At 42.5% G+C, this 72,089-nt stretch overlaps 1 protein-coding gene across 6 annotated transcripts; it reads right to left on the reverse strand.

Annotated features, from left to right (window-relative positions):
• Positions 1-23,061: 23,061 nt before the first annotated feature.
• On the reverse strand, positions 23,062-55,552 carry CUNH10orf71 (chromosome unknown C10orf71 homolog). Of its 6 annotated transcripts, XM_045841943.1 has the most exons (5): positions 55,278-55,552; positions 44,542-44,645; positions 39,288-39,358; positions 35,855-35,960; positions 23,062-34,503 (listed from the first exon to the last, which is right to left on the reverse strand). In XM_045841943.1, the coding sequence occupies exon 5, from the start codon at positions 34,357-34,359 to the stop codon at positions 30,088-30,090; it is 4,272 nt and encodes a 1,423-aa protein (XP_045697899.1). In that variant the 5' UTR covers positions 34,360-34,503; positions 35,855-35,960; positions 39,288-39,358; positions 44,542-44,645; positions 55,278-55,552; the 3' UTR covers positions 23,062-30,087. The 6 variants fall into 6 exon arrangements, with proteins under 6 accessions (XP_045697899.1, XP_045697901.1, XP_045697897.1 ...); XM_045841945.1 differs by lacking the exon at positions 44,542-44,645; XM_045841941.1 differs by lacking the exon at positions 35,855-35,960.
• Positions 55,553-72,089: the final 16,537 nt, after the last annotated feature.

Here is a 72,089-nt window from a genome sequence, read left to right on the forward strand (position 1 = left end):
CTGATAGGTGAAGAATTTGAAAGAGATTACTTAACAGAGAAGTTAATGTATAAGAATTTCTGTTTTTTGAATATCATTTCCTGCAGATGGCTTCATTACTTGAGAAATTTCTAAGCTCAAGGACATATAATATAGCTTTGTTTTTTCTCATTTTTAAAATCTGGTTGTTAGCCCTGGCTGGTGTAGCTCAGTGGATTGAGTGTGGGCTGCGAACCAAAGTGTTGCAGGTTTGATTCCAGTCAGGGTACATGCTTGGGTTGCAGGCCATGGCCCCCAGCAACCGCACATTGATGTTTCTCTTTCTCTCTCTCTATCTCCCTCCCTTCCCTCTCTAAAAATAAATAAATAAATGAATGACTCTTTTTTTAAAAAAAGCCCTTCTAAAAAAAATCTGTTGTGAACAGTACTTTGTGCTGTTCTATAAAATTTATACCGTTACTTTCTTAACATACAAGGTCTGTCCATAAAGTATTCAGCTATGTACTTTGAAAAATAGAAAGATTTATTGAAGATGTTACAAGTTACAAGAAACATTGTACATAGGACAATGATGACTCAGTCCCCTTCAAGGTAGGCACTTTTGGACCTCACACAGTTCTCCCAGTGTCATTAGTAACTACAGAATGATGTTCCTTCTACTCTGGTAGCAGAAGCCACAGAACAAATTTTGCCATGACATGCTTCATGCCAAGATCTTGTGTCAAAATCTTGGACACAGTAATTTTTGGAATCTCCAGATCAGCTTCTAGTTCTCGTGTTGTCTGTTGCTGACCTTTGTTGACTGTAGTCCATGCATGTTCAACATTGTCTGGTGTTCTGCTTGTTGTAGGCCATTCAGAATGTGGATCACTTTCAACAGATTCTTGACCACTTTGAAGTGTTTGTGTGATTTTTTTTTGTGCTGCATTTATTACATCATCCCTGAAAGTCTTCTGAATCATCCAAATAGTTTCCACAGAGGAATGTTCAAGCTTAATGCAAAATTTGATGCAACTTCTTTGCTCTACTCGCTCAGTCATTTTGAATGGGATGGTCACATAGTACATATGCTCACTCAATGGTGTCTACTGCCCCCACTTACTAGTACAGTGAAGTCATCACTGTTCACATATGCACATTCCAGTTTAGTCTTCTTGGCTGCCAGGTTACATCAATGTCAGGGAAACTGTTCTCATTATATTAACAGTGACTGGACTTTTTCCAAATAGACCTCATATATATTAAACATCTTGATATTGCTCTAAAAGTTGCTGATGCTTGCACTGGCTGGGTGGTTCAGTAGGTTGGAGCATAGTCCTGAATATCAAAAGGCTGAAGGGTTGATCCCCAGTCTGAGCACATAACTAGACTGTGGGTTTGATCTCCAGTTGGGGAGAGTACTGGAGGCAACTGATCAATGTTTTTCACTTCAGTGTTTCTATCTCCCTTCTTTTTCCTCTAAGATCAATGAACATATCTTCAGGTGAGGATCAAAAAAGCTACTAATGCTCTGTTAATTTTTTAAAAGCAGTTTCTGTCTTATTTTGTATAGTTTATATTGCTATATTTTTAGTTCACCATTAAAATCAATTATATAATTTGGGATTTGGGGTTGAAGATGGCAGCTTTGCTCTAGGCAGCGTGTTTCTCAGCTTCTGTGAAGAGGAGGGAAACTCATGGTTTGATGGAGAAGCAGAGCAAGTGGGCTAGGTTACCAAATCACTTTCGAAAGCAGGACATCAAAAATTATTGCGATCATTGAAAAACCAGACAGTAAGGAGACTGCTTCAGGACAAAAGGGACCTAGGGATCAGCGCGGGGACTAAGGGTGTGCAGTCCCCAAGCCCGGTGCTCCCGGGTCTGCCTCGGGGCTCCCAGGAGAGGGGAGTCGCTGCTCCCTCCCCTGGATACAAGGGTTGAGCAACTCCAAGGGAGAGCTTGTTGCTTGAAGGCACAGATTAGCCAGTTGGACTGGGAGGGAATCGCTCAGGGACTATGAAAACCCACCCAGAGACCTGGGAGAAGTGAGGGACTGCAGCCAGCATGACCAGGGGCATCCTGGAAGAGCGCCTGCACCCCTAGCCCGGTGGAAGTGCGGATCGGTGGAAGGATACAGAGCCGGGAGGGGCTTCGGCATTTTCAGGTCTCCGGAGCCAGCAGTTCTGATCTGGGGAAGTGTGCGCCCCATCGGGAATTTTGACTTGCGCTGTGATCCCAGAAGGGACCCGGTGCTTAGTGCCTTCCTATAGGCCGAACTCAAAAATTTCCAGCCAGACCAACCAGGGGCAGCCGGGAAATGCTCCCTCACCCATAGCCCGGTGGAAGTGCGGATAGGTGGAGGACACAGAGACGGGAGGGGCTGGGGCATTTTCAGGTCTCGGGAGCCAGCAGTTCTGATCTGGGGAAGTGCACGCCCCATTGGGAATCTTGACTCACGAGCTGTGATCCCGGAAGGGACAGGTGCTTAGTGCCTTCTGATAGCCTGAATCTCAAAAGTTCGGTGGAGGGGCGTGCCCTTTTACGACTCCCAGGGATGGCGCAGTGAATCCCAAAACATCACAGGGTGCCTCACGAGATCATAGGGCTGGAACCCTGCAGGGACCCTGGAGTCCAGAAGAACGTGGCAGTGAGCTCCAGAGAGCCAGTGTGCTCAGGAGTGCCCAGGGTTCCTGAGAGACTTGCTGAAATCTGGCTGGGAAGAGAGAGAAGCATTTCAAAGGTCCCTCAGCCAGCTGAAGCCAGCAAGATCAGAAAAATTGGTCTGGCCAGTTAGAAACCAACAAGAGGTTTTTTTTTTTTTAATTTTGTTTTGTTTTGTTTTTGTGGCTGTTGTTGGATGATTGATTTTATCTTGTGTTTTAAGTGACATTTTATTTTTCAATTCTTACTATTTTTATATCTCGCAATCCCTTATGTTTCTCTTCCATTCATCCTAATAATATTCTTTCCAATCCAAATTTATCTCTCCTGCACTCCATCTTCTGCTTTTCTTTCCTCTTTTTTATTCTTGCAAGTTACTGTAAATTTGTATTATCTTTTTCTCACCTTTCTGACATTTTTTATTTTAATAATATTTTGGTATTCTTTTTCTTTTTGTATAATCTTCTTTGCTTGGCTGGTTAAACTGTCATTTGATAGGTTCCCCCCTGGTATCTCAGTCACAGTGTGTTGATAATTTACTATCCTTCATCTGTGTTCCATTAATACACCTCTCAAGGTTCTATACTCCTTATTTTTGTTATCTAGATCTCATTGATTCTGCCACAAGACTGTCACTTTACTATTACAGTTAATAAGACCTAGTCCTTACAATTGTAAATACTACTCAATACCCCTACCTGATCTCAGCCCACTTTGCAATTTCCTGAACAATATTATTGTGGGGGGTTGTCTCTATTCTTTTACACACTACTCCTATTTACTAATCTTTATTCCCATCCTACATCAGAATATGACCTCCCACAGCCTCACAGCTTTCTAGATCCAACTATCAATCCTCTTATTCCCAACAAGAGTCTTACCTTCTTTCCATCCTTTCTAAAAAGTAGATAGTGGGGTGGAGGATCACAGTTAACACTATAAGGAGCAAAAGGATAACCCATCTCTTCTCTACTGGCTGCTAATGTAAATATCATAGTACACTGTCTTGTTGTCTTAAGCCATTTTGGCTTACTCCTCCAACTGATCACAAAAAAAAGAGTAGGGGGAAGATGTGAACACCAGGATACACGAAGGGGATTGCACCACTGAATCCCACAAGTATTCTACCACAAAAGTTCACACCATAATTGCAGGGAACCAGAACAGATCAATTTAAGAAACAGAGGCTAACAAGAAGAAACCCACGAAAAATGAGAAAACAAATAAACAACCGCCAATTGAAGGGAAACGAGGAAGCCTCAGGAAAAATGCTAAATGAAATAGAGGCAACTCAACTATCATATATTGAGTTCAAAAAAATGATTATCAGGAAGTTCAACGAACGCACAATGAGCTATCAGAAATTAGAGGGAAACTACATCAATCTCATGGCAAACTATATAAACATGAAACAGGAAATAGAAACTCTCAACAAAGGCCAAGAGGAAATGAAGAATACAATCTCTAAACTGAAGAACACAGTAGAAAGAATGAAAAGCAGGATCAATGAAGCAGAAGATCAGATTAGCGAGCTGGAGGACAAAGTAGAAAACAACATCCAGAAAGAGCAAGAAAAGGAAAAGAGGCTCAGAAAGAATGAAGAGGGATTAAGAGAAATGCAAGACAATATGAAATGTAATAATATCAATATAATAGGGATACCAGAAGGAGAAGAAGAAGAACAAGGGATGGAACACCTAGTCGAAAAAGTAATGAAAAAGAACTTCCCTAATTTGATGAGAGAAAAAGTCACACAAATCCAGGAAACACAGGGAGTCCCAATAAAGAGGAACCCAAAGAGGCCCACCTCAAGACACATCATAATTAAAATGGCAAAATTTCAAGACAAAGAGAGAATCTTAAAGGCAGCAGGGGAGAAAAAGGAAGTAACATACAAGGGAGCCCCAATGAGGCTAACAGCTGACTTCTCAATGGAAACACTCAAGCCAGAAGAGAATGGCAAGAAATACTCCAGGTAATGAGAACCAGAGGTCTACAACCAAGGATACTTTATCCAGCAAGGCTCTCAATCAAGATAGAAGGCCAAATAAGAAGCTTTCCAGACAAAAGAAGTCTAAAAGAATACACCTCGACCAAACCAGCTCTGCAAGAGATTATAAAGGGACTGCTTTAAGGAAGGGAAGGAAAAGAGAGAGAGAGAAAGAGGAACACACATACATAAAAGACAATGAATAAGTACCTATCAATAATAACCTTAAACGTAAATGGATTAAATGCTCCAATCAAAAGGCATAGAATAGCTGAATGGATAAGAAAAAATGACCCACATATATGCTGCCTACAAAAGACCCAACTCAGGATAAAAGACCTGCACAGGCTGAAAGTGAAGGGCTGGAAACAAATCTTCCAAGCAAATGGACAGGAAAAGAAAGCCGGGGTAGCAATACTCATATCAGACAAAATAGACGTCCAAAAAAGGTCCATAAAGAGAGACCCGGAAGGTCATTTCATAATACTCAAGGGAAGAATCCACCAAGAAGACATAAATATTGGAAATATATATGCACCCAACATAGGAGCACTGAAATACATAAAGAAAATCTTAGAGGACTTCAAGAAAGATATGGACAGCTACACAATTATAGTGGGAGATTTTAACACCCCATTATCAAAAATGGACAGATCTTCCAAACAAAATATCAACAAAGATATTGTGGCATTGAACAATACCCTTGATGAAATGGGCTTTACTGATATATACATAGCCCTCCATCCAAAAGAAGCTAAATATACATTCTTTTCAAATGTACATGGAACATTTTCAAAGATAGACCACATGATAGGACACAAAACAAGCCTCAAGAATTTCAAGAAAATTGAAATCATACCAAGCATTTTCTCAGACCACAAGGGACTGAAGCTAGAAACTAACCCCAGGGGAAAAAAAACCCAAAACACTCAAAATCATGGAGATTAAATAGCATGCTATTAAACAATGAATGGGTCAAGAATGATATTAAGGAAGATATCAAAAGGTTTCTGGAAACAAATGAAAACGAACTCACAACAACCCAAAACTTATGGGACACAGCCAAGGCAGTCCTGAGAGGGAAGTTCATAGCAATACAGGCCCACCTAAAAAAGTTAGACACATTCCAAACAAACAACCTAACCCTACGTCTACAAGAACTCAAGGAACAACAACAAAGACAGCCCAGAGCAAGCAGAAGGAAGGAAATAACCAAGATCAGAGCAGAATTAAATGATATAGAGACTAAAAGCACAATTCTAAGGATCAATGAATCCAAGAGCTGGTTCTTTGAAAAGATAAAGAAAATTGACAAGCCTTTAAGCAGACTCACCAAGAAAAAAAGAGAGAAGACCCAAATAAACACAATCAGAAATGAAAGAGAAGAGATTACAACAGATATCACAGAAATACAAAGGATTGTAAGAAATTACTACAAAGAACTGTATGCCAAGAAATTTGAAAACCTAGGTGAAATGGAAAAATTTCTAGAAAAAATAATCTTCCAAAACTCAATGAAAAAGAAGCAGAAAGCCTGAACAGACCAATAACAACAAAAGAAATTGAATCAGTAATCAAGAAACTCCCAACACACTAAAGGCCTGGACCACATGGTTTCACAGGAGAATTCTACAAAGCATTTAAGGAAGAGCTAACCCTTATTCTTCATAGACTATTCAAAAAAATCCAAAAAGATGGGAGTCTCCCAAACTCTTTTTATGAGGCCAACATCATCCTAATTCCCAAACCAGATAAAGACACAACAAAGAAAGAAAACATCAGGCCAATATCACTGATGAACATTGACGCTAAAATCCTCAACAAAATACTGGCAAACCACATCCAACAATACATTAAAAAGATCATACATCATGACCAAGTGGGATTCATTCCAGGGATGCAAGGATGGTTCAATATTCGCAAATCAGTAAATGTAATACATCACATAAACAAAAGCAAAGACGAAAACCATATGATCATATCAATTGATGCAGAAAAAGCATTTGATAAGGTACAGCACCCATTCATGATAAAAACACTCGGCAAAGTGGAAATAGAGGGACCATTCCTCAACATAATAAAGGCCATATATGAGAGACCTGCAGCCAACATCATTCTTAATGGGCAAAAACTAAAATCTTTTCCACTAAGATCAGGAACAAGACAACGCTGTCCACTTTCACCACTTCTATTCAATATAGCACTGGAAGTTTTAGCCACAGCAATCAGACAAGAAAAAGAAATAAAAGGCATCCAAATTGGAAAGGAGGAAACAAAACTGTCACTGTTTGTAGATGACATGATAGTATACATAGAAAATCCTATAGACTCCACCAAAAAACTGCTTGACCTAATAAATGAATTCGGCAAAACAGCAGGATACAAAGTCAATATCCAGAAATCAAAGGCATTTCTGTACACCACCAATGAAACAGCAGAAGCAGAAATCAGGGAAAAAATCCCATTTAAAATAGCAAAAAGAAAAAATATCTAGGAATAAACCTAACCAAAGAGGTAAAAGACCTGTATTCAGAAAACTACATAACACTCAGGAACGAAACCAAGGAAGACACAAACAAATGGAAACATATACCATGTTCATGGATTGGAAGAATTAATATCATCAAAATGTCCATACTACCCAAAGCAATTTACACATTCAATGTAATTCCTATTAAAGTACCAATGGCATATTTCACAGACATAGAACAAACACTTCAAAAATTTATATGGAATTATAAACGACCCCAATTAGCTGCTGCAATTTTGAGAAAGAAGAGTAAAGTAGGAGGGGTCACAATACCCGACACTAAACTATACTACAAGGCCACTGTATTCAAAACAGCCTGGTACTGGCATAAAAACAAGCACATAGACCAATGGAACAGAACAGAGAGCCCAGAAATAAACCTAAGTCTCTATGGTCAATTAATATTTGACAAAGGAGGGGGCAACATAAAATGGAGTAAAAATAGCCTCTTCAACAAATGGTGTTGGGAGAACTGGACAGCCACGTGCAAAAAAATGAAACTTGAACACCAACTTACACCATATACAAAAATAAATTCAAGGTGGATAAAAGACTTAAATATAAAACGTGATACCATTAAAGTCCCAGAGGAGAACGTAGGTAGGAAAATCTCAGATATTTCACGCAGAAACTTTTTTACTGACTTGTCCCCTAGAACAAGGGACATAAAGGAAAGAATAAACAAATGGGACCTCATCAAAATTAAAAGCTGCACAGCTAAAGAAAACAGTATCAAAATTTAAAGAGAACCAACTGTATGGGAAAACATATTTGCCAATGATACCTCAGACAAGGGTTTAATCTCCAAAATATATAAAGAACTTACACGACTGCACTCTAAGAAGACAAGGAATCCAATTAAAAGTGGGCAAAGGACTTGAACAGACACTTCTCCAAAGAGGACATACAGAAAATCCAAAGACACATGAAATGATGTTCAATATCGCTAGCTATCAGAGAGATGCAAATTAAAACCACAATGAGATACCACTTCACACCAGACAGAATGGCCATCATAAACAAAGCAACAAACAACAAGTGTTGGAGAGGTTGTGGAGAAAAGGGATCCCTAGTGCACTGTTGGTGGGACTGCAGAGTGGTACAACCACTATGGAAAGCAGTATGGAACTTCCTCAAAAAACTAAAAATGGATCTGCCTTTTGACCCTGCAATTGCACTGCTGGGATTCTATCCTAAGAACACTAAAACACCAATTCAAAAGAACCTATGCATCCCAATGTTCAGAGCAGCACAATTTACAATAGCTAGATGCTGGAAGCAACCAAGATGCTCATCAGTAAATGAATGGATCAAAAAGTTATGGTACATTTACACAATGGAATTCTATGCAGCAGAAAGAAAGAAGGAGCTCCTACCCTTTGCAACAGGGTGGATGGAGCTGGAAAACATTATGCTAAGCGAAACAAGCCAGGCAGTGAAAGACAAATACCATATGATCTCACCTTTAACAGGAACCTAAACAACAAAACAAAGAAACAAACAAAATATAACCAAACACACTGAAGTAGAGGACAGGCTGACGGTGACCGGAGGGGAGAGAAGAGGGAATTTAAGGGAACAGTGGGAAGGGTTCACAGGAACAAACTTAAAGGACACATGGTCATAAACTAAGGGGAGGGTGGTAATGGGAGGGAAGTGGAGAGGTTGGAAGAGGGGACTGGATTGGGAGTAAAAAGGAGAAAACTGTATTTGAACTATGATTTAAATAAATTAATTCAAAATGGAAAAAAAATAAATAAAATTTTTAAATTACTAAAAAAAAAAAAAAAGAAAACTAAAAATAGATCTGCCTTTTGACCCTGCAATTGCACTGCTGGGACTCTATCCTAAGAACACTAAAACACCAATCCAAAAGAACCTGTGCATCCCAATGTTCATAGCAGCACAATTTACAATAGCTAGATGCTGGAAGCAACCAAGATGCTCATCAGTAAATGAATGGATCAAAAAGTTATGGTACATTTACACAATGGAATTCTATGCAGCAGAAAGAAAGAAGGAGCTCCTACCCTTTGTAACAGCGTGGATGGAGCTGGAAAACATTATGCTAAGTGAAACAAGCCAGGCAGTGAAAGACAAATACCATATGATCTCACCTTTAACAGGAACCTAAACAACAAAACAAAGAAACAAGCAAAATATAACCAAAGACACTGAAATAGAGGCTAGTCTGACAGTGCCCACAGGGAGAGTAGAGGGAATTTCAAGGGACATTGGGAAGGATTCACGGGAACAAACTTAAAGGACACATGGTCAAACACTAGGGAGAGGGTGGTAATGGGAGGGAAGTGGGGAGGGGAGGGAGGGGGGCTGGACTGGGAGTAAAAAGGAGAAAACTGTATTTGAACAATGATTAAAATAAAATTTAAAGAAAAAAATCAATTATATAATTTGGGTTATTTTTTATATTGAATATATCTTAAAATTCTCTCCTCATTATGCTCATATTTTCTTCTACATTCTGGTATATATAAAACATATTTAGAGTACCTGCTTTAATATCCTTGTCTGCCCATCCATATTTTGCCATTACCATTGCCCTCCTTATATCAACCCTTCAAATCACCACACTGTTGCCATGTATATGAGTCTTTTTCCATTTTGCTTGATCCCTTCATCCCCCCACACCTCCCCATAACCGTCACCCTGATATCTATGAGTATATGTATTTTTCTTGTTAGTTTAGTTTGTTCATTAGATTCCATATATGAGTGAAATTATATGGTATTTGTCTTTCTCTGACTGGCTTATTTTGATAAGTATAATGTTCTCCATGTCCATCCATGTTGTAGCAAAGAGTAAAATTTTCTTAATTTTTACAGCCAAGTAGTACTACATTGTGTAAATGTCCAATAATTGTTTTATCTACTCATCTACTGGTGGACACCTGGGCTGCTTCAGCTCTTGGAGATTGGAAATAACACTGCAATGAATATAGGGGTGCTTATGTTCTTCTGAATTATTTTTTCTGGTTTCTACAGAAAAATTTCCAGAAATGGAATGGCTGGGTCATAAGGCAGTTTCATTTTTAATATTCTGAGGTGTATCCATAGTGCTTTCCACAGTGGCTGCACCAGTCTTCATTCCCACCAACATTGCACTAAGGTTCCCTTTTCTTCACATCCTCTCCAAAACTTGTTTGTTGCTTTGTTTATGATGGCCATTCTGACTGGTGTGAAGTGGTATCTCATTGTGGTTTTAATTTGCATCTCTCTGATGGCTAGTGATGCTGAGAATCCTCTCATATGTCTCTTGCCCCTCTGTATGTCCTCCTTGGAGAAGTGTCTGTTGAAGTCTTTTGCCCATTTTTAATTGGGATTTTTGTTTTCCTGGAGTGGGGTCATGTGAGTTCTTTATATATTTTGGAGATCAAACCCTTGTCTAAGGTATCATTGACAAATTTGTTTTCCCATATAGATGGATCTCTTTTCATTTTTATGTGTTTTCCTTAGCCAAGCAGAAGCTTTTTAATTTGATGAGATCCCATTTGTTTATTCTTTCCTTTATGTCCCTTGCTTTAGAGGACCTACCAGTAAAGATGTTGCCACATGGAATGTCTGAGAATTTCCTGCTGATGTTTTCCTCTAGGACTTTTATGGTGTCATGATTTATATTTAAGACTTTTATCTACTTTGGATTTATTTTTGTGTATGGTGTAAGTTGGTGATCAAGTTTCATTTTTTTGGAGATGGTGTAGAGGTAGGAGGGAGTGGATTTCACTTCCCCCTACACATGGCAGAAAAACATAGCTGATCTACAGAGGAACAGAGCAAACAGCCAACAGTACCCCAGCATATATGAAGATAGGAGACCAAAAATTGTAGAGAACATTGAAAAACCAGACGGTAAGGAAAGTGCTTCAGGACTATAAGGTCACTGGGACCAGCATGGGGACCAGGGTGGCTGCAGCCTCAGGCCTGGCACCTGCTGGATCTGCCACAGTGTTCTTGGGAAAGAGCTGAGTGAATGGCTCCCTCCCCTGCCAAACAAGGATTGAGAGGCACCAGGAGAGACCTGGTTGCTTGAAGTTGCAGAGAGGGCAATAAGGACTAAGTGGCAAACACACAGTGGCTGCGAGCACCCACAGAGTTCTGTGGACACTGGCTGGGGAGAGGTGAGAGTTGGGCTGTGATGGACCCTCACCTGGATAGTCCCAGGACTGGTTGGAGAGTTGGGCTGTGTGAGAGGCCAGGCCTCTGTATGTAGCTGCAGGTTTGAATAGGAGGAATTTCTCAAAAAGAAAAAGTGAAAAAGAGACAGTGTTTGAGGAATCCTCCTACAGCAGCCACTTGGGCCTCCTCTCCACCCAGCTGGGCAGCACTCCCGAGGTGGCACGGAAGGCCCTGGGTGCACTCTTGTAGCCCTGGGAAGAGTGCGTGCCTGAACCTGAGAGACCAGAGGCATATAGCCAAATGCCACATGCCCACAAACTGGGGAGAGTGAGTTTGGAGTAAGGCCTGGCTCCCACACCCAAAACCATGGGGAGAGTGTGCACCTGAACCTGTGGAACCTGAGGGACCAGAGGCTGCTGGGGAGCTGGTCTGGAGGCTGACTGTGTGTGAATCAAGAAGGGAGAAAAGCAAAACCAATCACTCATCAGCCTGCAGCAGCCAGGAAAACCAGCAAAACTGGTTTGGCCAGTTTGAAGCCAGCAAGACAGTTTTTTTTTTTTAAGTAATTCTTTTTAAAAAATTTTTATTATTTTTTTATCTTTCAACTCATTTTTCCTCTCTTTCCTTCTTTCTTGTTTTATTCCTTCTTGCTTTCTTTCCCATTTTATCTCTTCTCCTTCCTTTTTCTTTTTTTTCTTTTTCTTTTTTTAAATCTCACAAGTGAGACAAAAAACCCTGGAACTGTGAAAAGACCAGAGTTGGATCCAAAGAGGGATCGTCCCAATAGCTGAGACAGGGAGACCAATTTAATTTTGCTACTACAGAGAACCTGCAAGTTATTGCATATTTGTATTATTATGTTTTCATTATTTTTATATCTTTTATTTTATTAGTATTTTTGTATTCCTCTTATTCCTGTTTGGTCTTCTTTGTTTGGCTGATTAATTTGTATTGTTTGACTGGTTGCCCTTGTTTCTCTTTCATAGTGTATTGTTAATTTACTATCTTTCACTTCACTTGTGTTCCATTAGCACACTACTCAAGGTCCGATACTTCCTATTCTGGTTATCCAGATCACATAGATTCTGTCATATGATTGTTGCTCCATTATTATTGTAAATAATAGCTGTTCCATAGAATTGTAAATACTACACAGCACCCCTCCCAGATCTTAGCCCACTTCATGGCTTCCTGAACTCTATTACTATTGTGGTAACTCTGTTCTCTCACACACTACACCTATTTTCTACCCTTTACTCTCACATTAACTCAGAATCTGACCTCCCACAAGCTCATTGCTTTCTAAATCCAACTCACAATACTTCCTCACCCCTGATAACAATCTTATCTTCTCTCCACCCTTTCTAAAAAGTGGCAAGTTGGGTGGAAGATCATGGATAACACTATACATAGCCAAAGGATCTCTAATCTATTCTCTATGGGCTGATACTCTAAATATCATAGAATACACTTTTGCTGTCTTAAGCTGTTTTGCCTCCCCCGCAACTGACCACAAAAAAGAGTAGGTATAAGTGGTGAAACCAGGATACCTGCAGGAAGAGGAAACCCAACAACAAAGGAACCAACAACAGATAACAACAGAAGAAGGTGAAGGAGGGAGTGGAAGTCACACTAACTTCAGTCAAGGACCTACTTGAAAACACAACTAAATGGTGGAGAAATAACCTAGAGGAAACAACTGAATAAGAGCAAGAGAGAATCCTCATAACCTTGTACACAGAGAATAACCAGCTTCAACACAACCTGCACACACCAGCACAACAAAATACAAGAGGTGGTGGACAGAGTGACCCTCAGTTAACCAGCTGATGGGAAGGACCCAACAAAGAAAGACTTAACAACAATCACAACCCAAAGACAAACACAGGGCCAATATAAATGGCAGCCTAAGACCAGTAAGCTCCAGAGGTCAAGTAGACAGCACCACTGATTTTCCCAGGTATTCTACCATAGAAGTTTACACCATAAACCCAGGGAGTCAGAAGAGGAAATTTTAAGAAGCAGAGGCTAATGAGAAGAGTCTCAAAAACAATGGGAATACAAAAAACATTCTCCAGATGAAAGGAAAGGAGGAAGCACCAGAAAGAATGCTGAATGAAGTACAGGCAACTCAACTATCAGATACTGAGTTCAAACAGTGGTTATCAGGAAGCTCAGTGAGCTCACAGAGCATTACAAGAAACTACAGGGAAACTACAATAAACTCATTGCAAACTATATCAACATGAAAAAGGAAATAGAAACTATCAACAAGGACCAAGAGGAAATGAAGAATACAATTTCTGAACTGAAGAACACAGTAGAAGGAATCAACAGCAGGATCAATGAAGCAGAAGATCGGATCAGTGAGCTGGAGGACAAGGTAGAAAAAAAAAAACACCCAAAAAGAGCAAGAAAATGAAAAGAGGCTCAGAAAGAATGAAGAGGGGTTAAGGGAAATGCAGGACAATATGAAACGTAATAATATCAATATAATAGGGATACCAGAAGGAGAAGAAGAGCATGGTGTAGAAAACCTGTTTGAGAAAGTAATGATGGAAAACTTCCCTAATTTGATGAGAGAAAAAGTCACACAAATCCAGGAAACACAGAGAGAACCAATCAAGAGGACCCAAAGAGGCCCACTTCCACAAATGTCATAATTAAAATGGCAAAATACCAAGACAAAGAGAGGATCTTAAAGGCAGAAAGGGAGAAATAGGAAGTAACATACAAGGGAGCCCCGATAAGTCTAGCAGCTGACTCCTTAATGGAAACACTCCAAGCCAGAAGAGAATGGCAAGAAATATTCCAAGTAATGAGAACCAAAGGCCTGCAACTAAGGCTACTTTACCCAGCAAGGCTCTCCATCAAGATAGAAGGCCAAATAAGGAGCTTCCCAAACAAAAGAAGTCTAAAAGAATGCACCTCCAGCAAACCAGCTTTGCAAGAGATGCTAAAGAAACTGCTTTAAGGAAAGGAAGGAAAGAGAGAGAGAGAGGAACATGGGTAGAAAAATGGCAATGAATAAGTATGTATCAATAATAACCTTAAAGGTAAATGGATCAAATGTTCCAATCAAAAGACATACAATAGCTGAATGGATAAGAAAGCATGAGCCAAACATATGCTGCCTACAAGAGACCCACCTTAGGACAAAAGAACTACACAGACTGAAGTGAAGGACTGGAAACAAATTTTCCAAGCAAACAAACAGGAAAAAGAAGCTGAGGTACCAATTCTCATATCAGAAAAATAGACTTAAAAAAAGGGCCACAGATAGAGACCCAGAAGGTCACTTCATAATACTCAAGGGAAGAATCCATCAAGAAGACATAAACATTGTAAATATATATGCACCCAATACAGAAGCACCCAAATACATACAGAAAATCTTGGAGGACTTCAAGAAAGATATTGACAAGAACACAATTATAGTATGGGATTTTAACACCGCACTGTCAAAAATGGACAGATCTTCCAAACAAAATATCAACATAGATATTGTGACATGGAACAATGCCCTAAATGAGATGGACTTAACTGATATTTATAGAGCCTTTCATCCCGAAGAAGGAAAGTACACATGGTTTTCAAATCCACATGGAACATTTTCAAAGATAGACCACATGATAGGACATAAAACAAGCCTCAAAAAATCAAGAAAATTGAAATCATATCAAGCATTTTCTCTGACCACAAAGGACTGAAACTAGAAACCAGCCACAAGGAAAAAACCCGAAAACACTTAAAATGATGGAGATTAAATAGCATGCTATTAAAGAGTGAATGGGTAAAGAAGGAAATTTGGGAAGAAATTAAAAAGTTTCTGGAAACCAATGAAAATGAACTCACAAGTACACAAAACTTATGGGACAGAGCCAAGGCAGTCCTGAGAGGGAAGTTCATAGTGAAACAAGCCTACCTAAAAAAGATAGAAACATTTCAAATAAACAACCTAACCCAACACCTACAAGAACTGGAGTAACAACAACAAAGAGAGCCCAGAGCAAATAGAAGGAAGGAAATATCCAAGATCAGAGCAGAATTAAGTGACATAGAGATGAAAAGCACAATTCTAAGGATCAGTAAATTCAGGAGCTGGTTCTTTGAAAATATAAACAAAATTGACAAGCTTTTAAGCAGGCTCATCAAGAAAAAAAAAAGAGAGAGTACCTAAATAAACACAATCAGAAATGAAAGAGGAGAGGTTACAACTGATACCACAGAAATACAAAGGATTGTAAGAAATTACTACCAAGAACTGAATGTCAAGAAATTTGAAAACCTAGGTGAAATGGACAAATCTCTAGAAAAATATAATCTCCCTAAACTGAATGAAGACAAAGCTGAAAGCCTTAACAGATCAATAACAGCTGATGAAATTGAAGCAGTAATCAAAATGCTTCTGACACACTAAAGCCCTGGACCAGACTATTTCCCAGGAGAATTTTAGAACGCATTTAAAGAAGAGCTAATCCCTATCCTTCACAGACTATTCCAGAAAATTCAGGAAAATGGAAGACTCCCAAACTATTTTCACAAAGTCAGTATCATCCTAATCCCCCAAACAGAAAGACACAACAAAGAGAAAAAACTTCAGACCAATATCACTGATGAACATAGATGCTAAAATCCTCAACAAAATATTGGCAAACAGCATCCAGGAATACATTAAAAAGATCATACACCATGATTAAGTGGGATTCATCCCAGGGATCCAAGGATGGAACAATATTTGCAAATCAATAAACACAATACATCACATAAACAAAAGCAAAGACAAAAATCATATCATCATAGCATTAGATGTGGAAAAAGGTACAGTACCCATTTATGATAAAAACACTTAGCAAGGTGGGAATAGAGGGAGCATTCCTCAACATAATAAAGTCCATATATGAGAGACCTACAGCCCACATCATACTCAATGGGCAAAAACTTAGAGCTTTCCCACTAAAATCAAGAACAAGACAAGGATGCCCGTTTTCACCAGTTCTATTCAACATATTATTGGAAGTCCTATCGTGAGCAATCTGATAAGAAAAAGAAATAAAAAGCATCCAAATTGGAAAGGAGGAAGTAAAACAGTCATTGTTTGCATATGACATGATAGTGTACATAGAAAATACTACAGACTCCACCAAAAAACTGCTCAACCAAATAAGTGAATTTGGCAAAACAGCAGGATACAAAGTCAATATTCAGAAATCAAAGGTATTTTTGTACACCAACAATGAAATATCAGAAACAGAAATCAGAAAAAAGATCCCATTTGATATAGCAGCAGGAAAAATTAAGTTCCTAGGAATAAACCTAACCAAGAAAGTAAAAGACCTTTACTCAGGAAACTATACAACACTGAAGACAGAAATTAAGGAAGACACAAACAAATGGATGCATGTACCATGCTCATGGATTGGAAGAATTAACATCATCAGAATGTCCATACTACGCAAAACAATTTATAGATTCAATGCAATCCCTATTACAGTACCAATGACATATGTCATGGATATAAAAAATTTTCAGAAATTCACATGGAACCATAAATGACCTCGAATAGCTATAGTGTGACAGGACATAGCTGAGCAGTAGCCATTCTTAGGTAGGAGCTGACGAGCAGCCATTCCCAGACAGCAGCCATTCCCAGATAGCCAGTTATCTCAAGGTCGTACACTAATCCCCACTTTTAGTAGTTGCACTCCTTCCCCTCCTCCTTCTGCCTGTGTAACAAGCATATAAGGCAACTCCAGCTTGAGCTCATTGCTCAGAATTTGGATTTTTTTTATCTCCTCTGGGTCTGCATGCATGAACAAACCCCACTTTGTAAACTCTGAGGATGTCTGAGTCGTCTTTTCTGTAACAGCAGCAGTTTTGAAAAAGAGGAACAAAGTAGGAGGGATTACCATACCTGATACCAAACTATATTACAAAGTCACTGTAATCAAAACAGTCTGGTACTGGCATAAGAACATGGCAGATAGACCAACAGAAGAGAACAGAGAGCCCAGAAATAAACCCAATTCTCTATGGTCAATTAGTATTTGACAAAGGGAGCAGCATCGTAAAATGGAGTAAAAATGGCCTCTTCAAAAAATGGTGTTGGAAGAGCTGGACAGCTACATGCAAAAAATTGAAACTCGATCACTAATGTACACCATATACAAAAATAAATTCAAGGTAGATAATAGACTTAAATATAATTCATGACACCATAAAAGTCCTAGAGGAAAACATTGGCAGGGAATTATCAGACATTCCATGCAGCAACATCTTCACTGATATATCCCCTAAAACAAGGGACATAAAAGAAAGAATAAACAAATGGGAGTTCATCAAATTAAAAAGCTTCTGTGTGGCTAAAGTAAACAGCAATAAAATGAAAGAGAAACAACCAAATGGGAAAACATATTTGCCAATGATATCTTGGACAAGGGTTTGATCTCCAAAATATATAAAGAATTTACATGACTCTACTCCATGAAGACAAAAGATCCAATTAAAAAATGGGCAAAAGACTTGAATAGACACTTCTCTAAGGACCACATACAAAGGACCCAGAGACATATGAAAAGATGCTCAGCATCACTAGCTGTTAGACAGATAGAACTTAAAACCACAATGAGATACCACTTCACACCAGTCAGAATCGCCATCATAAACAAAGCAACAAACAAGTGTTGGAGAGGATGTGAAGAAAAGGGAACCCTAGTGCAGTGTTGGTGGGAATGCAGACTGGTGAGGCCACTGTGGAAAACAGCATGGAATTTCCTCAGCAAACTAAAAATAGAACTGCCTTTTGACCCAGCAATTCCACTGCTGTAATTATATCCTAAGAGCCCTGAAACACCAATCCAAAAGAACCTATGCACTCCAATGTTCATAGCAGCACAATGTACAATAGCCAACAGCCTGAAGCAACCTAAGTGCCCATCAGTAAATGGGTGGATCAAAAAACTGTGGTACATTTACACACACAGTGGAATTCTACACAGCAGAGAGAAAGAGCTTCTACTCTTTGTGACAATATGGATGGAACTAGAGATTATTATGCTAAGTGAAATAAGCCAGGCAGTGAAAGACAAATACCATATGATCTCACCTTTAACTGGAACATAATCAACAAAAGGGAAAAGCAAACAAAATATAACCAGAGACATTGAAATTAAGAACAATCTAATAATGACCAGAAGGGAGGGGGAAGGGGACAGTGGGAGGGAGGGTTTTCAGGAACTATTGTAAAGGACACATGGACAAAACCAAGGGGGAGGGTGGAAGGTTTTGGGTGGAGTGGTGGAGAGAGGTCGGGGGAAATGTAGAGAACTGTAATTGAAAAACAATAAAATAATTAAAAAAACATTCTTTTTTTATCTTTGCTGCTTAGCTTGGGTGCTTTTTTTCTACCTTGTCTTCCAAATCCCTGATTTGATCTTCTGCTTCATTTAACCTCCTGTTTATTCCTTCCAGTGTATTATTTATTCCAGATGTTGAATTCTTTATCTGACTGGTCCTTTTTTATGGCTTCTATGTTTTTTTCATAGTATCCTTGATACTATGTTTATCCTTAGCATCCTTATAATCATTATTCTATACCCTATATCTGCTGAATTGCTTGCCTCCATTTCATTTAGTTCTTTTTCTGGAGAATTGTCTTGTTCTTTCATTTGAGGTCTGTTTTTTGTCTTCCAATTCTGGCTTCCTCTTTGTGTTATTTCTTTGTATTAGGTAGATCTGCAAAGACTCTGCTTCAGAGCTATGTCAGATGCTGCCTATGACTGGCCCTAGGCAACCTGTTTGGGGCTTCCACAGCTTGTGTATCCCTCAGCTGGGTCTGGATGCAAGTGGAAAGGACAAAGCTGTACACCAAGGCCAGCTTTTTCTAGCACTGGTCCCAGAGAAGTCTCAGCTAAAGTGTCAGAGCTCCCAGAGATCTGCCTTTTAATGCAAACTTTTTGTTTAATCTGCACAAGGTGGGGTGAGAGGGATTCTTGTGGATGAGGCTATTGCTTCCCCTCAGGCTGATGACACTTGGAGGGGAGTGCTCTGCCTGAGAAAGATGGGGAATGACTCAGCATAGGGACCCTCATTGATGACACTTTGACTTTCTCCATAGAGCTGCCTATCTGAGACTCTCCCATGCAGCTCTAGTCCACTCTACCCTCCCTCTGCCAGAGCCCCCGGGGTAAGTGGTTGCAAACAAAATCTTGTGTTTTGGCCCTTTAAGAGGTTCTCTGTATCTCTAGCCATCTTTCCGTGGTGGACAGAAACCTCACTCTTAACAGCTGGATGTTATCTGGGTTCCTTTCATGGTTCTGGTGCTCTAGGCTGGGGAGCCCAGCTCGGGGTTTAGACCCCGCATTTCACAAGGAACCCCCCTGGCTGGTAAACCCCTTCAGAACTTCAGCTGCTTGCCATGGGAGCTCAGCCAGCCCTCTTGTATTGCTTTACTTCCTACCAATCTGATTGTGGTGATGTGGTTTCTTCCATAGGTCCTTGGTTATAAGGCTTTTCTCCACCTAGTGTTCAGTTGGTTATTCAGATAATTTTTCTATAATTTAGTTGTAATTCCAGTTTGGTCCTTGGAGGAGGTTAGTGTAGCTTGCATCTACTCTGATGCCAGCTTGGATCCTTGTCTTAATATATTCTGCTCATCCATATTTTCTTTTACTTTAGAATCTGTTTCTATTAAATGTTCCCAGTTATGAATCATATTTTTCCACTTTTTTGCATTCCTGGTAATATTTGGTTATTGAGCATTGTGAGTTTTATATTGTTTACTGGATTTTGTTGTATCCTTAAAATGGAGATGTGCTTTGTCTGGTGATTGGCTAAGTTACTTGGAATCCATTGGCTCCTTTAGAAATTACTTTAATGATGGAATGTTCTGTAATTTGTGCTGTTCAAAATGGTAGCCACTACTCAAGAGCAGCTCTTGAGCACTTTCTCAAGAGCTGTGTTTGGGTGATGGCCACCATATTGGACACTGCAGCTTTAGAGGCTTGTTTTCAAGCTTTTTAAGGAAAGTAATTCTTTATTTTAAGATTTATTTACAGCACTATTAAGGTGATGCTCTTCTGAAGAGTCTACCTCATGTCCTGTGTTTTAGGAGTCATTTTCATTCTGATTAGTGGGACATGAACTATTCCCAACTTTGTGTAATCTCTTAGACTTGTTCTGTCTATGCATTTCTTGTGATTCTTTCCCTCACATTGGTGGTTTCTGCTTAAACATATGTTTATCACTATTCAGCAAAAGACTTGAAGGGACCCCTCTGAAAATTTCCAGAACTTTCCTTCTCCTCAGTGCCCTCCTTCCCAGTATTTTGCCCTGAAAATTCTGATTTTTTTTTGGCTTCTCTAAACTCTAATCTCTATAGCCACAAAGCCAGACCACTGGGCTCTGTTTGGTTCTCCCTTGCTGTAGTGTTATTGGCAATTGCCTCCAGACAAAGCTAGTAAGTTATAGGATTTATCTTGTTTGTTTTCCTTCTATTTGGGGTCCCAGTCCTATACTGCCCATTGATCAATGTCTGAAATCTGCCTTTTAATGCAGAAAAATTCTTGTTACTAAGAGGGAAGGAAGAAGAAGCATGCTTTCACAATGTGTAGTTTAGTCAGCTATAATGGTTAATTTAAGTGTTTCATAAAAGCTCATTCATGAAATACAATAAAATTATTCTAAAGCAGATTCCTATTTATACCAAGTTCCTATGAAAAACCCTAAAGACTCTTGATTTAAATTAAAATGGCCAAATTGAATGGGCCCACTGAAATCACCTTGGAAAAATACATTTCTTTTGGTTTGCTAGAGTGGCAGAGAGAAGAGAGTTTCATTGAGAGTTACTTTGACACATCTGCAGGGCCATCAACATTGGGCTCAGATTTACATAGAAAAACCATTTTTCTTATCATCTTCTGCCAACAGCCTGGACGAATCAGGTTAGATTTGATATGTTGTGAGCATTTTTTTTGTGGGGTATAGCATATGGCTTTTTCATTCCTTCCTCCTGGTTTCTTGTGTATTGTATTCTGCCTGCCCCCTCTCACTGTCTTGCAGAGTATAAGAGGAAAAGTCCTCTCCCTGAGCTGGGTTAGCTGGTGAGGTCAACAAAGATAGAATGCTCTGGGAATACAGTGTGGTCAGCATTCTTTTAACAAAGTGCTTACCTGGGGTCAACTAGTTTTAAGTTGAAGCCTCAAGAACATGTGCAAAGGAAGCTTTTGGAACTTTCAGAGAAGTGAAAAATTTCTTAGTGGTTGATTTGATTTCCCAAGGCCCTTTAGAGTCCCTCTGTTTCAAAACTCATAGAGAACTTGAGATGTGAAGATATCAAGCAGTATCTCCTCTAGAATTTTCTAAACCTCCTTCATGCTTGATAATATTTAAATCCTACTTACAGAGTTAAACCTGGATATATGGACACTTTAGACAATGATACTATGTATTGTTTAGAGGTATTTTTTTCTGTAATAATATTTATTTATCCATGTATGAAACTAAAATTAGACAGTGTCATTGGATTAAGGGGAAATGAGAAGACAGAATATAGGCTTAATTTACCCTCCTTGTCCTGAAGAAGAGTACTCTTTTTTTTTTTAGATTTTATTTATTTATTTTAGAGAGATGAGAAGGGAGGGAGAAAGAGAGAGAGAGAGAGAAACACATGTGTATGTGTTTGAGAGGCACATCAATTAGCTGCCTCTGGCATGTCCCCAACTGGGGGTCTCGTCGGCAACTCAGGTTTGTGTCCTGACCAAGAATTGAATCTGTGACATTTTGGTTCACAGGCCAGCACTCAATCCACTGAGCCACATAGCCAGGGTCTGATGTAGAGCACTCTTGATTTTTATTTGGTGATTTGAGTTAAAACCTTATCTGTACTAGCCTGGCCTTCCCATTTGGCAGCTGATGTGATGCAGCACTTAAGAAAGCTGTACTCTGATGCCAGACTCTCCACTGTCAGTAAACACACAAGTTAGGTGTACTCGCCACCTTCAGTTAATACAATTTGTCTAATGTCCTTATCATTTCATCATCACAAAATAAAATAATAATTTGGTCCCAATTTGGGTTTTGGATGTTGTTGTGAGTGCTGGGTCAGCCTTTGGGCCTACTTTTGTTGGCAGGTGTAGAATTTCCCATTAAAGAACATTAGTTAAGTGTGAATTCTGACTTATGAGTTACATTGTGGGACATCTGCTCTTGGGCCATGGGCCCCTGAGACCCCATGTGTGGGGCCACAGAGCAGCACCTGCTCGGGCTTGGACTGGATTGACTCATATACATTATGTCAACAGCTAGTTTGGAAAGTAAAGAAATAAGATCAAAATGACATTGGTTGCTCTTTTAAATGATTCTTTTTACTGGCTTCAACACTTCAATTTAAAATAAGAATTCCACTGAATGTAATGATATTTAACTATTGCCTATCTTTGACTTGACACTGTGTTAGCACTGGGGATGCAGCAATAATGCAGACAGGCTAGATTCCTCCATCCCAAACTGACTATTGAATAGAAAAGCAGTTAAACAGGCCATTACCTATACACTGTGATTGAGGAAGTGCATATGCTGGTGCTTGGAAGGTGAGGTGCAGTCAGGAGTTGGAGTATTGGGGCTGGCCTCCTAGAGGATGTGGTGTCTAAGGTGGGTGACCTTAGGGTGACATAGAAGTTAAATGAGAGAAGGTGAGGGTTTAGGGAAAGGGTGAAAGTGAAGAGAAAATGGAAGATGGGAGAAAGAGAAGGCTGTGGTCTCCTGCTGGTACATAATAAACTACTCTGAAATTTAGTGCCTTAACACAATCATTTATTGCCTCTTACAGTTTTGTGGGTCAGGAATCTGGGAGTAACTGGTGAGGTGGTTTTGGTTCAGGCAGGAGCTGGAACAGTAGGGCTGAGATCTCTTTCTATATTTTCTTAGGTCTTTTCCAGGCCATCTCCACATGGGCCAGTGTTGGCTTCTTTACAGCAGAGTGACCCAGGTTATGTGGACTGTGCTGTGGCAGTTGGGGACTTGAAGGGAGTGCATTTCAGGAGCTGGTGGAAGTGACATGGTGTTTTCTGACCTGGCCTCAGAAATATGCACTGAGTCCATTCTGTTGGGCACAAACCAGTGGAAGAGGGGACAGTTCCCCCTATCTCCTGTGCAAAAGGCTGAGACTAGTCCCTTAGGTCAAGACAAAGACATTCAGTATAGCTGAAGTCTGAGGGAGCTATAGGAATAGAAAGGCGATGAGACCATTGAGGACTAAGGACCCAGCATGTGGCAGCCATGCATGCTCTCCTCTGAAGCATGAGTCTTTGAAAAAGTGAGCAGGATAGTCTAGAATATTCTGGTTCAAAGTGGAGCATTATTCTGAGTCTTGGGTTACCTTTAGGGAGCTGTGGTTTGGAAAGGGGTCATAGTAAAAGTAGAGACAATGAAAGGGCAGCAGTTGGGGTGAGGTATGAAGATGGTGTGCAGGTGAATGATGCATTGATAGACTCCTGGAGGTTGAATTCATAGGTTTGGGGTCTGACTGAATTGGGGTAAAGGATTGGGAGCAGTGGTGTTGGTGCCAAGGACTGTGGCTTGGGCTGATAAGGGGTGGCAACTAAGCATGGGAGACAGGAAGGAGACAACCTAGTTTGGGTACAGCCCTAGAGTTTCCTCTTCCTCCATTTTTATCTGTGGGATCAGGCATAGTTTCCCTGCCATTGTGAGAAGTGGATCTGAGCAGGCCCATGTGGCCCACGATCCCAAATCCTGACCTATGCTGTCCCCTCTGTCCTTGTCTACAGGAGAAGGTAGAGCCCAGTCTGCTCCTCCCCACAGAGGCACTGTTTCCTTTAAACACCAAAGCTGTGCTGGAGTCTCTGGGTGAATGGGATGTTTGTGCTGCTCAAGAGGCTTTTTTTTTTTTTTGCGGGGGGGGGGGTTCTGTTTTAAAAATTGTGGCAAAAATACACATCATAAAATACACCATTCTAACCATTTTTAAGTATACATTAAGTATGTTCACCATCATCCATCTCTAGACTTTTTTGATCTTCCTCAATTGAAACTCTGTACCCACTAGACATCAACTCCTGATACACCCTTCCCACAGCCCTTGTCAATCACCATTCTATTTTTTTTTCTCTATGACTTTGATTACTCGTATCTCATAAAAGTGGAATCATGCAGTATTTGTCCTTTTGTGACTGGCTTATTGCATTAAGCATAATGTCCTCAAGGATCATCCATGCTGTAGCATATGTTAGAATCTCCTTCCTTTTTAAGACTGAACAATATTCCATTTTGTGTAAACAGATATACTTTGTTTATCCACTCTTCTGTTGACTGTTAGTTGATTTGCTTCCACTTTTTTGGCTATTGTGAATAGTGCCACTATGAACATGAGTGTACAAAGATCTGTTTGAGTTTCTGCTTTCAGTTCTTTTGTCTATCTAACTAAGAGTGGAATTTCTGGATCTAATGGTAATTCTATGTTTAACGTTTTAAGGAACCATCACACTGTCTTCTACAGCAGCTCCATCATTTTGCATTCCCACCAGCAATATACAAGGATTAAAATTTCTCCACATATTTGCCCACACTTGTTTTCTAGGTTTTTAATAGTGGCCATCCTAATGGCTATAAGGTGATACCTCTTTGTGGTTTTTATTTGTATTTCCCTAATGACTAGTCATGTTGAACATTGGTCAAAAGGTTTCCATCATAAGGTATCTACCTTCTGGGAGATCAGCACATGTGGCAGTGGAGATATAGTAAACTTGTGGATCAAGACAGCTGGGGAGGTGCATTCATTGGATCACCTAGTCAGATGGAAGGCCTTTGGGTATACTCCTAACACAGGTATACAACAGGCTACTAGTGCAAGGAAGGGCAGAGACAGGGCCTCTAATTATGGCAACATTTGTTGTGAGTCTTTGCTAGCAGACCATTTGCTTGATTCTTTACTTGGCTTTCTGACACTTTCAGTTTTGATCAGTAGGGAAGAATGGGCTGGTGAAAGTATAAGAATATTGAATGACTGATCAAGTAATCTAGTGTTTGTAAAAATTAAAAAAGAGCACATCAGTCTAAAATTTTCTATATTCAGAGGAAAATATAGACTGATATAGAATACACCATCTATGTCATCTGAGAGACATTAATGTGAAGGGCATGAGATTGCTCAAAAGAGAGCAAGGAGTGCCTGCCTATGAGCTCTGAAAGGATGAAAATGAGAGATAGGAGCCAGGGCTGGGACCCAGGAGGTAGACCAATGACATGGAAGGACCTGGAAAAATGGTATCAGTGTGATAGAATGATCTAGGGCTTGAAAATGATGCTGGAACAGTAAAAAGATTTTAAAAACTAAGCATCATTTGGACAAACAATGAACACAGAAAGGTTGGCTCTAGTTGGAGATGGTGGTGGGTGTAGCTCTTTAGTCCTTCAACATCTACTTGCATAGTTGGAGCACTAGCTTTACCACCTGAGAAGGGAGCCTTATTCTGCACAGTGTCCGTCCTCCTCCCTGTGAGAAATATCAGTCCATGGCCTCCTTTGAGAGCTTCAGGCTGTGCCTGGGCCTGATACTGAGCAAAGCTGGTGGACTTGCTGGGCAGTCCTCAAGCCTGTCTGTGCTTTTTCTCATTCACAACTTTCCACCTGAAGAAGGTGGCTCTTCTGCCTTCTCCCTGTCCACAGGCAAACCCAGATGTGCTCTTCCTCTACTGGGCAGAACTCTGGGTGTGGGCAGTGTCTTGCCATGTGAGTTGGGCCCATGTGCAGGCAAGTTGTTATGGATGGTGTTTATGAATCTGGATGATCAGAGTCTCTGGGGAGCTTTCCTATCTTTGGCTGCTCTTTCCCCACATTTGGAAGGTCTGATGAGGTGATTTAGAAGCAGGGCATGGATTGTCTTGTTAACAAGTGCCCAGGCATTTGTAAAACCCAGGTAAGCTTGGGCATCCTGTCAGGAGATGTGAGGGAGAGAACCACCACCAGGTTCAGGTCTCATCCTGGACCCACCCAGAGTCCTCATGACTGGGAGGAACTCTGCTTAGATGGCTCTGCTGGGGTGCTACTGAAGACATGTAAGCAGGTAGTAACAGGCTCTGGTGATGTGGTCTGCAGCTCTCCCTGCTCACCTTGGACTTTATATGTGAATGGTGTGGAAGGTCCACAAAAGACAATGGTGTCTAATATCATGGTGTGATCTGGGCCAAAATGCTTTTGACATGAATACAATTCAGATTTTCCCAGAGCTCCTCTTTTATAAGCAAATGTTTTACTCATGTTTCACTCATGGGTCTCCCTTGTTTAGACTTTTGGACCCATGACATTGGCATAGAAGAGCGCTACATGTAGACTAAGGTCTAAAAAGATGTAGTTAGGCCCCTTTGACATCTTAGGAAAAGGATCATCAGCTTCTATTGCACCTTTCCAGTGATGGGGAGCTTAGCTTTCCCAGGCCATTATCACCATGTGGAGACAGTTGTGGTCATTAGAAATGACTTTCTTACAGTGAGTGTGACTCTACCACTCAGATGTGTGTCTCTTTTCTTGCCCATGGCAATGCTGTAGACACATAAAGACATGAATGCACCTCCCCTAAATCTTTTACTTTCTAGGCCAAACAGGCTACTAGCACTTCTCAAAGTTTAATGTGCAGATGAGTTACTGGAGAATCTTGTGAAAATGCAGATTGAAATTCTGTTTCTCTAACAAGCTCCCTGGTAATGTGAAGGCCATTGGTTCATGAACCACACTTACAAAAGCCTGGGCTGAGGATTGAGTATCCAATAGTGAGGGAGGCCTGAGTTCCTAGCTTGGCCCCTCACTTAGTGACTGTGTGACCTTGGGATAATATGAGGCTGAAGAGAGCACCTCCCATAGGGTTGTTGTGAGGACAGAAGCCAGGCTCAAAACACCCTGCTCAGTGGTGACCTCTTGGTCATTTCCCACTGAAGAGCCCCAGTATCTTTGATCATTACCCTAGGATACTCTATTTACATGCCCCCTCCAGGAGATATTTAGAAGGGTTATAACATAGTAAAGGGTTAGTACACTAAACAGAAGATGCAGGCATGGCCTTGACCTACAATTTCCACAAACAATATTTTCACTACCTTATTGAACACAATGGTAGAAGTGCTGATTTTTCTAGGCACTATTAATTCAGAAGCTAAAGGATATATCAATAAAGGTCTATCCTGAGAGGTTACACTGGCTTCATTTTTGTGCTGATTAGAAATGCTAAAAAATCTAGCTAAACTGATACACTTTGATATGGTAAGACAATCTATTTGTATTTACCAAATGTCATAATTTTTGATACATAGATTAAAGCTGGGGCACTTCTGGTTTCTTCATAAGCTGATGCACTTCTTTGTGTTTCCTAACTCAGCTTTGGTATCATCTGCCGTACAAAGCCCCCTTTCCTTCCAGGCTGTATTATGTGCTTCTTAGATGAGCCTATTAAATGACTTACCACATGGGACTGTAATGGATTTTCTTCTTTGCTAGATTTTGATTCCCTGGGTGCAGAGACCAGGTCTTATTATCATGGTATATCTTCAGTGCCTGGTAAAGTGCCTGGCACAGATCAGGGACTCTGAAAATGCTTGTAAGAGAAAGAGGAGAGGATTATTTGCAAGTAAGTTGGTCTCCACTGACTTTTGTCCCCTGAAGGTAAAATTATCTGCTTCTTAGGAATGTAGAGACATAACACTTCACCATAAGTGAGAGACCTTCCTTTTAGCTGTCTTGTTGGGGAGCCAGGTGTCCTTACCTCCCGATATGAATAGATGTTGCATTCCACCAGATGCCCTTCTCCTCTTTTGCATCCACAGGGGTTAAGAGAATTGAGAAGTTGACCTTGATTTTCAAATGCCTACCTTTATGTTTTCAGTTCTATCAATAGCCTTGCTCACATTGCTTTTAAGACAGAAGATTACTGCTTCCTCAAATGTAAGTTTCCCTTATGTAAAGTGTATTTTGCCTTGTGAGGACATGGTTATTTTTAACTGAGGGATATTTTTGTCAAGGAAATTATCTTCTTTGACCTTGAGAATTTTAAAATGAGATATTACTTTTCTTATTTAAGTAAGATGAAAACAGGTGAAGAGTATACTTGGCGATTTGGTGGCAGAGCTGCGATAACAACTTTGTTCTCTTTATTTGCACCCTGATGTGTGGGTGTGACTTGTCAGATCCAGGCTTCATGGGCAATGGCATGTCTACCTGCACTCCGACTCATCATTTAGCTGACTCATCAGGTGTAGACAGAGCTTATGGCATCAGGCTGGGGGATTTGTGTGGTATTTTCACAATGAAATTAACGTGTGACCACATTTGTTGAGATAAGAAACAGGTATAAAATCCTTAATCCAAATCACAAACTTGGAAAATGCTCAAGTACTTGTGTTTGTGTGGTTCAGGGACTTGCTGAGCTGGGTGCCTCTCCATCTTCCCAGCCTGGAAACAGCATCTGTGCAAAACAGCCCCTCTCCAAAGACCAAACCAAACTGAGACAAAGCCCCAAACCCACTCAAGGACAACACATTTTGTGTGGTCCCATCCACAGCTGCCCTTTTAAACAAAAAAGAAGGCGCTTTTGTCCCTATCTCTCCCAAATCACAAGAATGATGGGGCTTCAGAGGAAGCCCCCAGTGACAGGGCATGAGGACTGGCCTATCTTCCTTCCCAGAATGGTTGCTCACAGTGGGCCTCTCCTCACACACCTGCACTGCTCTTGGAGGTGCAGAGATGGTTATTATACTCTGCTCTCTTGAGTTGATTCAGACACTTTCCTCCAAATTCCCAAATACAACTCCCTTTTGAGCATAGAACATAGCTATTGGTCACCAAATTGGGATAACCAAGGCCTGACTCAAGTACCAGGTTATCCTCAATGGCTGCCTTGGGTCCTTCTCATCTTTGCCTTCTAGCAGCAGTGGAGATCCTGGCCCGAAGAAGGCATGGGCAGGGGTGGAAGGGTCAAGGAAGGTCACTGGGACTGCAGGGGATGCCAGAGCTGCTGATCTGTTTACATGTGAAGATCCCACATGGCCTGCAGGCCAAGATGGAAGCCCTGGAGGGCATGTGACCCTTTATTCACCAGCTGAGACCCATCACTATCCACAGAAGAGACAGAAGTCCAGTGATAGAATCACATCTATAAACTTGTTTCACTTTTTAAAAGGTAGCCTTTTCTTTATCAGGAAACAGCTTTCAGGGGAAAGTTTTCTCAGTAGAGAAAACCCATTCTTTCAGATAACATTTCTGCCATATTGCCTTATGTCAGTCCTCAGCCACTTCCACTTGAGCTGAGTTGGTAATGGCTGTTATCTCAGAGTAATAAGTTGAAGTCATCCTTGGTGCCATGTCTGACCCGAGGGGTTGTGCTGGGTGGTCTGTTTGACCTGCAGGGTTCAGCACAGTGTTTCTGGGGGCCTTAGCCTGCCTTTGAGAAGGAGTGGGCCAGGTGTTGGAGCTGCATAGCCCTGATGAGTCAGGATGGATACACCTTAATGGCAGGGCCAGAGGAGAAAGACAGGGAGGAAAGGAAGAGAAAGGAAAAGGAGTGGAGCAGATCTGGGGGCCAGGAAAGGGCTTGGAAGGTCCAGGTCATGCCAGCAGTGCCCTTCCAGGGAGGTGAGTTGTAGGGGTGCCCTTGAGGTGGCATGTTGTCAGGATCTTCACTTCTTTTGAGGCTTTAAGGATCTTAAATGCTAAGTATGTGGTGTGTGTATGTGAGCATAGCAATTGATTGTTCTGGGGGAGGGGGAACTAAGCTTTTCTGGGTTTATTGTGGAGGTGTTAGTCTGCTGTAATTCTCAAGAAATTCCTTCTGTGGCAAAGTCCTCTAGATCATTGGTAGAGATGATGCCCAGGCTTAGAGCATCTACCCCTTCCTCCCCTGGCATCTGGGGAGGCTCACTGGTAGCCTGGCCTGGAGTGCCCTGGGTGAGGTTGCCACGAGGCCTAGGGGTTGGCTGAGGGTCAGCATTGTGGGTAGTCTGGGGCCCAGGGCAGTCTGCATCAGTGGTACCAGGGCCCTGCTTAAGGAAGGTGGGGGCAGAGAGCTGAGAGGAGCAGCGCAGTGGCATCAAGGCAGTTGCAGGCAGGGGTCGGATTCTGGGGTACAGTATGTAGGGGGTAGTAAGCACATCTGGCAGGGGTGACTCGGGGGACCCCTCCTCAGAAGATGGGATGGGAACCTTGACATATTTGCCTGTCTCTGGGTCATAGAAGGTTTTGATTTTCACCTGAAGTGGCAGATCGAAGACAAAGTACTCTCCGGATTGGGGGTCTTGGAGGACCTTCTGGCTGGCAGGGTAAGGAAATAGGGGCATGAAGGACTGGGGCTCCCCAGGCTGCCTCCCAGCTGGCTCTGAGAAAGTGGACACTGAGTGTCGGTGCAGAGGAGGGGGCAGGGCACGGATCACAGGGAACCTGGGCTGTAGCCTCTCTCCAGGGGACCAGGGCCTGTGCTCTGAATCTTCCAGGCAGGGCTTTTCCTCCTGGGGTTTGCCATGCATTTCCTGTGGCTGGTCAGTCTTTCTCCTCTTGCTCGCCAGCTTCTTTGCCCTCCTCAGGGCCTTTTCTGTTTTGGGTGGGACTGCTGGTGGCTTGGTTGCCATTCTTTCTAGGTAAGCAGAAGGCTCTGCTTTTTCAAGGAGGACTGCTGAGCTGGTGGCTGCGTCTAGCAATGAACCTCTAGGAGAGAGTGTCCTGAGGTTTTCTGCTGATTGCTCAATCTGAGGGTCGGAACTTACTTCCCATGTGAAAGCATGTGTCAGGTCCTCCCTGCGGGCAACCCTGGCAGAGCTGCGGTTGGCCCAGGGGCTGGCACGGGAAGACTCCCCTGGCATCAGGCCCAGTTCACTGGGGCCCTGGGAAGCATCATCCCAAACACTGCTGGTGGCAGGGGAGTATGTGCTGCTCTCCTCTAGAGAGCTGGTGTTGGGGGAAGTTGCCATCTCACCAGGGGCCAGTCTTTTCCCTGGGGGCCCTGCTTTGGGTGTAGACAAAAAGTGACCTTTGAAATCTTGTGTCTGTTCTTCCCAAGAGGTCCCCAGCTGCTGTGGGGGTGGCTGGTCTTGTAAGTCACTTTCAGGCAAAGAGATCATGGGGATGCACCTTGGAGCCTCCAGCTTCCCCTGGTCTGTGGAATTGCTCTTGCCATCAATCACCACAACTTTCCATGTGGTATCTGGGGGTGGCTTCAGTCCTTCACCCTCTGCTGCAAGTAAAATAGATGAGACATTTCCCTTTGTCTCCTTCCTGGCCACACTGGACACCCACCTGTTTTCCTCTGTGCCCTTGTAGGCCACATGCTTTAAGTGTGGGCCCTTCATACAGACAGTGGGTGTCAGGGTACTGAACATTTCCTGGCTCCTGGGGGCACAAAGACCAGCATCATCTCCCAAGCCTGGCCTTGACAATTCCTCTTCTTTGTGACCACTGCCCAGTGGTTCCTCTGAGGACAAGGTCCTCAGAAGGGGCAGCATGATAGGTTTTATCACAGGGGTAGCCCTGAGGGTGTTGTCTTTGATTGCAAACAGTATGTGCTTGTTTAAAGTGGAAGATGGTGAGGGGATAAGGTCTTTGGCATATGAGAGGGCTGCATCCTTACTTCCCCCAATCCAAGTGCCTCTGAAACTAGCTTCCTCCCTCAATGGCTTCCTGGATCTCCCTCCTGACACACTTTCCTCCTCTCCTTGCAATGCACCCTCCTTGCTCTGCTCCTCCATGCATGTTTGCCCATTACTGAGGGCACAGTACTGTAGCTCATCTTTGCCCAGCACTTTCTCGTTCTCATCCTTCTGACTGTCACTTGTACTCATGTCATTCCTCCTGTCTTCCCACTGGCTCTCGGTAAACCATATCTTTTGCTGATCCTCAAATGAGGCAAAGGACTGATCTGAAGAGCTGGTGCTGAATTTGGCCTTACTTTTCAGGCCTGGAATAAAATCAGACTGGCTGTCACTGTAAAACACATCTTCCTCCTCAGGAGAAAGGGGCCCTGGGGAGAATTTCTGGCTGAAATTTGGATTCCGAAGTCCTTCCTCTCTCTCGGATTCTGTCTCTTGAGAGACAGATCTTGAAAACCCATTCTCTAGGCTGGCAGTCTTCAGTTGCTCCTCAGGTCTCTCTACCTCAGGCTCTCTGCTGCAAAGCTTCAGGGACAGGCAGTGTTCCCTGGAGTCTGGACACCAGCTGGACCTGGCAGCACCCAAATCTGAATCATCTTTGATGGCATCCTTCTCATAGCTGTCCTGGTTGGCAGCCTCCCCATTGACACAGAAGGGGGCTTTGGTGATAGCTGGAGGTGAGCTAAGGGTTAGATAATTGTCTACAGAGGTTCCACCAGGATCAGTTTTAGGGTCCTTCTGGGTACTGATGTTCAATTGAGAAGAAGGGTCAGCTGGTCTCTGATTAGAAAGCTCCTGTGGGGAGCTTTCCTCAAGCCCATTGGGAAGGATGCCATTGATCACAGGTTCTTGCTTGTCTCTGGTTTTCTCATCAAGGCCTTTTAAGAGAGGTGAGGGACTACTGTATGTGCTCTTAACACGCTTACGCACATCCTTGAGGTTGAACAGCAGGCTAGGGGCTTTGGATTTGTAGCTATCCTGAGATGGACACTCACTGGGCTCCTTCTCTTGATATCCATTCTGTTGCCCTGGGGGTAATGGGATTATCTCCACTGGTGGGCTGTTGGATGAATCCAGGACATGTTTGGTGGATATGATAGGGGTCAGAAGCTCACTGATGTTAAAAGGAGGATTATAACAGTCACTGGGATCCACAGCATTGTCAAGAACATCATTTTCTGGAAATTGCCCTTGGGGGTTGTGCTTTGCATACAAGGCTGGGCCTCTCCTGTTGTTCTGCTTCTCTTCTGAAGCATCTTGTGCACCTTCTTTTCCTCCTTTGAGAGTCTTTGGTTTTCTCCATGGAGGCTGGGTTGACTTCACCTGGTCAGGTTTTGAGTTGGAAGCTTTTTCTTCCATAAGGAATGCTTGAACTCCTGGGTCCCTAGATCTCCAGGGTCCAGATGTAGAGAGAGCTCCTGCTGTCAGCCTGTTCTTTTCTTGACCACAGTCAGCATGGAGTTGGCAGGGAAAGACTTTGTGCTCAGGGGCCTGGGACTCTCTTAACAAGGGTGTGTCCTCATAATGTTTGGGTGATTTGTTTGCAGGGACAGCCTCAGTAGGATCCTTTCTCTCCAGCAGCCTTGGTTGGTGGGTGCTCCATGACTTGAAAGCACTGTTTTCACTGTGAAGGAAAGTGCCTTTGCGAGTCCACTCCTTGCTTCTTCCAGGTTCTCCCATGACTGGTTTCTGGGGTGGAGAGGGGAACTTGGACTCCAATGAGTTATCTATGTTTTCAGGTGTTGGGAGGAAGCTACTAGAGCCCTGACAGGCCATTTCAGGACTTTGGGGGGACCCCTGCCCTCCATGCTTTCTACAGGGCTGGTGACTATTCTGATGGGTGCTGGAGACTTCTGCAGGTACCCTTCTCACAGTCAAAAAGGCAGAATCAAAGCAGAAGTTGACACCACTCTCTGGAAGAGGAGCAAATTGGGGGGGATTTTTGATAACTGGAGGCTTGTTGGTAGGAGGCCTGCTATTACATTGTTGGCTCTCAGTCCTGTCAAAAGATTTAATTAATGAGGACACTTTGGAAATAGGCTTGTTGCTGTTCCTCAGGCCAGAAATGGGCACCTCCAGCCTTCTCTGGGCTGGTGTCAGTGTGGGGCTGCTTTTGGGATACTTTTCCTCACCTTGAACATATTTAGGTAGCTGTTGGAACGTGGCTGCCCAGCCTGCATGCTCCGTGCCTTGTGATGGTAACTGGCTCCAAATGCCACTTTTTCTGTGGGTGTGGCTCACTGTTCCCTGGTGAAAATTCCCAAACACCTGGCGGCTGATATCTGGGGACAGGGCCAGGTCAGAGTCACTGAAAGATGTATCTTCTGAGATGCACAAACTCCGAAATGCCCGGTCCGTGAGGCTACTCACCTCCCTGTCTGCATCATCCAGCACACTGCCAATGCTCGACGAGTCACTGAACCCATCCATGTACTTCTTGTTTCCTTGCATTGTCTGATGGCTAGGAAGCCTGTCCCTGCTCAGTCAATGAGCACCTCTAGGTAATGATTCTGGGAGGGTTAAATGTAGCCCTTTTCCCACAAAATTAGAGCTTCCTGTTGATCCAATGCGGTTGCAGAGTGGGATTTTTTTTCTCTGTGAAAGCAAGAAGAGCAGGATATGAGCAAGATATCTAACTTAGTGGCTCTATACAAGAATTACATGCTGGTCCAGGTGGGTAATGGTGCTTGTGATGGTTAATTTTATGTGTCAACTTGGCTGGGCCCTGGTGTCCCATTTTTGCTCAAATGCCAGTCTAGATGTTGCTTTGACAGATATATTTTTTAGACATAATTAACATTTAAATCAATAGACTTTGTGTAAAGTAGATTATCTTCCTCAGTGTGGGTGGATCGTGTCCAAAAGACCAAGAACCCCTGAGAAAGAGAATTCTACCTTCAGTTTTTGGACTGGAGCTGCAACATCAGCTCTTTGGGTGCCCAGCCTAATGGCCTGCACTACAGGTATTGGCCTTGCCAACCCCACAATTGCATGAACGAGTTCCTTAAAATAAATCTCTCCCTAATGACATTTTGGCCAATGACTGACTGCATGTATGATGGTGGTTCCACAATATTAAAATGGAGCTCAAAAATTCCTATCACTTAGTGATGTCATAGCCATCATAATGTTGTAATACAATGTATTACTTGTGTTTGTGGTGATGTAGGTGTAAACAAACCTGCTTCATTGCTAGTCATATGAAAATATAACACATATAATTATGTACAGTATATAATACTTGATAATGATAGTAAATGGCTGTGTTACTGGTTTACAGTTACTATACTTTTTATTATTATTTTGAAGTACTTTCTACATATAAAAAGGTTTGCTGTAAAATAGTATGCCATGTTATACCAGCAGGTACCTCATACATCCATGTTTATCAAGTCTCTTGATTGCATTGTTTTCTTTTGTGCTTGATTTAATTTTGTGTTGTTTTGTATAGTGACATGTTGTATAGGCTCGTAGCCTAGGAGCAATAGACTATATCATATGGTCTAAGTGTGTAGTAGACTGTACCATCTAGGGTTGGGTAAGTGCACTTAATGATGTTCATACAATGACAAAATTGCCTAAGGACCCATTTCTCAGAATGTATCCCCATCATTACGTGGCACATGACTGTGTATGTACACATTTTATGGTTTCTGTTTCTTTGGAGGACCCTGACTAATATAGTGCCTAAAGTTCAGGTATGTCATTGATGCAGAGATATCTTCTCTGGCATTCTGTGGGGGTATCCCCCCTCACTCTCTCGCTTACAGTGGCTGGCTTATTTTCTTCATTATACTGAGCACAATCTAAAATTAAATTTACTTCTTTGTTGCCTATCCCATCATTCGACTATAAGAACCAGGAGCTTAGGAGCTGTTAAGCTGTCTGTTCCTGGATTGCCCTTGTCCCACAGCCACAAAAGAGGGCACAGTCCTCCAGAACCTACCTTTCCTGGACTGCCTCACTCTCTGCTTTGCTCTTGGATGTGGCCAATGGAAGGTGCCAGTAGGATCCTGGAGAGAAGGGGAGCCTGCTTGCCCTTGCTCCTGGGACTGCAGGAGGATGACTCAATTATTTTTGAGTGACTTCACATCCTGCAATCTCCCTAATTCTGCCTAAACTTTTGTCATAGCCCCTTTATTACATTCTATCTTTTTATGTTTAAAATCACAGTGAAATATACACTACATAAAATTTACCATCTTAGCCATTTTAAGTGTACAGTTCAGTAGTGTTAAGTCTATTCATATTGTTGTACAAAAATTACCACCATCCACCTCTTTTTTAGCTTGCAAAACTAAACTCTGTACCAATTAAACAATAACTCCCTGTTCTCTCTTTCTGCCAGACCCTGAAACCACCATTCTACTTTCTGCCTGTATGAATTTGACTATTCTACATATCTCGTATGAGTGGAATCATAATGTATTTTCTCTTTGCAATTGGTTTATTTCACTGTGCATAATGCCCTCAAGGTTCATTCATGTTGTAACATTTGTCAGAATTTCCTTTGTTTTTAAGGCTGAATAATATTTCATTGTATGTAAGTACCGCATTTTGCTTACCCATCCATCTGTCAATGGTCCCTTAGGTTGCTCCCACCTTTTGAATAGTGCCACCTATTGTGAATAGTGCTGCTATAAACATTGATGTCCAAATATCTGTTCCAGATCCTGTTTTTAATTTTCTCAGGCTCAAACCCAGATGTAGAATTTTTGGGCCATATGGCAATTCTATTTTTAATTTTTGAAGAAACCATCATATAGTTTTTCATAGCAGCTGTATCATTTTACATTCCACCAGAGTGCACAAGGGTTCCAATTTCTTCAAATCCTTGACAGTACTTACTATTTTCTGTCTTTTGATATAACCATCTTAATGAGTTTGAGGTGGTACATTAATTTCTTTTTGGGTCCTGTCTGAGGATGCTGCTTTGTGCTGGGATGCTGACCACCACAACCTTCAATGCCTAGAATAGGCTTGGCTTGGAGCAGGGAATAAGTAAATTAGTAGATAAAAATAGACAAAAATAGCAAGTTTAGAACCTAGAGTGGGCCTGAGTGGTGGGCATTTGGGACAGCAATCATGTGGCAGATACTGTGTCTTCAGCTGACAGGTGGAGCATTTTGAGGCGGTGGCCCGTTCACATCAGCAGCAGGCAGAGCAATAATACAGTCATGGCTTTAGGGGACGGGAGGCAGGGCCCACGTGGCAGGAGTCCCAATTCAGTCCTTGCTCCACACTCGGGAATGTGAACTAGGTGTCCTCACAGGCTCAGTGCTACTGTGCTAGCCGTGCTGTGTTTCAGTTTCGCAGGTCAGCTGTCCTTGGAGTTTGTTGTTTACTGTCACTCGACCATAGCACTCCGATGAGTTTCCAATTGGATTTGTGGGCCAACTGACTTGCTTTACGAATGAAAGAAATGAGCAGAGGCTGCTAGATAAAAGGACCCAGAGTTCTGGCAAACAGAATGAAGTGGCAACGAATCACTCACCTACCCTAGGAAAGCCTCTATCACATATTCCTTAGTCCTGCCTTGAAGGTCAGGGCTGCTTGCTCTCTAGAAGGCACAGTGCCTGCTTTTTAGAAGGCTGTGTTGAAAAGAAACAGTGTCTGCCTCAGACCTTGCTGGCTGGCTAATTTCACTCCCTCCCCCATTTTCTCTCTCAACCACTCATGTTCTTAGGATCCCGTGCAACCAGTGTGGCCAGGCTGTGGTGAAACTCTGGTATAGGGATGGAAGTATTGGGATACCTAGGAAAATCCATGCATCCTGATCAGAGGAGTGATTTCTGCTGTCCCCTCTCTGTTGGCACTTTTCCTCCCGCTTTGATGCAGGCACCTAAACTGAACTGAGTGTATTTTTGGCATGGGTTTCTATAACAGAGTGCCACACAATGAGTGGCTAAAATAGCAGAAGTGTATTCTCTCACAGTTCTGCAGTCTGGATGTCCCAAATTGAGGTATCAGCAGGAGGACTTCCCTCTGAGGGCTGTGAGGGAAGGATTTACTCCAGACTTCTCTTTTTGGCTTATAGATGCACCATCTTCTCCTGTGTCTCTTCACATGATCTTCCTCTGAGTTTATCTCATGTCCTCTTAATGAGGTCCTCTTAAATTTCTCCTCTTAATGAGGACATAAGTCCTATTGGATTACAGCCCACCCTACTGACCTCATCTTAACTATTTACACTGACCCTATTTCCAAAGATTACATTCTGAGCTACTGGGGATTAGGACTTTACCATATAAATTTTTGGGGGGATACAATTCAACTCATGACACTGAGGCATTCACTATGCAACTTCAGGGATGATCAATGACTACTAAGGCCAATTGACTGAAGATGGCAATGTGGACAGAAGAGCTTTCCTTGGTCCTCGATAGCACAGCTGAGCTGTGAGTCCATGCTACAGCCATCTCTCTCTGGAATTTGTGTTATTGCAGTGGGGTGGGGGAACCTTAGTGTCTTCAGACAATGTAAATTAAATTTTAGGCCTCTTGTGGTCCTACTGATATAGGTCCTTCCAGGTGTCTTCTGGTGTTCTGAATGTTGAGGTTTTGATCCTGGGAAATCGTTGAAGTCAGCAATACTGGGATTTCTACACTTCTACATTAAGATGAAAATAAAACAGTTGGAGATCTAAATTTAGAATCTTAGAATATAGTAAATACTTTCTCCAATGAAATATCTCCTGCTGTTAGCAGATATTTATTTCTTTTGAATACTCAGCTTCTATCCCTTTTCTCTGAGTAAAAACACTCTATATCTTTTGAAGAAATTTCTCTCTCTATAGGATTCAGTTTTGGTGAGGTTAAAAGTCAAGTTGCCAGCCAAGACTACCTTGAGCCAAATGCAGATGTGAGACCCAGATTAGGCCGAAGTTTCATTTGCCCTTGAGTGAAGCAAAGCTAGAAACATGCTCAGGCATCCTTTGCAGTGTCAGAGCTCCCTCTTTGCCCTATTCCCACATGGAATTTCAACCTTCATCTTGACTCTACAAGGGCTACAGTTTCCTTTGAATATTTACCAATTTTTGCTTAATTTGTCCAGCATCTGTTTCTGTCTTATGTGATCAAAGAACCCTACAATTCCAGACAGTAATGAAGGATGTTCACTGATATTTGGAGACTTGGAAAATCACATTCCATCTGCTTCAGGAAAAAGAGAGAGACCTCCCTATTTGTAAATTTATTCAAATAATTTCTTCAATTCTGATTTGATTTACCTGGGTTCAGTTGGGATAGTTGTTAAGTTGGTCTCATCATCCCTTCCCCCCCACCCCAGTCCCCCATAAACAACTAAAGGTGTTTCCAGATGCTGGCTCTTGAGTTGGTGGTTCTATACCTGTTATAGTAGCAAGGGCTGCTGGTACCTACCTTGCTGGGTTTTAGGACCTGTAGTTTTATAACTTCTTTTCATGCTTATGCTTTCTGTCATTACTGTCCATCTAGAAAAAAAGAGGAAAAATAATTTCAGTGAAATCCAACTGACCAAAGGGCCAAGAACATGTTCAGTACAAAAGCTGAACATGTTCTTAAATACTGACTTTAAATATCAGTAATACACTGGCCTTCTTTTTTTTTAAATCAACACTTAAACCCAACAAAATTCCAAACATAGTCATTTTCAGTGAAAACCAATATGGGGACAATTTTTAAAAAAGATTTTATTTATTTGTTTTTAGAGAGAGGGGAAGGCAGAGAGGAGGAGAGGGAGGGAAATATCAATGTATGGTTGCCTCTCATGTGGCCCCCACTGGGAACCTGGCCTGCAACCCAGGCATGTGCCCTGATTAGAATCAAACTGGTGACCCTTTGGTTTGCAGCCCACGCTCAATGCACTGAGCTCCACCAGCCAGGTGGGGCCAATTTTTATTCCTTCCAATATTTCTTATTTTGTCTATGGTCCAAGAAATCTCCAAGAACCTGCTTTAAGCCTTTAAAATTTCTAATATGATTGGCCCAGTTGAGAAATGTTTTTGCTAGTCATATCTGACCAGAGGCCCTTTTCTTTCCATGTGAATTAGTAACTCTGGTTTTGCAATAAAGGGAATAAGAGCAGCTGAATTTAAATCCATATGTCTAGCAGTAGCACCATGTTCAATTTATTGTTGGCAGGAGGCTTGTCTATTTCGACAGCTAAAATAACCAAAAAGCTGCCCAGGAGAATTTTAAGAGTTCTGAGAATAAAGTATAACGTCATTAAATCCACTACACACATTTTAAAGGCAGATCACAAGACCTCCCTTATCTTGCAGTTCCTGAATATTCATCTAGTCCACAGTAGTTCATTAATAGTATTCACAATCATAATAACTCAAATTAGTTGAGTACATTTCATTTGAGACTCATAAAGTTGCTTTGTGTCACCACCATCCAGTTGACCTGCCCTTGACTCCCAGGCTCTCCTTCATGTTCCCATAGCAGCTGGGTTTACTTTTTCAGTAGATTATATGTCATAAATATATATCATATGTCTAGAAATTGATGATTGCTTCTTTCTCTCAAATAGAAAAAAAATTCTTTAAATCCAGAAAGTGTCCCTTATGTGCCTCTGTGTACCAAATACACTCATACAGAAGACAAATAAATATGAATGATGATACTTTGAAGTGGTTATCTTCATTATGAGTTTTTCTAAAGGGCAAAAAAGGCACAGAAAAGAAGGAGTAAGGAAGAAGAAAAAATTCTACTAAGAAGGACCTCTGGCCTTGGGTCTTCAGGCCATCTGAAAAATTCAGAGTGACCAGTTTGTGTCACTGACTAGTGAGTCCACTCCACTTCCTGCAGATCCACAGAGGTATAATTTAGGGATGAGAATGATATTAATCCATGTCTAACATTATGAGGATGAGACAGGTACAGAAGGATGTAGTGACTTTTATTTGTGAACATTTAGGGGACCTACTGTGCTTGGGTTCATGAACTCACTGTCATTTCTGCTGGCATGCATTTTTCAGAGGTAAGCATAGAACTGTCTTCTTGTTCACTGCTTTGGGTCATTTGAAGAAAGCCAACTGAATTGGTGAAAATCTGGCTCATAGAGCTCTTCTCAGGTAAAAGGGTGTGGTTACCCTCAAGAGATATACATGAGCAAAAATTGCATATTGCTGAGTCATGTTATATAAAAAAGGTCTGGAATTTGTCCTAACCTGTACATAGAAACAAAAATTAATATTGAACCATGGCATGGTAAGTTCCTATTCACATCTTTGGCCTTCAGAATAGTTTGTTCTTAAATGCTTCCTAACTCCTCCTTATCTCCTATTATTTCCTTAACTCATTTTGCTCTACCTTTAGTTCCCCCTACCCCACTGGATCTGCTAACAAGTAATCTTTGCTCTTCATCTGACTTAGCTTCTAAGCTGCAATCATGACTATTGCCTACTGTCTTCTTGAGAAGCTCTCCTACCTTGACCTGTGGGATACACAGTTTTCTCCCTGCCCCACCTGAATGTTCAGCCTCTTATATTCCTTTCCTAGTTGGTTGGATTTCCTCCACTCTCAGCCCCAGGACCACTTCTCTTCCCCACCTATGGTCTCCATAGGGACAGTTTCATCCACACCTGTGGTCACAGGGAACAGTCACACTGATGGCATGTGCAGCCAAGCCACTGGTCTGGGCTCCAGGACAGATCTCACACTACCCACTGGAGAGCTGCACACCTATGTCTCACAGCTCCACAAACTCACATCTAAAATAGAAGCCATGACCTTTCCACAAGTCATTTCTCTTTCGGGATTCTAGGAATTTATGACTTCTCCTTCTCCTTCTCTTTGTCTCCCCCATCTGATCCATCTGTCTCTCTCCATTGCCAGGGTCATCTATTTGAATCAAAATATGTCAAACAAAGTAAATCTGAGCGAGCAGCCCCATAAATCAGCTTTTTCTCACAATGAGCAATGAAATATTTTCTTTATAGTCACTACTAAATTCTACCTTCTACAATGTGTCCTCACATAATGCTTTTTTTTCCATGTTATATTGCATGATGCTGTTGAATTATCATGGACTGGAATATACTGCATTTTACAGAAACAATGTTCTCTCTCTCCCTCTCCTACCCCTTTACAAATGCCTCTGCATGACCCTCAACATGACCTTGAGGAGGGTGAAGCTGGATGTCTCCCCACATTCTTCCTTTCTCTGGGCCTATGATACACTGGATGAGGAAACTATATGCCCAGGTGGGTCCTTGGAGTGGTAGTCCCTCTGCCTGGAATGTCTCTCTCTGTTCCCTGGTCACAAACAACTGACCACTTTCTCTTTAGTTCTACTATTCCTTGTAGATTTTTTTAAAAAGTCACCTGTATTGCATTACTGCACTTTGTCTGCTGTGAATCTATCTTTCCAAGAAGGCTTTGATTTCCTGGAAGTGAGGTGTCCAGTCTTGATTATCTTTGACTGACAGGATGCCTGGTGTGTGGTAGTCATTGGTCAATGTTTTCAGATTCCTTTGCTGAGTGTACTTCTTGGGCCCCAAGGATGTGATGACAGAGGTTTGGGACAAGTGCACAGTGTGCAAATGGAGGGCTACAAGCTCTGCTGCCCCATGTTCTCTTTGTCTTCCTTGGGGCTCCCAGCCAGCAGATGGCCCAGGCCTGAGAGTTCACACAGCCACAGTTCTGTTGGCCTGCCCCAGGCTGTGAGGACAGGAAGTGGCAAGGAGAAGAGACTTGTCCATGTTTCCCTCTAGGGACCCCAATCTAGATCTCCATGTACAGCCACTCATCCAAGCCCCATGACTGAGGAAGTGTGACAGGCCCACAGAACCAGAGTCCTAATTGGTGACCCTAGGAGGCCCCAGCTTCAGTACAATAACCATCCATGTGGATGTGAACTCTCAGCTTAATTTCTGAGATGGCAACAGAGCTTCAGAGACGTGAAGAGAATATTCCATGTCAACAAACTTTTTTAGTATAAGAGGTCTGTCTGGAAAAAGTCCTGTCATTGTTAATAAAACAAGAAAGGTATGCATGACATGGATGTAACCCAGCAGCCAAGAGAGTGGACTGGAATGCACATGCATGAACAATGACTTCACTGTGCTAGTCAGTGGGGGTGGTAGATGCCGTTGAGTGGGCATGTTCACTGTGTGGCCATTGCATTTAAAATGACTGAGCAAGTAGAGCAACAAATCTGCATCAAATTTTGTATTAAGCTTGAACATTCCTCCACAGAAACTATTTGGATGATTAAGAAGGCTGAAGACATGGGCTTCTGGTGATTGGTAGCTTCATCACAACAATGTACCCACTGATACATCATGTGTCATGCAGAATTTTTCAGCAAGACATCAAATTACCAGGTATCTCAGACCCTCTACAGCCAAGACTTGGTGTCCTGTGACTTCTGGCTTTTTCCAAAACTAAAATCACCTTTGAAAGGGAAGAAATTTCAGACCATTGATGAGATTCAGGAAAATATGATGGGGCAGCTGATGGTGATTGGGAGTACTGTGTGAGGTTCTAGGGTGCGTACTTTGAAGGAGACAGAGGAGTCATTGTACTATATGCAATGTTTCTTGTATTTTCTTCAATAGATATCTTTATTTTTCATATTTGTATGGATGGATACTTTCTGGACAGACCTATGTCCCATGGAATATTTGAATATACTTTTTATTAGTCAAAGTTATCTTTAAAATTAATTATCACATACTTAAACTAAAAATGCAAACTCATTGTTTATAGAGTGCATACTGGGATGACTTATGTTAGCACATCACCCTGCTATTCAGGACATACTTCAGCATCTATTATCTTGTTTAATTTTCATGACCCCTATGAGGTGGTGTGACTAGGCCTTATTGTCACCATTTTTAGGTGGAGAAATATAAGCAAAGAAAGGTACAGAATATTGCTCAGTGTTACACAGCATTCAAAGAAGAGAATTGAGACTGGAATTCACTTAACCACCCTGCACCTTCTTCAAGGTAAAACTCTGACCCTCTGGTCATGGGCTAAGGTGCATGAGGGTGTGTCTTGGGCTCATAAACTGGAGTTCAAGTGAGAATTGAGGATAGGTGAGGATAGGTGGAGGAAAGGGGGACTTTCATTTCTATTCATGGCCCAGCAATTTTCTCAGCTCATATCTTCACAACCATAGGAATGAAACTGATGATTAGGCTGGTTAAATACAGGGCCCGTCTTGCTTGGGGAGGTGTGTGTGTGGGTTCCAGGTGGCTGGCATAGAGCTGGAAAGGACTCTCTGGTACTCTCTAGGAGGTGGTTCAATTCTCCTCTTGGTTGACCTGTCTCTGCACAGGAAGCTATTGGGGTTTGCTTTGCTGCTGGGTTTGACCACTTGCTGTAGTGTGGTTTTGAGCCCAAGCTCTTTGGGTGAATTTAATTACCTTAATTGAATGTTTTCACTTACCAGTAAGGAGAAAGCAGGAAGCCAGTTGAAATGACAGGGGTTGGCTTTATCACACCCAAAAGGCCCTAACAAATTGGAATTGATTTCTCTTACTCCTCTTTCTGGGTGGTTTTTTGAGTCATTGACTCAGGCATGCCTAGAGGAGCTCTTCACTGAAGTGAATTGTGACAGATGGCCTGTTCCAGCTGGTGAATGTGCAGAGGTCCCACATGCAGGCTCTGCCACCCACCCCCACCCCACCTTGGGCCTCACCTTGTGCCCTGTTGGTCAGTCTTGGGCCAAGCTCTCGACCTCTCTGTGCAGTTGCCAACAGCACTCCTGCTTGATGTTTCAGAGGTAATGTCCTTGTCTATGTCCTACATTTTATGAGGTGAACAATAAAAAGGCAAATTGACTTTCTTAGTTGGGGTCTTTCAGGAGAGAGTAGCAGATATGTATTGAGTGTCTAAGGAGTGGAAGGTCTCAGGCCCATTGTTGCACGTGCTTGTACTCATTCCTTCCTTCCCCATCTTATAGCTCAGGAAACAGGCTACATGTGCAAGGGCCCTCCAAGCCCTGGTGCACATATGAGGATTTCCCACAGAATGTAGCTGAAAAAAACAGCTTGCCTGGGCTTGCAGGGCCCATGGAGCTGGCTGTGAGTTGTTGTCACAGTGACTGTGGATGTTCTGCTGCCCTTGGGAGAGAGCTCAGGAATAGGGCTTAGACCAGCCTCATTCCCATGTCTGGCCTGGGCCATAGTTTGGTCTGCTGTGTCAGGATGGGATGTTTCCTCAGGAGCCTCTGAACATTGCCCAGACCTGGGGCTGTGTCTGCAGTTAGAGGCCAGGAAACCAGCACAAGAAAGGCTGGGTCTGCTTCAACTGAGTGCTCCTCAGGACAGGACAGTGCTAGTACCTGGCATCACACACCTCAGGGGAACCCAGTTGCAGGAGAAAAGGGGATAAGTAAGGCATGGAGACATGGGGTGGGGGCACTGAGCAATGCTCACAACTGGCTCCCTGGGGCAAAAGCCCTGTTTTGTAGCACTGGTGAATTTCCTGCGACTGACTTGGCGTCTAGGACTGAATGAGATGAGGTGTGCACAGAGGGCCCCCATGAGGTGTACTTGTAGTTGTGCTGATAACAATATTTGGGCAGTGGTCTCATCCATTTCTGGTGGTCAGGCATTGCAGGGGTCAGGTCTTTGAGCTCCTGGTGGCCAGATGGACTGGAGTATCACTATCTCTGGATGCTTCCATCTACCAGAAGGAGCTCAGGTCTAGCACTGTTCAGCTTTTTGGCCCTGTTCTACCAGGAGCATACATTTTTCCATATATACATAGTTTATTTTTCCATATATACATAGGGCATTCATTTGTTAAACAAACAAATGAATGAATAAGAGAAACCCTATTTCCTGAGCATCTGACATAAGATAGGCATTTAATATACTACAATACTGTTGATTCATATTTATTATTATATAATTAATACTTGCAACAATCTGTGAGAAAAAAATTGCTCTTGTTATTTACCCAGAAGGACTTGGATGGAGTTTAGAGTTTAATACCTGGTGGTATGGGGCTTGAACCTGGTGCTGCTGGACAGGGAGAGGGTTCCAAATGCAACCTGCATTTGTAGAGGCTCCCCTGGGAGCTTCTGAATGCCTGCTGCAGGTTGAGAACCTCTGCTCAGCAACACCCCACCCCTGGCCACCCTGCAGCCCCTGCATTCCTGGTTCTCACCCTCAGGTCTCCTTGGAGATCATCTTAAGAATGACAGCCACAAAATATTCTGTTTCTCATGTCCCATTATATTTGGGAGCCCACAAATAGGTACAAAGGCCTCATATGCCTGCCCTGCCCCTACTGACAGGCAAATGGCTCTCCAGTTAAAATGTATGAAATCATACAGATTTTGGAAAAGTCACTCAGTTTGTCTGAGCCTTAATTCTGTTTTTGTAACCTGGGGCTGATGAGAAGACAAATCCAATAACCTGGTATTCACAGAAGCCCATGTAGATTATCAAGTTGTGTTGCAGGGATGATTAGCTGATGGCCTTGACTCCACTTGGAGAGCCTTGCCCAGAGAAAAGCTCCTTCAGAGGCTTCCAGAGAAAAAGGCACTTGACTTTTTTTGGGAGTGAGGCATCCCTCAGCAACCATCTTTTCTCTAGTACTTGGGGAAGAACACCTTTTGAAAGCAGCTTTGGGGTGTCCCAGGCTTGGACAGAGACAGGAGGTTTCAGGAGGGCTCCTAGGACCACCGGAGAACAGCAGGGTTACAGAGTTCTCCTCACCATCTGTGGACCCATTTCTCCATCTGTAAACTGGTGTGTGGGGCTGGTTGGCAAAGGCAAAGAAACAGAGCTGAAGAGTCATCACTGAGCATCAGCACCCTGCTTAGTGCTGCCAGACACTCATTCTATTTATCCAGCTCCTACTGCCTGCCAAGAACTTTATTTTTAAAATCTTTAAAAAAATTTCAGTTATAGATTATATCCACAATCTTGTTCAGTGGTCATAACCCCTGGCAAGTTAAGTGGAGCTTATGTTAAAGGAATATGAGATGGAGAAATTGACGATCAGAGAAGTTAAGGAATTTACTCAAAGTCACACAGTGGGGTGGGGATTAGACCTGGGGCCCTGGGCTCCATGCCTCTGCCTTCCCCACTCAGACAAGGCAGAGAGGGGCATTAGGGGCATGGAAGGGCATTGTGTGCATGGAAGGACATCAGGTGTTGGCAGTTCTTCCTCCGCAGTAATGCCCCTGCAGGGTATGGGGGTGTGGCAACCTTTCTCTCAGCACTTCTCTTCATCTCCCATGGCCTGCCTCTTCCCACCAGGAGCATTTGCTTTAGTAAAGGCAGAAAAGGCATTTGTTAGACCTGGCTATCTTGTAGGGAGTCTCCAGGAGGGTACTCTTCCCTGTCCCTGGATGACAAGGAAGGTAAGAGTATCTGGGATAGGGGAGAGCCACAACCTTCCTCCCCCCGCCACACACACACCAATCAGAGCCTGGCTGTCTCTGGCCTCTTTGGTTCTCTGGAGGCTTGTTGGTCAAGGACAGCTGCCCTTTCTCCAACCAGTGTCACAGTGGTGAGTCCAGCTCTGCCAGGGAAGGAAAGAGAGAACTTCTCTGCCATGAGAGGCATGGCCATGGCACAGAGGAACATCCTGCCTTCTTCATGGAGTCCCTCATGGAATGCTTTACAGAGGCAAGAAAAAGAACTCAGACATGGCCACTCAAGTCATCCTTCTAAAAATTAAAACTGTTGCTCTTTTAATAGATAAAGTTATTTAAAGCAGTGGCTTGAGTTGATATGAAAGATCAGTTTCTTGGAGAGCTCCCACAGTGTCAAAACCTTGTTCCCCTTTCCTTCCTGAAGGTAGTATCCTTGCTTCTCAGAAGGCCCTGGGGGCTTGTTAGGCAGCATGCTGGGTTCTACCCTAGAGACACCACTCAGGAGGTTGAGGTGGTTGTGGTGCTGGGGATACAGTGTGGGAACCACACTTGAAGCACCCTGCCCTGTGCTTTGAGCGATGGGAGGCTGTACCACTTTCTGGGAGGTTGTATTGATAGATTACAGATTCTTTGGGCCACTTGGATCTCATGGTTGTCAACCACTGTGGTTTACACTGTGTTTGCCTTGTTCTGGGCCTGCTCTAGGCAGGCCATGCATACGTGGGGCATAAAGATGAATCAGAAATTTGGTCTACTCCAAGAGATGATTGTCTCTAAAGGCAGACCAGGCAGAGGTCAGTGCATGCTGCAGGGTCAAGGATGAAAGGAGAGAGGTCTTACCAGGGAAGGCATGCTAAAAGGCAGCTGTGAGAGAGCTTTGGCTGTTGGTCTGTGCACAGCCAGACAGCTGGGTCCAGCCTAAGCACTGAGTGAGGGTGGTGGAAAGAGCAGGAGTTTAGAATCAGACCAGTGCTCCCACTTCCTACCCCTGTTCCACCTCAACAAATTACTTCACCTCTCTGAGCTCCTGCTTGTTCATGTTCATCTGCAACAATACCAACTTCCATGAGTGGGTGAAGGGTGGAGGTAAAGAATTGTCAGGAGTCTAAAAGAGAATGAAGATGGAGGAGACACACTGTGCCTCCTTGCACAACCAAAATAGGGACAACAACAATTTAGAAATAGAATAACAACTAGAACTAACAGAAAACTGAACTGTATGGAAGTCAGATAACCAAGAAGTTAAATAAACACATTCATCCAGACCCATAGGAGGGGTGGAGTCAGGCAGCTGGGGCAGAGAGGGGTCATGGCACAAAAAGTGGTGGCACTGGGCAAATAAGGCATCCTAGGCACGAAAGACTGCAGTGAGCGGACCCTGGGCACACAGGCGGTGGCTTGCAGACCCTGGGTGTGGAGTGGCAAGGGGCAGACCCAGCAAGGTGGTGATTGTGAAGCAAGGCACTACCCGCAACCCAGAGTCCCAGCACTGGGAAATAGAGCCTAGGGGCACTGATTGAAAACACCTGTGGGGGTTGCGGTGCCAGGAGAGGCTCCCAGCTTCACAGGAGAGTTCGCTGGAGAGACCCACGGGGTTCTAGAACATGCACAAGCCCACCCACATGGGAATCAGCACCAGAACGGCCCAGTTTGCTTGGGGGAAGCAGTGGAAGGGGCTGAAATCTGACAGAGAACAGAGCAAGTGCCATTGTTCCCTCTCGGACCCCACCCCCACATACAGCATCACAACCCAGTGACAGGGTTGCTTCACCCTGGTGAACACATAAGGCTCCGCCCCTCATATGAAACAGGTGTGACAAGACAAAAAAAATGGCCCAAACCAAAGAACAGATCAGAGCCCCACAGAAATACAACTAAGTAACCAAGAGACCAACCTATCAGATGCACAGTTCAAAACACTGGTGATCATGATATTCACAGAATTGGTTGATTTTGATCGCAAAGTAGATGAAAAAATGAAGGCTATGCTAAGTGAAATAAAGGAAAATGCACCGGGAACCAATAGTGATGGGAAGAAAACTGGGACTCAAATCAATGGAGTGGACCAGAAGGAAGAAAGAAACAATCAAACAGAAAAGAATGAAGAAACAAGAATTCAAAAAAAAATGAGGAGAGCCTTAGGAACCTCCAGGACAACTTTAAATGTTCCAACATCTGAATTATAGGGGTACCAGAAGGAGAAGAGGAAGAGCAACAAGTGGAAAAGTTATTTAACAAATAACAAAGGAGAACGTCCCCAATCTGGCAAAGGAAATACACTTCCAGGAAGTCCAGGAAGCTCAGAGAGTCTCAAAGAAGTCGGACCCAAGGAGGAAGACACCAAGGAACATCATAATGACATTAACCAAGGTAAAAATGAAGGAGAGAATCCTAGAAGCAGCAAGATATAAGGAAACAGTAACCTACAGAGGAGTTCCAATCAGACTGTCAGCTGATTTCTCAAAAGAGACCTTACAGGCAAGAAGGGGCTGGAAAGAAGTATTCCAAGTCGTGAAAGGCAAGGACCTATATCCAAGATTGCTCTATCCAGGAAAGCTTTCATTTAGAATGGAAGGGCAGACAAAGTGCTTCCCAGATAAGGTCAAATTAAAGGAGTTCATCATCACCAGGCACTTATTATATGAAATGTTAAAGGGATTCATCTAAGAAAAATAAGATTAAAAATATGAACAGTAAAATGACAGCAAACTCACAATTATTAACAACTATACCTAAAACAAAAATGAAAACAAACTAAGCAAACAACTAGAACAGGAACAGAACCACAGAAATGGAAATCACATGGAGGGTTAGCAACACGGGAGTGGGAGGAGGAGAGAGGGGGTAGAAGGTATGAAGAATAAGTAGCATAGATAGTAGGTAGAAAATAAACAGGGAGAGGGCAAGAATAGTATAGGAAATGTAGAGGCTAAGGAACTTATGACACATGGACATGAACTAAAGGGGGCGAATATGGGTGGGAGAGGGTGTGCAGGGTGGAGGGGAATAAAGGGGGGATAATGGGACAACTGTAATAGCATAATCAATAAAATATATTTAAAAAAAGAGCCTAGAAGAGACCTACACAGAGTATTTGATGAGTGGACGCTTCTACCACTAGAGACCTTGGGTTTTTAAAGCAGACAGTGCAGGGAAGGAATCCCATATCTACCAAGTCAGTACTAACATGCAAACGGGATTGCCAAATGCTTTAAATGAGCTCATGTGTAAAAAGCACATAGTGGTGCTCACTGAATGCTGTCATGCATCATTGCTAATTCCCAGACAGGTCAGTATAACATTGTGTGAAGGGCATGGACTAAAGCCAGATTCCCTTGAGTGTGGTTCCTGGCTGTACTGGCTAAGAGTGGCCCTCAGTACATTACAAAACCTCTTTGAGTTTTGGTTTTCTCATCTGTAAAATGAAACTACTAAGAGTACCCGACTTGTAGGGTCACTATGAGGACCCAGTGATTCATGTCTATGAAGTGGTAGGCCTTTAGTGACTACCCATAAAAGTCACTGTTGTCCACACAATGCAGCCTGCTTTACCCAGGGCCAGGGTTCTGAGAGATGACTTTTCCTTTCCCCAAAATAAGAGGGGTGAGGCAGTGACTGACTAGAGCATCTAAAGGGCTCTCCTGTCCTTGGAACACCCGCCATGTTTGTTTGGTTTCCTGCACTGGCAAACTAGCCAGGTCTTGGTCTTAGAAAAGGTCTCAGCTGCCCTATGGTGACATTGGTACTTGTATGGCATCCCCTTGAATAGTGGGTCCACACCTCTTTGGCAGTCATCTGAAGCAATTTGGAGAAACTTTGCATGCTCAGTTGAGATTTAAGATTAAGGTTGGGTAAATTTAAATTACATAAAATTAGGTACAGTTTTAGCATCCTTTCTTTTCCTCAGGGGGGGCTAGGGGACAGAGCAGGGTGTTTTAGCTGATGTGGGTGTACGTCGAGGTGTCCAGACACTGCCATGTTGTCAAGTAGTGGGAACATTACTTTCCCTCCACCCCAAGCACTGAAGGGGCCCAGATCCATCACCCTCATTCTCACAAAAGGGCAAATAGTAATGATGTGTTAATGTCCAGTGATCAATGTCAGGATGGGCTCAGTTCTCCATGGTACCAGTTACTCTCCCGCTGAGTAATAAGCATGATCAGCTGAACCCTAAAACACTGGGATTTATCTTCAGTTACCTCTGGAAGAAAAAGCCCCCAAGTTGGAGTTCAAGCAGAAGAGAAAATAATGGACAAATATGGCAGTTTTATTTCTTTCATGTGCCTGGCACTTTTTACGTTTGTGCATTTAATGCACGAAGGACACTTTGTCCCCCTGGTTGGCAGCCAACACTTTTGGTATCCCCATTTTACAGGGGGGCAAGAAGAGGCACAGGAGCTTGCTGAGAAGGGCAGAGCTGGCCTGTGAACCCAGATCTGCATGGTCCTGAAGACCCTACTGGGTGCCCCCAAGGTCCTCCTGGGAGCAGTGTGGACTCCCTGAAGCTCTGAAGGGATGGGCCTGCCTAGGAACATGTAGCTTTTCTAAGGAAGGTTTTGACTACTGGTGAGTGGACTAGCCTTCTTTGTAGAGATTCAGTTTGATGCTGATGTGAGCTATAGGTCTATGAGGCAATTAGGAAAAGATGTGAGCTCTGAACTCAGGCCCCAAATTTACATCTCAGCCCCTTAGTAGCTGTACCTCCTGGGGCAACCTCTCTAAGCTTCAGTGCCTGCTATGTGAAGGGAAACCCAAGACCTACCATGCTGGGTAACCTTGAGAACAGAACCAAGTAATGTACATAAGCATTTTACATATGGGAACAATACAACCAGCAATTGCCCTAATGAAAATGTTGGACACACCAAGGGCAAGAAATGGCTCAGAGTTCTGACTCCTTAAACTCTGTGGCCTTTAGGTATGACCTGCCTCGGAGAGGGACAGACAGGTCCAGGTGAGGAGATGAGCTTGTGGTGATGCATGTAGTGGGGTTCCTCCAGGACAGGGCAAGTTGAGACAGCTCCATGGTGGCCTGGCTGTTGCAGTTGGGGCTCAGTAGTATGAGGCCTGCAACCAGCCTCCAGACTCAGCAGAGTGTGGGCAGCACACTGGTTACCCAAGCAAATCTCAGTTTTCTCTCCTCCTGGCCTTCCTTAAGCTTCAGGTGAAAGCTTTAAGGTGGGAGATGGCTAAGATAAAGTCCCACCCTTAGCTTAGCCTTATAGTCCCTCAGCAGCTGAGTCCTGTTCTGGAAGGGGTCCTCAAGGAAAGAAGTCCCCACCTGAGATAAGGGAACAATGTGCAGGCTGAAGAGGTCCCTGGGAGGCTCTGGGCTCTTACTGACACCATGCACCAGTGTCTCCATAGGATCTGGAAGCCCTTTCAGGCCTGGCCACCTGGGCTGAGCCTTGAGGGAGGACCATGCAGAGAATGGAAGTTATGAGGAAGGCCTCTTCTCACTTTCACATGTTGTGGTCCAGAGGGGACCCTTTCTCATTTTTACAAAGGAAGGGAGGTCTGTCTGTCAAGTGCTGGGGAGAAAGCTACTAATACTGGTTGACTGCCTCTTTGGACCCTCTTGTTGTCTGATTCCCAAGCACTTCAGCTCTATTCTCAAACTTTGTGAGGCCGATGACACAGATTCATAAGGGAATGCACTTGGCAGCAAGTGGCCTTCAGTCTTCTACCTGAGAATTGAGGTTGGCAGAGAAACTGCTCTGCCTCCACCTTGGCACAGAAGGCCATGCATTACTCACACATGCAGCCCTTTCAGAGAATGTTCCAGAAGGATGGCAGTGTCCTAGAGTGGGGATGATGCATCTCAGTAGTGCTTTACATGCTCCATTTTTGAGTTTTGATTCATCTGTCTTGATCTTGTCCCTCTCTCTTCATCCACCCTCACCAACTTGAGTCATGCAACCACTGGGAAACAAGTAGTAACTAAGAAGTGTTTTGGGGTTTCCCAACTAGGTAAATGAAATATAAGATTGAGTTGTAGGGCTATGCAATGGCTGGATTTGGTGAAATGTGGTTTAAACCCACAAATGGAAGAAAAACCAATACCCATCACAGCCTGCTGGGAAGTGTTGCATTGTGTGTCTCCATGAGGGCCGCTTTCTGTTAAAGCCCTTTTCATCTCTAGTAACCCTGGACAGATGGAGTGAAATCCCAAGAGACAACAAGGAAGAGAGCCTGCCTCTGGCTCCATTGGCCAGCAGGTTTCGGTGCTGAGATTTCTGGCATAGTCTGGAGGAGCAGGGCTATTTCCAGACGTGGGGCTTCCTCTTTCTATAAGGGTCTCCAGGGCTTCCTTAGGGTCAGAAACAAAGAAATGGAAATAACAAGACACTTCTGAGGGCCTGTGACCCCCTCTGACCTTCCCTGTCTCCTCCACATACTGCTCTGCCCTGGTTTCCAGAGAATGCAAGCCCCTTTGTTACCAGTACCCAGCATTCCACCAGCCCCTTTCCTCCCAGTGGGCACAGTTGTTCTCATGCCAATGATTTTCTGGTCACCAGAGAGCAGGCGCAATTGTTCCCCTCCCAAAGACTCAGGGGCAGACACATGCTAGACTCAGGTCACCTGGAGATGTCTATTTATAAACCATCCTGATAAGCATAATTGGCCCTGCTTAGCCCAGGCCACACTCCACAGCAAAGCTAACTTTCCCCTAGTGGCAAACCAAATTATTTCCTGTAACAGTTAGACTGGAAAAACTGGCCAGGGAAGGGTAGGGTGCTCCAGAGCCAGCCACTGGTCCTGAAGGGTCTGTTTCAACTGCTAGAACTCTCATTGTATATGTGTGTGTGTGTGTGTGTGTGTGTGTGTGTGTGTGTGTGTACCAAAGTGGTACATCTCAGGGAGTGTTGCATGGCAGGGGTCAGGAAACTTTTTCTGTAAAAGGCTGAAAATTAAAATATTAGTTTTTACTGGCCATAGGGTCTAGGCTATTGCAGTCTTAGAAAATATGTAAATGAATGACTGTGGCTGTGTGCCAATAAAACTTTATTTACAAAATCAGGCACTCAGCCCACAGCTGTGGTTTACCAACCACTCTTGTAAAGGGAACTCAAAAACTGGAAAGTTGGACCTCATTTACCACAAACACTTGTTTAATCTCCTCTCTGGGATTTCTATATTTAAGAACTTTAAAAAATACTTCAAATAAACTTTATTATAATTGGGTTAGATATATTGAAGAAATGGTCCACAATTTAGTTAAAAATAGTCATTATTTTCCAGAACAGTTTTAGGTTTACAGCAAAATTGAGCCATTGGGTGAAAAACACAAAAGTTTCCCATATATTCCCTACTCCCATATGCATAGCCTCCTCTATTATCAACAGCCACACATATATTTTAAAGTCTTAATAATTTTTAAAGGCTATCTAGCTTTCTCCATATATTCAATATTGTTCCTCTCAATGATCAATTCTTCCACAATAAAAAATAAAGATATGATTTTAGGTTTGGTGCAAACTGCTATGTGGGAGTCTGCTTGGAGATCCCCAGGGTGTGGGGGAACATGCAATCCAGTGGGGCCCCTGTGATGAGGACACTAGTCCACAGCCAGAACGTAAATGACCAATTGTCCTTTGTTACAGCTGATAGGATCCTGCTCCTCCCCCCGCCCCCCACCCAGTGCTAGAGGACACAACATAGTCTCCTGACATAGAACTTGTGACCATGGGGTCGCCCTCACTTGGCAGCACACTGACCTGGGCACATCCACAGGCATGTGCCCACTCATCCATGTGAGAGCAGAGTGCCTTGACAGAGACACGTGAGGAAAAAGTCATACCAGGCTATAACATGTACTCTGTGTGGCATACACCTCATGGTCCACACAGCTGTCTCGTACCCATGGCGCACCCAGCACATTGAGAAATGCAGCCCTCAATATGCCCCTCAGCATTCCCACCTCCCTGCATAGCACCCTGGCCCAGAACTTCATCCCCAATTCTGCTGGCTCAAAGCAAAAGCCCTGCTGTGGGAGCTTGCGCCTCCCTGCCCACACTGAAAAACCAGAGTTGGTGTCCTACCTTCCACTCCCTGTGAGTTCTGCCGCTTGCTCTTCAGGCCTCCCCAGCAATGAGAGAGAGCCCTGACTTTTCCAGCAACCCAGTTCTGCCCAGCAGCCAAAACTGTCCCTTGTCAGCTGGGCTGCCTAAAGATGAGATTCCAGACCCAAACTTCTTCTTTTCCCCAAACCTGCCCACCTGAGGAAAGTCAGTGACCAGAAACTGGCCAGACACTGGAAGTCAGTGGAGTATACCTAAATAGAGACCCAGCTGGGGAAACCAAATGGTGTTCTTGGTGGGGAAGAGGCAAACAGTGAGCACTGCAACACCCGCGTGGTGTCAAGTAACAGTCAGATTAAACAAACAGCCTCAGCAGCTATTTTTACATCCAGATCAGCCATGGGTAATAGATAACTTGGGGAGTGAGAAATTGCTTTCTGCTTCACTGGATTCTAACCATGATTCCAGCTTCAACCCAGAATGATTTCAAAAGCTATTATAGCATCTAGATTCAAATAAAAATATCTCAGGGTGCAAAGTAAAACATTTGTTTAGGGAAACAGTAAAAATATGATAGTATTCGCCTGAGAACTAGCACCCGGAGGCCTGCTGATGTCCCAGGGCAGAAATAGCCCCTTTCATCATCTGCACAGAAGACCGTAGCCTGCATTCCTCGAGTAAGGAGCGGTACTCAGTTGTGCATTTGGAGCAAAATAACATGCCCAGCTGCAGGCTGGAGGAAGGCCAGGCTGGGGTTTCATGGTAAGAGTTGCAGAAGAATATGAAATAAAATCAGGACAAGGCAAGGCAAGCTCCAACTTTGTGAGGCTGGCTATGGCAGTCCCAGTTGTTTGCAAGGTCCAAGTGCCACCGGGCAGGTTGTGTTCTACCAGGTGAGAGTTCCCCTGTCCATCTCTGGGAGGGTCTGGCCCATTAGTCATTTTCTGTCTTGCCCTAGGGTCATCTACTCCCTAGACTGCCTGCAGAACCCCCGACATCTTTCAACCTTCATGTCTTTGCTCATGTGGTGCCATTTCCTGAGTGCCCTTCTCACCCTTCCCAAGTTAGCCCTGTTAAAGTCTGCTTACCACCAGTATTTAAAACAAGAGTGTTTTTTCTTTCTTTCCAAGAGCCCTTTCTCACACTCCCTTATCCCACAGCCTGGGAAAGCCAAGGTGCCCAGTCCCTGCTGGGTACCCCACTCTGTGCAGTGCTCAAAGCCCTAGGAAGTCTGCATTGCACTGTATCTCTGTGTCTATTTGCAGACTGTCCCTCCTGCCCCTGTGGGCTCCTCATGGCCAGCAACCTCTGTCCAAGCCACAATTCCATGCCAGGCACCACCTTGAGCCTTGAACCTATTGGTGGCCAGGGTCACAGGACTTGGGTGAATGCATTTCAGTTACAACAGAGTCATAGAAGAACCCCTTGTTGCCCCACAGATGAAGGGATCAGACCCTAGCCAGCAAAAGCATCTAGCCCCTCCTCCTCCTGGGAGACTCATAACTTGCCTTTTGCTCTGAGGACTTAGGACCACCTGCTCACTGGTAAGCAGTCAGAATTAGTTTGAGGGAGGCCCAGAGTAAACCCCTTGACTTTATCCACTCCATCTACCTCCCTTGTTTGTCAAAACTAACACTAGTCAACCTGGCAGATGAAAAGAATCAACTTGAGCTCTAAGCCAGCATTAAGAAAACAAAACAGAACATAGGGTTTGGAGCCCTGCCCCCTTGGATATTTTAGGTATTTGACACTAGCTAAACCACTTAAACTCTATATGCCTCAGTTTACTTACCTCTAAGATAGACAGATTGCCTATAACCTATGGGGTTGAAGTTCAAATGAGTTCATGTATACTGATATGCTCATATATTACAAAGCTGCTCAAATGTCTGTTGTGTTTTTTTCTCATGATTTTTGCCACATCTTCAACAATTTTTATCATTACCTGCTTACTATTTTTATGTAAAGAGAAATTTTAAAAACAGAGCTTTATGGAAAACAATAATACCTGCTAAATCATGGATTTGATGTTCTAGTTATATTTTTCCCTATCATACATGGCAACAAATTTATAGCCAGTTCATATGTTATGTGCATTTGACCCAAATATTTTGTTCGGACTTCAGGAAATGTTGCACCACCAAATCTAATTTTTGGAGGAGTTTGTTCTGGGGTGCATGTAGTAACATGAGCTGAACCTGTTCAGCAGGGCCCCTGATTTTCTGACTTGCTTTCTCCCACTCCTCAGTGCATTTCTCCCCAGCTTACTTTTAATTCTTCACAGGTGGAGAGCATGACCTCATGTCTGGTTTAGGATCCTGGAAGTGGTAAGCTTTGCTGTGCAGCAGGAGCTGATGGTGTTTGCTTGAAGCAGCTGATAAAGAAAAGAAAACCATGAGGATGACCTGGGGAAAATTCAGGAGGCAGGGCAGTGGCCAGCAGCCTTGTCAATGACATCAGCGGGAAGGGTTAGGAGAGAACAGTAAAACACAATTGACCTGGCAAGAGTCTGTCCTGGGAGCAGGAGTTCTCAGAGTGTGGCTCAGGGTGCCATCCCACCAGCCTGACCATAGCTGACTGTGGCTGAATCTGGTATCTCGCCAGTATGCCTCCACCTGCCCTGTGCCATGGAACCCATGTATGGTTGGGTCATGGTGAGCATACTGGTGTCGACCACTCTAGCAGGAAACAGAACCCTAGAACTCAGCCACAGCTCCAGACTGGGAACTCAGTGTCTGCATGAGCCTGAGCTGGCATCTTCCCAAGGGACGGGCCCAGGCAAAGTGATCACTCTCTTTCAGTCCAGGAGCTGTGAGCTATGTGGAAAGAATGTGAATGAAGACACAATTCTAAATGTAGAATCACAGAGGCTATGTGAGCCGGCTCTCTAGTCATCCAGAAAAACATTGTACATTCTGCAAGAGCATAAATAAAGCTGTCCTCAGGTGGCGTGCTATGTCTTCTCATCCTTGCAGTGACTTCACTGGCTCTAACTCCCACCAGAACTTCTGGAATGTTGTGGGAGCTGCCCACCTGCCTAGCTGTGTGGATGAAAATGGCTTGGCTCTTGATTGGACATTCCTGATGCTCACTAACTTAATTTTGCAGCAAATTTACTCTTCTGCATTTGTATTAGTTACAACTGTTCAAAAGTTGGTAATAACAGCAATGCAGAATGGATCCCTCAGGCCAATTTCTGGCTCTGGGTGTTTGAAGCTTACATCCCTGTAAATATCATAAGGCACCTCCCCCGATTCTTCCACTTTATGACATGGTTCTCTGGACTGCTTATTAGGAGGTCTCAGGAGACTTGTCTTCACTAATGTGAGCCTTCTTTAGAAGTTTCTTCCATAAACTTCTTCAGGAGGTTGGTGCATTTCCTGAGCTTAATAATAAGAAGAATATTCAATAATAACAACGTTAGCTAACACATATAAAACCTTTCCTCTGCACCCTGCACCATCTTGAGCTTTTATGTAAATTAACTCTCACATGACACATTCTTTATCTTGGGCCTGGCACCATTTAGTTCTATCCCTACAATACTACCTGTCAGGGAGCTAGGGAAAGATGAGATAAGAGAAGCAATGTTGCCTAAGCACCTGTTATGTGCTGGGCACTATCTGTACTTTTTTCACCAAATCCTCACAATGCCCTTATGTGATGGCTGCTTATGCCCCACCTTTACAGATGAGGAAACTGAGGCTTGCAGAGGTCCTGGATATCACACAGCTAAAGGTGGCAATGAGGATATAGGCCAGGGTTTGTCTGCCTGCCTGTCTAGCCTGTAGTCTCTATTGCAGCCACCCCACCCCTTCTCTGCCCCACTGGCAGCTAACCACTCTCCTAGCTCAAGTCCAAGGAAGATGGCTTCCTTTCACTCACTTGTTCTCGTTGCCTCTCTCTGGTGAGACACCAGAGTCAGGCCTGGGCACCTCCTTAGCTACTGATTTGTTATGGGAATGAAGGGGGTTCTGTACCTCAGTGTTGGAACAGTGAAACTGTGTTCTCAGGCTGATGATAAGATGGGGTATCACTGAAGGAAGGTGCTTCTGAAGTTCAGACCCCATTGGGTCACTCACCTGCTGAGCAACTGGACTTGTCCTTCCCACAGATTTCCTAACTAGGAAGCTTGGGTTGACCACTTTGTTGCATGAAAATGTGGACCCAGTGCCCAGCTCAGAGGGTCTGGTTTTGTGGGGGAGGGTGGGTCCCTATTTGCAGCTCATGCTAGAAAACAGCCAGCTAGACCAGGTCACTGTGGCTGGATAAGCTGGGCTAGCTTCACCCTCCCACTGTTGATACAGATTATTTACTGGAGATACTCCTCAAGACTGGCTTCCTTCTCAAGTTTATTCAACAAAAACTCTATCTCAGGCACCTCCTATCATCCTTACTGCATCATGGAGGCAGATTTACAGGCAAGGTAATTAAGGCATGAGTTAAATAAATAACCTAAGATCAAGGAGCTAGGAGAAAATAAGTCTGGAGCTTGGATTTTTAGGGATACTGGCACTCAACCCAGGCAGGAGGTATGTTCCCATCCTACCCTGCTGTCTTTCTGAGGTCTTGCTTTCCAGAACCCTTGGATATAGGTCATGGGCACCAGGCAGACCTAGCTGTCTATTTCCACTGCTTATCTGTATGATGCTTGGCAGAACCACACAGAACTTCACGGGGCACAGCCAGGAAAATTTGTCTAGCTGAGAGGCTAAGATCACAGATCTGGGCCTTGGAGATGTAAGGTTTGCATTCCCAGACTTACTACACAGCTGTGTGAGCTTTGGTGTTTGACTTCAGTTTTCCAAACTTTATTTCTGTACTTCCTTCAAATGACTGTTGTAAGTGTTAAACGAGATGATGCAAACAGCAATAGAAGCTCCACATAGATTGGTACAATAGGCCAATGAAACTATTTTGTTATAACTTTGATTGCCTTGGCCATATTAGCATAGGGGAGGAGGGCAACAGCAGGTCTGTAGTGACAGAAAAACTTGGGAGTTTTGGGTGAGGAGGAAGTGAGCAGAGGATCAAGAAGCTGGTCCTCTTCATGGTAGAGTACATGCAGCTGCTGAGAGGGATGAAAGGCATTTCTCTATCCTTGCAGGGAGTCATGTGTGCATTTACATGTATTTGAATGTATTAAAAAATAATAGAACAATCAATTAAAAAACAGAAACAGTTACCTATGGGAACAGCAGAGCACAGATGTGGTGACAGGTTAAGAATTTGACTTCTCTGAATCTACTTGGTCTGGTAGATTTGATGTGGAGCCATGTAAGCACCTTATAGAATTATAAAACTAAATAAAAAATAATTTAAAAAGAAGGCCTTAAAAATTGAGATATAATTTTATAGAAAAGGGTTATTTAAAAAGACTTTAAAATGTATTAATTTGACTTGACATCAATCAGGAGCATATATTCTAACACAAAGTTAACTGTAAATTAAAACCTCAAACTGTTCTCAGAAATAGATATAGATATTGAAAATTATTATGTTAATTTCATTGGAAAGCAAGACTTTTTTAGTGTTAAAGAAATGCAAATATAAAATTAAAATAGTAAGTAAAAACATGTTTCTTGCATATTTGAATATCAATGTATTTATATTTTAGTATCAATGTAAAATAAAATCAAATATAAAAAACAAAGATAAGATATACTTTATCTAAAAAAAAACAAAAGTATTTCCTACTGAAAAGTTCTTGAAACAATAACCAACATAATAGTGATGAACCTCCTTTGTGCCTAGATTCTGTCTCTAAATTCAATTTCTCATTAAAAAGAATGAACATTTCCTGATCTGGAGCAGAAAATGTGTAAGAAGAATTTAGAATCCCTTTTCACACCAAAGGCAGGCAGACTAAGAAAAACTCTTAGAATAAAAAACCAAAGAACTAAGGAATCAACTTGAAGAGTTTGCTATCAGGGAAAGATGGAACAATATGCACATCAGTAAGAATGAAAACCATGATGAGTTGAAACACATGGAACATGTTTAAACCCATGAGTTCATAATGATGTTGAACTCCTCTCCCCCTAAGCCAATGGAAACAGCCTTTCATGGTCTGCTTAGAGAATGTAGGGAGTAGCTTCTTCTGAAAAGTGGAGCAGGGTTGAGTACCTCACCTGGCTTTCCTATATGGACTGTATCAAGGAACTAAGTGATAGATAAAGAAGAATTCCTCTAATACAGAAGGAGAGGTAGAATGAGAATATTATTATTTTTTAATCCCCTGACAAAATAATGAATCAAGACATGATCACCAATGGACCTCTTGGGAAAATATCCATTGCCCATGAAATATTCTTTTTTTAATAATGTATTTTTATTCATTATCTCTGTCTTTTTTAAGATTTTATTTATTTATTTTTAGAGAGGGAAGGGAGGGAGAGAGAGAGAGAGAGAGAGAGAGAGAGAGAGAGAGAGAGAGAGAGAGAGAGAGAGATACATCAATGTGTGGTTGCTGGGGGCCGTGGCCTGCAACCCAGGCATGTGACCTGACTGGGAATCGAACCTGTGACACTTTGGTTCGCAGCCTGCACTCAATCCACTGAGTTATGCCAGCCAGGGCACCCATGAAATATTCTTGCCAAAAAACAAACACCTAAATCAGAATGTGCTTTTAACCCTGGATTTTACTACCAGGTTATAGGAATAACAGGGGAAGAGGAAACTGATAATGACACCATGAGGACAGAATCAATGAAATCTGGAGTGCAGAAACTACAGGACAAGGGAACAATTTCTTTAACAAATAAGCCATTGGAATAGAGTCAGGAGGAACTGATTGATTTAAAGACACTAAAGAAGCACATCAATAAAATGTCATTTATTGACTCTCTTTGCATCCTGATTCCAACAAATTGTCTATGGTAAACATTTATAAAACAACTTGGGAAATTTGAACACTGCCTGGGTATTTGATGATGTTCAGGAGTTACTATTTATGTTTTAGGTGTGATAATAACACACTGAAAAAAGAAGCTTTGTTCATTGGAAAGACCTACACTACTATCAATGAATGAAATAATATGCTATCTAGGACTTCTAAGTAATGCAGTATATGGGGAAAAGGTTGGAATATATGAAACAAAGTTTTTAATGTTGGGCATTTGTTACACTATCTTATGAACTTGTGAACAGATTTGAAATGTTCCATAATTAAAAAGCAAAAAAAAAACCCCAGAAAATTCCCTGAGGCATAAAAGAGAAAAAGAGGATGAGAGTGAGCTGAGGGGAAGGTGGGAGCTCCAGGGGAAGAGAGAGACAGAGGAAGTCAGAGAAACCTCTGTGGGAGCCAGGGTGAGAACTAAGGATGTCCTTGGGGCCCTGGGGCAGAAGAGATGGAACTTGGGCCTGCCTGGCCCATCCAGTAGATTCCAGTCTAATAACCTCACTTAGGGTTATTTGATATGAAGTGGCTTCAAAGAGGCCAATATCTCCACAAATATTGGCAGGTACACAAAACATCAGAAACAAATGTCTAATTTCAGAGGTTCGTTGATTAAGGCTATGCTTAACAATTAAAAAATTAAAATAGAAGAAAATATCTATGGTAGATTGTTAAATAACCAAGTAAAATGGAGTTCATGTACTGATGTAAAAATGTGCATATTTATGGCAAGAAAAAATGTAAAACTGTAGTTTTGTTTAAAAAAGTCTTAAATATGTCACCAAACATTAGGTAAAAAGATACCTAAACTGAACAGATAATTTTTGTAAGCAGTTTATGTGTGCGTGTATGTGTTGATTTTTCCTTAAAAAAGATAATTCATTTTTCATTGAAATTATTTGTGGCAGTATGAAGAAAAGCTGTTCTTATTTTGACAAGATATTATGGTTGGACGAACTTGCAGGGAAAACTGAGTCCAGAGTTTCAGTGGCATACTTCCCATTCCCTCACCCTTACACCCTGCTGGAGCTAGGCAAAGGTGAGTGGCTAATTTAACCCGTGACGTCAACACCCTGGAATAGATGTATGGGATAGTGGGGCTAAAAATACACCAATGTAGGAAGTTTCTCTAGAAAACCCAGAGATGTCTACTTTCTCCCTTGGGCTAGGCATCACTACCTAGTGACCAATGCCTGTCAACTGTGTCAGAGGCAAAAGCTGCTTCTTGGAATCTTGAACCCTCCAAGGTGTCTTTACAGACATTGTCTTTGCTTCAGAGGGGCAGCCAACTAGGGCAGTAGGATGGAAGCTGGTGTTCACCATCACAGATAGGCTACCAAATTTATGGACCTTTGGTCCCATCAGAGCTCTGATTTCCTCTTGGGAAGCAGGATGTCAAGACCCCCTTCCTGAATATCAGCTCCACCAGAGGAGGTTCAGTCTTATTCTCTCCTCCAATTTTAGAGCACAGAGTGGGACAGAGACATCCACAGTGGGACTGGGACTGGCTCAGGTGCCTTTCGAAGTTGGACTAGTCAGTGCATTCTCAGATGAATAGCTTTACAAGTCACTTTGTCCCAGGTTTGCTCTCTCACATCCAAGTCTCAGCTGCTCATGAAAAGCTCTGCTTCTAGAGGCTTCCAGAGGCCACAATTCAGGGATCTGTGAGACTTTCACTTGACTTCCCAAGTGTCTGCTAGTTGCCATTCCATTGGCATGAAAGGTGCTGTCTGGTCTACAGAGGGCTCTTCATCACTTTAGGGGACATTAGTTCTAGGGAAACCCTTTGAGGAGGGCTCAGGAGCCTCATCACCAGCTCCCTTCCTTTCCAGCAGACGGGGCAGGGTCTTGGGGACTTACAGAAATCACATGACTGACCATCCAGCAGATAACAGAGCTGGTGCCAGACTGTCTCTAGGTGCCCAGCAATTGGACAAGGACTTTCTGACTCTTTCCTGGCCTTCATGGAGGGACCAGCACATGCTTTGCTTATACTTCCCTGGATCTGAGCTCCAGTCCATAGACCCACTTAGTGCAGCCCATAACCAGATGTGGACCAAAAGGCTTTAGGAGAGTTTTCTTCTAAAAATCTGGATTGGTTAACCTCATTTAAAAATCAGGAGATTTTGCAACAAAAACAGCATTTCTGCCTCTTTTTAATGGAAAACTGGGATACCACTGGGTGGCATTCCTGAATGGGGGCAGGAGTGTTAGGTAAGGCTATCCCTTCAGCTCACTGCCAGCTAATTTCACTATTTATATAAGTGGCCAGGACTAAAAACTTTGATATTTGCAAATTCATTCTGAGCAGGGGTGGTTTAAGATGTGTTAAAGAGGGATAGTTGGTCACAACAAAGCTAACCTATCTCAATGTCTTCCCTAAAGCCAGCTGGGGGGGCCAAACCCTGAATACCCAGCCCTGTCACTGTCCTTGCCACTGGACACTCTCAAACACTTGGAGAACTGGGTGCCATGTCGAGTTGAATTAAGCCTTGGAGAAGACATAAACCGGGAGGTGTTCTGCTGGCATTAATACTAAACAAGGCTTAGCTTCAGAAACATTTACCTGCTGTGAGCAGATAAGTCTTCATGAAATATGAAATCCGCCCAAATTTATTAAAATTTCCTGTATAGTAGTAGGAACTCAAACTGAGCATGTCTCCATTAGAGCCTCATTATTATTATTATGACATTATTTATTTATATCCTACCCTAAGACAGACATGATGTAATCCAGTAATTAAGATTGTTATGATTGAATATTTATTAAGCACCTACAATAAGCTAGTCACTGATCCACATAAAATGAGCCTTTACCCTGAAGAGCTCCTGCCTTGATGCCATGCAGAACTCAGTGCCTCTCAGGGGAAGCAGGGGGAGTTTAATGGATTTTGTCTTCCCTGAGTAAGCCTGAGAAATGACACTGATCAAAAATTGAACCCAGTTTAGTGCCGCTGTTCAATCTGAATAAAATGAAGACAATTCATCCCTGGTTTAGAAAAGAGGTGGGTGAGCAGAGGGGTTGTGCCTGCAAAATGCCTCTCATGAGGAGCCAGACCTCCCAGAAGCCAGTGGTGGACATGGGCATGAATTCCTCTGGGACCCCAGGGCAAGAGGCATGGGCAGCTTGATCTGCTTTGTAAACTTATCCTCAGACCCAGAAGAGTGGTTCTTTTGCACTTATCATAAAATTAGCCCCGCTGTGACATGTCACAAGCCAGCATTTGCTGGGTGCCTACTGTGTGCCAGGACTGGTACACACAGAGGTGCCACACAAGGCCTTAGGCCTCCCTGAGCCAGCTGCCCAGATAAGACCCCACAGGGAGCTTTCTCCATTTGCCCCTGTTCAATGGCTCCAAACACCTGTGACTAGTTTCGTTGCTTCTCCTCTTTGATTGTTCCTTTTTGTCTTCTTCCTTCTTTGTCACAATGGGCTGCTTCTACCTTAAAGGACCTACTGGGCCATGAACTCACCAAGATCGAGTCTGTACTCTGGGGCCCCTTCTCCTTTCTGTACCAGTGTGTGGCAACTCTATACAGTGAAAGAGCAAACAAATGAATGAAAGCACCAAGGGGTCAATGGATGAAACACAATCATGAATGTGTGCCTGGCATTGATACATGAACTTCTGTGACAAGCTTTCTTCAGTTACAATTTTTCCCAAGCAGATTATTTCTGTTTTGAAAGAAAGTGGAATGTCCCCTGGGTTCTCTGGTGCCTTTGGTAGGAAATGTTTTGAAAACTAACACATGCATGCCACGCTTCTCTTAGCACTAGCCCTGACTCCTACATTTGGTTCAGATAAAATCTGCTTTGTCATGAAGGGGGCCCTATTAATTTCCACAAGGTATCAGTTTTTATTAATATTGTAATTTTTAAAAGTTGTGGTGAAGTACATATTGCATAAAATGTACCATCTTAACATTTTTAAGTGTAAAATTCCATAGCATTAAGTGCATTCATCTTCATGAACTTTTTCTTCTTGCCAAACTGAAACTCTGTGCACATTAAACAGTAACACCCCATCCTTCTTCCCTGGTTTCTTGCGGGAGGCCGCTCTGTGTGGCGTGGGCCCAGCTCCCACTGGGAAATGCACAGGACCCACACACCTGGATAGGTTTTCCTGTGGGGAATCAGGCCTGCAATGTACTTAGGCTGCTATGAGTCTTGCTTTTTGCTAAAACTCTCTCACCCTGAATTGAGGACATTTAATGCAAAGCAACTTCCTAAAAACTACGCTAAACCTTCCAAGGATGAGTGTAACAGGTCCAACTACTGTTGCCTTTTCATTTGCAAATATCCCTTTTCTGTGATGTGATTACCAGCATCCTTTTCTTTGTTTTCTGTATAAGGTAACCACCTAAAGCAAGCCTGTGCATAGTTAATGAGGACCTTCTTGTAATGTGCCCAGTAAGACAATAAAAGCTCATTGGAGTGAGGACCAAGGCTTTTGCTCCCCTTGAGAGATAAGCCATTCCGTCCCTTTTCCTCCACCAGATTCGGTAATCTATGTGAATGTCTCATTTCATGCATAATGATGTGGACCCCACAAGTCGGAGTCTGCAACAGTTTCTGGCAATCAACATTCCACTTTCAATCTCTATGAATTTGACTAGCGGAATCATGTAGTATTTGTCTTTTTATGAATGGCTTATTGAACTTCATATAATATCCTCAATGTTCATCCATGTTGCATCATGTGTCAGAATTTCTTTTTTGAGGATTAATAATATTCCATTTTATGTATATACCACATTTTGTGTATTTATTCATCCATCAGTGGGCACTTGGGCTGCTTCCACCTTTTGGCTATCATGAATAGTACTTCTATGAACATGGTTGTACAAATATCTGTTCGAGATCTTGCTTTCAATTCTTTTGGGTATATATGGAGAGTGGAATTGCTGAGTCATAAGCCAATTTATTTTGAACTTTTTGAGGAACTGCCATACTGTTTTCTACAGCACTTGCACCAATTTATGTTCCTACCTACAGTGCTTAAGGGCTCCAATTTTCCTACATCCTAACCAAAACTTATTCTTTTCTTTTCTATTTTTCCTTTTTATTGAATTTACTGGGGGTGACACTGGTTAACAAAACTACACAGGTTTTAGGTGCCCAGTTTCACAACACATCATCTGTACAGTGTATTGTGTGTTCACCACCCCATGTCAATTCTCTTTCCATCACCATTTATTTCCCCCATATGCTCCTCCACCTTTCCCCACTCCCCTCCTTCTGGAAATCACCAGGCTGTTACTCATGTTCATGAGTTTTTTCTTATTTTTTCCCTCTTTTTTTGCTCAATTCTTCCACTCCCCAACCTGGCCTGCAACCACTCCCCACTCAGCAGCTCTCAGCCTACTCTCTATGAGTCTGTCTCTATTTTCCTTGCTAGTTCATTTTCTTTATTATATTACACATATGAGTAAAATCATATGGTATTTTGTCTTTCTCTGAATGGTTTATTTCACTTAGCATCATGCTTACTTGTGCTGTTGCAGATGGTAAGGTTTCTTTCTTTTTTACAGCCGGGTAGTGTTCCACTGTGTAAACATACCACAGCTTTTTTATCCACCCACAAGCTGTTCTTTTCTTTTATTTCTTTTTTTTTTAAAGCGGCCATACTATTGGATATGAGGTGGTATCTCATGTGGTTTTGATTTATATTTCCTTAATGATTAGTGCTGTTGAGCATCTTTTAGAAAATATTAGTTTTTATTTTTTTTAATTTTATTTATTTTTAGAGAGGGAAGGGAGGGAGGAGAGAGAGAGAGAGAGAGAGAGAGAGAGAGAGAGAGAGAGAGAGAGAGAGAGAGAGAGAGGGGAGAGAGAGAGAGATCGATGTGCGGTTGCTGGGGGTTCTGGCCTGCAACCCAGGAATGTACCCTGGCTGGGAATCGAACCTGGGACACTTTGGTTCCCAGCCCGTGCTCAATCCACTGAGCTATGCCAGCCAGGGCGAAAATATTAGTTTTTAAAGAGGTGTGCAAACATCATTCAATGTGTTTTCATTTTAAATGGAAGTCTTTGTATTGAACATGCCATATGGTTTGTAACTATGTTTGTGGATGGGCATGCAGATGACAGAGGGTGAGACCCTAGGAAGGTGTGCAGCTGCAGGGTTGCCAGCTATGCCACCTCTGTCCTTCAGTGCAGGGCCTGCTGTGACTGCCTGTAGAGTATTAAACATTGCAATGCTGTGTCCAACTCCTTATATTTCTGATTTAGTCCATTTGGAGTAATGCTTTGCTATACATAAGAGAGGATTACTAAGCTTTCCACAGAAATCTACAGTGCAGCCAAATCTGGGAATTACTGCTTCAAGCTGTGCTATTGTTTCCTTGATTCAGGGAAACTTTGGGGCTAGAAATGGGTCATAGCAGCCTATGTGAGTGGATGAGCACCCTGGTTTAGACAGGTTCCTCCTGGTGCTGGTGATGAGCACCACACTGAGGTCCACTACAGGTCTTCTTTCCTCTTTGACACTTGCTCTGATGCCATCAGAAATCCCCCAAGTCTGGGTTCCAGGCCTTATAAAGTACTCATGACTAGACTGGAGGATACCTCCTCCTTGAAGAAAAAGATGATTACACTTATTATCCATGCCTTCTCTTAAAGGAGACATTTGCTTTCACCTAAAATTTTTGCAATCCAGAACTAGTGGTTAAGCTGCATTGTTTCCCAACCATCTCTGATGGTATGACTGGTCTGGAGGCTTGTTCCAACACAGATCACCAGGCCTCTCTCTTGGAACTTCTAATTTGATAAGTCTAGGTTGGAGCCCAAGAATTTGTTTTGTTTTGTTTTTGAACAAGCACCCCAGATGATACTTGGTCGGAGTTAAGCAACACTGTCCTGAAGTGTGAGGGGTAGGGATAAGGGCAGCAGCTTCCCTTGTCTGTAGGCCCTACCCTGCATCATGATAACTCCTCTCACTGTTGGCCACTTTACTCTTAGCCAGATGTTCTTCAAGCCCAGTCCCTAGACCAATTGCACCAGGATCTTGGGGCTTTTTAGAAATGCATATTCTCAGCTCTAATGAATGAGACACTAGGGGTGAGTCCAGAAAATCTGTGTTTATAAGCCTTCCAGTGGATTCTCTTGCAACCTCTCGTCTTAACAAAGCATCTTCACCTTTCACAAGCAGGAAACCAAGGCCTGGAGGGACAACATGACTTTTCCAAAGTCAGGCAGTGCATGAGGGCAGGGCTGGGTCCAGGGTTCCCCTCCCCAACTTCACATGAACTTCTACCTTAGAGGGTATAGTGGGATGTAAAGACAGGGCTTGGAGCCACAGTGTTCAGGAAGTTCTTATCCCTTATTCTAACTTCACTGAAAGGGATGTGGGAAGCCAAGAATGGAAGGAATAAAACATATGCCACATGGATATGCTTTTCACATAAATTAGAGAATATTTGGCCAGTAAATACATAAACAATTCCTATCTAAAGACAACCCTCTCCCTTAAACAAACAACCCTAGCCATTAAGGTCTAGGGTTCTAAATTACACTAAAGGAAGGAAAAAAAGGCATGTCAAATTAGGCAAGTCAGACACACAAATATGCTGTTTCCATCCATAGCATGAGTGAGAACTAGTCACCACATAATAAGACTGCCAAAAATTATAGTTTTAATTTGGAGCAAGATCAAGCCATCAGACCCAGGCCACACCCTTAGAGATCATTTTAAAAGATATTGCCAGGTCAGCCCAGAGTAAAGAAGAAACATCCAGAGTGGCTGGGCTTGAGAGAGGAGCAAAATGTCCAGGAAGGGCTGTGACTTCAGGGAATGTTTTCTGCCTCCTGAAATAACCATTGGCAACCTTGTAAACCCCTCTTGAACCCTCTGCATAAAAAGGGATAGTGACCATCACAAAAGCAGTCTTAAGGGGGAAATTCATAGTAGTACAGGCCTACCTTAAGAAATAAGGAAAATCTCAAAGAAAAAAATCCAACTTTACACCTAAAGAAGTTAGGTGAAAAAAATCAAATAAAGCCAAAGTGAGTAGAAGAAAGGAAATAATAAAGATCAGAGGGAAACAAACAAAACAGAATCTTAAAAAGTACAAAAGATCAATGAAGCCAAGAGCTCATTTTTTGAAGAGATAAACAAGATTGATGAACATTTAATTAGACTCACCACAAAAAAGAGAGAAGATCCAAATAAATAAAATCAGAAATGAAAGAAGTGACAACTGACACCACAGAAATACAAAAGATTATAAGAAAATACTATGGACAATTATATGCCAACAAATTGAACCATCTGGAAGAAATAGATAAATTCATAGAAACATACAATCTTCCAAGACAATAAAAAAAAGAGAAAATCTGAACGAACAGAACAATGACAACTAACAAAACCTATTCAGTAATCAAAAATTTCTAACAAACCAGATAGCTTCATGGGTGAATTTTACCAAACATTGGAAGAATTAGCACCTATTCATTTCAAACTAGTCCAAAAAATTCAATGGGGGGAAAGATTCCCAAGTTCATTTTATGGGGTCAACATTATCATGATTCCAAAACTAGAGAAAGACAGTAAAAGAAGGAAAATTATAGGCCAATATCCCTGATGAACATAGATGCTAAAATCCTCAATAAAATATTAGCAAACCAGATTCAGCAATACATTAGAAAGATCATATACCATAGTCAAGTGGGATTTATACCTGGGATGCAAAGGTGGTTCAATAACCATAAATCAATTACACCACATAAACAAAATGAAATCATATGATCATATCAATAGATGCAGAAAACATTTGACAAATCCAGTGCCTATTTATGATAAAACAATTCTCAGTGAAATGGGGATACAGAGAACATACATCAACATAATAAAGGCTGTATATGACAAATCCACAGCTAACATCATATTCAATGGGGAAAAATTGAAAATGTTTTTCTTAAGGTTGGGAATAAGACAAGGATGTCCACTTTCACCAATTTCATTTAACATAGTATTGGAAGTCCTAGCCACAATAATTAGATAAAAATAAACAGCATCCAAATTAGCAAAAAAGAAGTAAAACTGTCATTATTTGCAGATGAAATGACTGTATATAGAGAACATGAATGATTACACCAAAAAACTATTAGAAATGGTAAATTCAGTAAAAGAGCAGGACACAAAATAAATATTTAAGAACTTGTATTTTTACAACCAATAATGAATTGGAAACTAAGAAAACAATCCCATTCACTATTGCATAAAAAATACATAGGAATAACATTTAAAAAGGAGGGAAAAGACCTGTACTTGGAAAATTTAAGACATTAAAGAACAAAATTAAAGAAGATACAAATAAATAAAAGCATGTACTATGCTCGTAGATAGGAATAATTAACACTGTTAAAATGTCCATACTACCCAAAGAAATGATTAACTCAATGTAATTCCTATTAAAATAACAATGGTGTTTTTCACAGAACTGGAACATATTATACAAAAATTTATATGAAACCATGAAAGACCCCTAATAGCCAGAACTATCTTGAGAAAAAAGAACAAAATTGTAGATATCATGCTACCTGATATCAAATTATAGTACAAAGCTATATAGTAATCAAAACAGTCTGGTACTGGCATAAAAACAGACACATACATCAATGAAACAAAATAGAGAACCCAATAATAAACACATGCCTACATCATTATTAATCTATCACAAAGGTGGCAATAACATACAATATGGTAAAGACAGTCTATTCAATAAATGGTGTTGGGAAAACTGGATGGATATAGGCAAAAAAAAAAAAAGAAAGTAGAGTACCTTCTTATACCATATACTAAAATAAACTCAAAATGGATTAAAGACATAAATTTTAGACTCAAAACCATAAAACCCTTAGAAGAAAACATAGGGAGTACAATTTTGGATATTTCTCTTAGCAGTATTTTTTTTCTGATATATTGCCTCAGCCA

The sequence above is a fragment of the Phyllostomus hastatus genome, unplaced genomic scaffold (genome assembly GCF_019186645.2).
Source record: "Phyllostomus hastatus isolate PE091 unplaced genomic scaffold, TTU_PhHast_1.1 phas_contig_38, whole genome shotgun sequence".
NCBI lineage: Eukaryota > Metazoa > Chordata > Mammalia > Chiroptera > Phyllostomidae > Phyllostomus > Phyllostomus hastatus.

Bases quoted from the DNA above. Each gene is read 5' to 3' on its own strand.
- CUNH10orf71 (XM_045841942.1), bottom strand. From the start codon at position 34,359: ATGCAAGGAAACAAGAAGTACATGGATGGGTTCAGTGACTCGTCGAGC.